The sequence below is a fragment of the Pithys albifrons genome, chromosome 31 (genome assembly GCF_047495875.1).
Source record: "Pithys albifrons albifrons isolate INPA30051 chromosome 31, PitAlb_v1, whole genome shotgun sequence".
NCBI classification, from domain to species: Eukaryota; Metazoa; Chordata; class Aves; order Passeriformes; family Thamnophilidae; genus Pithys; species Pithys albifrons.
In genome coordinates this window covers 652,281-722,344 of record NC_092488.1, presented here as the reverse complement: position 1 = coordinate 722,344, position 70,064 = coordinate 652,281, and the positions used below count along the sequence as shown (strand labels likewise).

Here is a 70,064-nt window from a genome sequence, read left to right as displayed (position 1 = left end):
AAGAGAGGAAAGATTTAATGAGGTACAAACAGGTTCAGTTCATGCTGAGGGTGTTAAAATAAGGATTATTCAAACACTCCTGATGGACCTTCACCTAAACTTTGTGAACCATTGCAACTTCTGTTAGGATGTGAATATAACTTGATTCCCCTATTTTTACCTCCAGTCATTTTCTCTCATGAACAAAAGGAACTCTGGGACTCTGTGGAAACTCATGGAATCAAGGGTCCTTTGTGACCCTTTAGGTTCTTAGGGAGCCAAAGGAACTCTGGGACACTGTGGAATGCCTTGTTATCAATCCAGTGGCCATTCTGACACTTGGGAACATCATGGAATCAAGGTTCTGTTGTGACACTGCAGGACCTCATGGAAACCAAAGCCCATTGTGACACTGTGGAGCCTCATGGAAGGAAAAGGAACTCTGTGAGGCTGTGGAGCCTCATGGAATCAGGAGATCATTGTGACACTCCAGGGCCTCATGGACTCCAAGGAGTCTTGGAACACTGCAGAAACTCCTGGAATCAAGGAGTCATTGTTAAACTGAGGGGCCTTATGAAGTCAAAGAGACAATTGTGACAGTGCAGAACCTCATGGAATCAAAGGAATCCTTGGACACTCTGGAATCTGATGTAATCATTGTGCAATTGTAACACTGGGGAAACACATGGAACCAATGGGCCATTGTGACATATGAAGCCTCGTTGAAGCAAAGGAGTCCTGAGACCTTTGGATTCATAGAATCAAGGGACCATTGTCAAGCTGTCAGGGAATCAAAATGCCATTTTGACACTTCAAGGCCTCATGGAACCAAGGGAATCCTGGGGCACTGTGGAACCTTATGGAAATATTTTGCCTCTGGCTGAGCTGCAGTTCATGTCCCCACAGCAGCCCACCCAGTGCTGTGCTTTGCACTGGGAGCTGGACAGGGGTTGAGAACACAGCAGTGTTGTGGCTGCTGCTGAGCAGGGCTGGCACAGCATCAGCTCTGCAACATTCCTTCCCCAGTCGAGGGCAAGATCCTGGGAGGGGACACAGCCAGGCCAGCGGAGCCAGACTGACCAAAGGGATATTCCAGACCATGTGACATCAGCTCAGGTATCAAAGCTGAGGAAATGAGGAGGAATGGGGGTTTTCATTGTTTACAATATTTGCCTGCTGATCAGCCACCCCATGTGCCAAAGCCTGACTTCCTGGGAGGGGGCCAGGCATCTCTGCTGATGGGATGTAGAGAATAAACCTGGTGATTTTCCTCTCCACTTGTGCACTCAAACTGTGGCTTTTGATTTAATAAAGTGCCTTATCCCAATCCATGAGTCATTTTCCATCTTGTTCTCTCTCCCCTGTCCGTCTGGGAAGGGCAGTGATAGAGGGGCTGGGTGGGCAGCCTGTAATTCTCCCAGTCCTCATTTTGCCCTCCTTGAAGATGGGGATGGCATCTGCCTTTTCCAAGGACCCCTGAACCTCTCTGATTGCTCTGGCCCTTTTGAGAGCACAATCCAGAATCACAGGCAAGGGTGATGTGGCAATTTAGGGACACTTGAGCTGCCCAAGGCCACTGTGATGAATCTCACTGGGCCCATGGGGTTTGTTCCTGGAGTCACTCACAGAAATGCTGAGGTCCAGTAAGGCATCCACCTCTGAGCTGGGCTTGTGGAGTCCTCATGCACCCAAGGGTGATCAGAGACAGAGTCTTTCCCTTTCACACCCATAGGGAGATCATTACAGGAGTCACAGTCTCTCCATGGGCTCCTGCTGCCACTGCCAGGGGCTGGAGGCACCTCAGCCCTGCGGGGTGTCACCTGCTCTGCCCCTGTCTGAGATGCCCCATGGCCTGAGGGATGGACACAGGGAGGTCTGTGCACAGAAACACATCCCAGGGCTGCATCCAGGGGGTTTCCCAGGGGATGTCAGTCCCAGAGGGAAGTGACCTCCAGACACTGCGTGTCCCACAGCCCTTCCCAGCACCTCCAGGATTAGCTGATGGTGTTTGTGCTCTCTTGGGTTCATCTCCCCCCACACACCCTGTGCATGCTGAAGTCTCCTCTGTACAATGGCAGTGTGGCCTTGTGAGCTGCTCATTTGGTGTCCCCTTGGAAGGACAAACAGCCTGTCAGGGCTGGGTGAGAGGCCAGTGCTGGGAATGGTGTTTGCAGGGGCTGAGCTGTGACAGCTGCCCTGGGGCCCCTTGCCCAGGGTGTCCAGCAAAGACACAGCCCAGACCCTGCTCTGCTGGTCCTTCAGGTGTGTCCCTGATGCCTGGCTGTGGAAGGGACACTGCTGTGCCCCCTCCTGCTCTCCCACACTTTGGCTGGTCACTGGGGTTTTCTGCAACAGGGCAGTTTCCTGAGCTTGTTCTTGACAACCATGAGAAGACACCAGTTCCTTACAGCCCCAGGGCTTGTTGCCTCCTCACCCACCCCACAGAGCTCTGGAGGTGTCCTACTGCTCTCCTGCACTCCCCATTCCACACCCCTCACTCTCTCCCTGGAGAGCCATGAGCATCCTGTGAGGGAACAGAGCCCCATTCCCAGGGGATGGGTGGCAGGGCTTGGCTGTCCTGCTTGGCAAAGCTCATCCAGGGCTTTCACAGCCACATTCCACAGTCCATTTTCCACCTGTACCAGTGACTCTGAGTTGCTGCTTCCCCAGCCCCCAGGGAGGGTCTCCTTGTCTGCTCATTCCCTCAGGGTCTCTTTTCAGTGCTGGCCTGAGTGGGGCTTGCTGACATCCTCAGGAACCTGGAGGTTTGCTAAAGAATTTTACTTTTCTAAAGGCTGGCTCAGTTTTCACAACTTCAGTTCAGGAATTCAGTGCCAGAGGGCTCATTAACATGCAAAACACTCTAACAAGATAAGCCTCTTAGAATATTTTACCATTAAGTCTTCAGTTTTTTGTGCTTAATTAGACACATTTCAGAAGTGTATTCAAAGGGAGTGTATTACAGTGACAGGAAAAATTAAGAAAGATTTATTTTTATCCTTTTTACTTTTTTCCCTCTTTATACACTAATAGCAGCAATCTCTAATTGATATTCTTCTCCAGCACCAGGAAGGGTCTCCTTGTCTGCTCGTTCTCTCCATGGTCTCTTTTCAGTGATGATATCCTAACCAGAAAAGCCCCTGACAATAATTTACTTTTAAATTTTCAAGTCTTCTGTGGTTAATTAAACAGATCTCAGAAGCATATTCAAAGTGAATATCTTATATTAAAATAAAAAATAGCAAAAATGTTTTTTGTGGTCTGTTTAATTTTTCCTGTTTATACATTAATATCAGCAATCCCTAATTGATATTGATCCTGAGAACCTTCTAATGCAGTCTGAATTGATATGAAAATCAAGATCCTTTTTGTCTGACAGTCAAACAGACTTTATCCCTACTCCCCACCCCACCATTCCCTCATCAGACCCCTGGGACTGAAAGCAGCCTTGTGCAAATCTGAGTTTCCTCCAGCAAAGGCTGGACCTGCAGGTTTCAGCTCCTTGGCACCAACTCCCACCTGCTTTACTGAAGGAAGAGCTGCATGAGACACAGAGGGATGTTCATTTATTGTCAGCAAACAAAACCAAAAGAAGGCACAGCTCAGTAGAAAACACAACTCATTGCTCTGCTCTGTATAAAGTCCACATTGCCTCCACTGAAGTCCACTTTCTGCAGTAGGTAGTCTTAGACCAATGGCAAACATGTTCTGTGTGAAGCACAGATCCCAAGGTCCCCCCAAACACTCCCTGCCCCAGATTCTGTCCATATTTGCTCTTTGCACACAGCCAGTCACACACTGAGGTCACAAGATCCCTCAATCCACAGAGGGAGGAAAAGAGAGAAAGTGAACAAAATGGTCTATAGTGCAGAGCTAAATATGCACTTATCCCAAATATTCTGGAGTTACAGGAACTTTCTCAAATATCCTTTGCAACACCTGTTCAGTGGGGAAAAATCTATTTTGATGAACAGGCCCAGGGAGTGGTGGGGAATGGAGTTACGTCCAATGGTGTACCCAGGGCTCAGTATTGGGGTCAGTTCAGTTAAACATCTTCATCAGTGATCTGGACGAGGGCATTGAGGGCACCCTCAGCCAATTCGCAGATGACACCAAGTCGGTAGGATTGCTGACCTGCTGGAGGGGCAGGAAGGCTCTGCAGAGGAGTCTGGACAGTCTGGACTGATGGGCCCAGGCCAGCTGGATGAGGTTCAACAAGGTCAAATGATGGGTCATGCCCTGGGGTCACAACCATCTTAGATTCTTGGCCATGCTCTGCAACTGATCCCCACAGCCTGTCCTGTGTCCTTAATCCCTCCATTTCCATGGATTCTGTGAGACAAGGGAGCTCTGTGCTCTGGGTATGGATTGAGGTGCCACTGGAGTGGGAAACAAAACTCCTCAGGTTTGAGTTCTTTGGGGTCCAGGAACAAGTGAGATTTAGAGCCACAGAAAGTTTTTCTTCATGGTCAAGACACAAAAATTAAACATGATGCAATTGATAAATACCACAGCTGCTTCCTCAGCTTTCCTCAGCCTCAGCAACCTGGATGACCCACGTCCTTGCTGTGCTGGTCACACAGCCCAGGGTGCTCCTGGCCTCCCTTGCTGCCAGGGCACACGGCTGCCTCCTGCCCAGCTCCTGCCCACCCACAGCTGCCTTACAGGGCTGCTCCCAGCCAGGCAGCTCCCAGCCTGTGCCATGGCCAGGGGAGGCCCCTGCAGGGGCACACACTGCCATTTGTCCTCTGGCATTGCAGGAGGTTCCTGCCAAGATGGGCTCTCCTCCTCCCTCAAGCTTTCCCTGAGCACAGAGGCCTGAGAGACCTTTCCAGTAAAGACTCAGGCAGAGAAGCCATGGAGTCCCTCAGCACCACAGCAGTGTCTGCTGGAATTAAATCCCCCTCCCCATCCCACAGCAGCCCAGCATTTCCCTCCTTCAGCCTTGGTCTCCAGTACAGCCACTGAGGCTCTTTTGGCTCTTGACTTTTCCTGCAGCCACCAAATCCAGGTGAACTTTGCCTTTCCCACAGTCCCACGTGCACAGCTCAGGCCATGCCCAGGAATTCCTTGTCTGTGCCTGGCCTTGCTGTCACCCCCTGGTAGAGGCTCTATAACCCCTTTGTGCCCCACTGCCCCACAGTTGGTCCCACAGCCCCCTGTGCAGCCCCAGCCCAGGTCAGGAGCATCCAGGGTGGGGAACAGCCCCTATGATGGGATGCCCAGGGCAGTCCTTGGGCTTAGTCACACAAGATGGAGGGGGTAAAAAAGTGGAAGAGAATGAATAATGACATTTTTTGAATAACATAAAATCAGGAGGAGGAAAAAAAGTAAAATTATAAATGCGAACAGCCTTGGTCTCTCATGACATACACTATGAGCCATTGGCAAAGCAAAGCAGGGAGTCTCTGGCTGCTGCAAAGCATCCAGTCATCATTTTCCTCAGACCATCCTTGAGCTCCTGGTTCCTCAGGCTGTAGATGAGAGGGTTCAATGTTGGAGATACCACTGAGTAGAGAACTGACACCACCAGGTCCAGGGATGGGTAGGAGACAGAAAGGGGCTTTAGGTAGGCAAATAAGACAGTGGTGAGAAACAGGGAGACCACAACCAGGTGAGGGAGGCACATGGAAAAGGCTTTGTGCCGTCCCTGCTCAGAGGGGATCCTCAGCACAGCCCTGAAGATCTGCACATAGGAGAAAACAATGAAAATGAAGCTTCCCAGAAATAGAAAAGCACTAACCACAATGAGCCCGAGTTCCCTGAGGTAGGAGTTTGAGCAGGAGAGCTTGAGGATCTGGGGGATTTCACAGAAGAACTGGCCCAGGGCATTGCCATGGCACAGGGGCAAGGAAAATGTATTGGCTGTGTGCAGCAGACCATAGAGAAACACAGTGGCCCAGGCAGCTGCTGCCATGTGGGCACAAGCTCTGCTGCCCAGGAGGGTCCCGTAGTGCAGGGGTTTGCAGATGGCAACGTAGCGGTCGTAGCACATGATGGTGAGAAGGGAATACTCTGTTGTGATGAAGAAGACGAGAAAAAAGAGCTGTGCAGCACATCCCATGTAGGAGATGTACCTGGTGTCCCAGAGGGAATTGTGCATGGCTTTGGGGACAGTGGTGCAGATGGAGCCCAGGTCTGTGAGGGACAGGTTGAGCAGGAAGAAGTGCATGGGGGTGTGCAGGTGGTGGTCAGAGGCTACGGCGCTGATGATGAGGCCGTTGCCCAGGAGGGCAGCCAGGGAGATGCCCAGGAAGAGCCACAAGTGCAGGAGCTGCAGCTGCCGCGTGTCTGCCAATGGCAGGAGGAGGAAGTGGCTGATGGAGCTGCTGTTGGACATTTGCTGTCTCTGGGTATTGGCACCTGTCCAAGCAGAAAAAGCAGTAACAAGTTACTGTAGATGTCTCTGAAAAAAAACCTATGCCTGTCCTCATGTAAACCCTTTAAATCACCTCTTCTCATTCTCAAGAATTCTTTGGCTGGTCATTTTAGAACTTCTGGAGAGGCCTGGCTCAGAAAGCTCTAAGGAATAACGAGCTCTGCTGATTTTCTGCAGGAATCAGTTGTACTCTACAACAGCAGATAAATAAATAGGAACTGGGAGTGATGTTTTTTTAAACTCATTCATGGCACTAAACAGCTTCTCAGCCTTGTCACTCACAGTTCAAATGACTGCACAGGACAGCTGTGGACTCATAGTTGTTTTTTGTTTCCTTCCAGTTGCTCCACCACAGGGAGTGGAGTTTTTAAGGCACAAATCCTTTGCATTTATACTCATGTCTAAGAGAAACCTGGCAGGTCCTGTGAATCAAAGGGATCGTCCATTCCTGCAGTGTGGGGCAGACAGTGTGTCCATCAGCCCTGCTCTCAGCTGCCCAAGGCTGTCACCTCTTTGACCTGCAGGGCAAAGGCACTCAAGTGTTCTCATGAGGAGAAGCTGCACACTGCTGAGAGCTGGTGACTTCAGTTTGCAAGTGCACATCTCCAAACTCCTCATCCTGTCTCATCCTACCCAAGGCAGATCTCAGCTCTCCCCTCCCAGCCAGGGGCACACAGGGCTCATTGCAGCTGCCTGCACACACCTTGCAGCCCCACTGCCATGGCCTCGGTGCTGAGGGGCTGTGGGGAACACAGAGCTGCAGTGGCACAGCTGTGCCCTTCAGGAAGGCAGCCTGCAGCACAGCAGGATCATCCAGGGAAAGAGTTGAATGTCCCAGAGGTGTTACATCCTCAGTGGAGAGTCCTGTAGACCCATTGCCTGGAGCTCCCACCTGAGTTGGAAACAAAGGCAACATGAAGAGGAGGAGAAATGGGGAAATTGTGCCCCACTCCTCTGGAGACCCCACAGGGACAAGTAGATGGGCAAAGGGAGTTTCCCCTCATCAGGGCTCTGTGTGTCAAGAGATGCCCCTGACCCCATGGCCTTTGAGGTAGAGGCTCTCCTGGCTATTGGAGGAGATCAGGGGCTTCTTCTGGGAAAAAATCAGCAGAGTAGGAGATGGCCAGAGCTGCCCTAACTGCCCTGCCACGGCATTTCAGCAGCAACTCCCTCTCACTCCCTGCCCAGGGCTCTGCTCCCTGGAGATGTCCCTGCCAGCAGCTGCTTCCCTGTGCCCAGGGCTGTGCCCTGGCAGTGCTCCCAAAGCCCATCCCAGCCCTGGGTGCTCAGCTCTGCCCTGTAGAGCCCTCCCAGCACAGGGCAATGCCCAGAGGCAGTTCTGGCTGTGCTGGGGTTTGGAAGAAGCTCAGAAATTCATGAGAAATGGAATCTCAGTGCCTTCATATGAGAAGAAAAATAAATTGCCATCTCCATCTGCCCCCCCAGCCCAAGGAGAGTGGAACACTCAAAGCACAGACTCTCCCTTCAGGTTAATGCTGCCTTGATGTCTTTATTTCTTTATTAAAGTAACCTTGGGTGATCTGGAGCTGTGAGCAGCTCTGACCCCACTGCACCCATTCACCTGCAGAAGGACCCTGCCCTGACAGGTGTCACACCTTCACCCAGATCTTATCCCTGGAGCACCCTGGGAGATCCCCAGGAAGGCTGAGAGTGCCCCTGGCAGCAGCAGAGCCCCTGCCCTGACACTCAGTCCCCTGAATGAAGGGACCCTGCTCGGACAGAGAAGCCCTGGGCAACCCTGGCTAAGCACCCACCTTCCCACCCTTCTGCCATCCCCAGAAGAAAGATTTCATGCTGTGTCTCTCTGATGATGCCACAGGTTGTCCTTGCTCTGGAGCATGTCCTCCTCCACAAAAAGGAACCCTGAGAGCCATCCTGCCAAATGTGAGCTGCAGCAACATGTGTGAGCTCTGGGAGAGCCCTCCAGCACACTCCTGTATCGCCCTGAACCCAGAGACTTACTGTGTTAAGGACTGTTCAGGTGATTCCATCAGTGAACTCTCAGCATTCTGACACTCCACAAAGCCTCTCATCAGTGTCTTACTTCTCTCCTGTGCCCTGGGTGTCTGCAGGCAGTGCCCTGAGCCCTGCTGGGCTGTGCACAGGAGCTGCTCCTGGGCAGAGCTGTCTCTCTGTAGCACTGCCCGCTTGCCAGGAGCTCCCTGTGTGCCAGGAGCCCGGCCCAGCTCAGCAGCACAGCAACAGCCCCTGGGGGGAATTTCGTGCTTAATCCCTGAACACCAGGCCCTGAGTGGAACTTGAGAAAACCTCTCAAGAATAGAAAGTCTTCTTTGAACTGCAAAGTTTCTTGTAGATTTAATGGGTCCCACTGAGGGACACAATGGAGAAAATGTCCCCAGCATTCAGTTAGAGTAGAAAACTGGAGGTAGTGATGGAAGGTGGGACAAGCAAAGTAAAGTTGGCTCTGATGTTGAATAAACACAGATGTGTTTAACTAATCGAGAGGTCTAAGCCTTGACCTTGTAAAGGAAATATCACAGCCATGCCACCCAGCCCCTGGGAAGGCAGATCCTGTTCCTCCCTCATTCCTCAGGGCTCTTCGTGGGGCACTGGGATGTGGGGATGTGGAGATGTGAAAAGCCAGGGGCAGGATGATGGGGTGGCATCTCCCAGGCTGCTGAACAGGGACAAGGAGTCATCCAGGTGGTGGCCGGTCACCAGTGGTGTTCCCCAGGGGTCAGTGTTGGGTCCAGTCCTGTTCAACATCTTTATTGATGATTTAGGTGAGGGGATTGAGACCATCATCAGCAAATTTGCTGATGACACCAAGTTGGGAGGGAGTGTCGACCTGCTGGAAGGCAGGAGGGCTCTGCAGAGGGATCTGGAGAGACTTGAGAGATGGGCTGATTCCAATGGGATGAAGTTCAACAAGGCCAAGTGCCGGGTCCTGCCCTTTGGCCACAACAACCCCCTGCAGCGCTCCAGGCGGGGCACAGAGTGGCTGGAGAGCAGCCAGGCAGAGGGACCGGGGGGACTGAGTGACCGGAAGCTCAACATGAGCCAACAGTGTGCCCAGGGGGCCAAGAAGGCCAATGGGATCCTGTCTTGGAGCAAAACTAGCGTGGCCAGCAGGACCAGGGAAGTGACCCTTCCCCTGGACTCTGCATTGGTGAGGCCACAACTTGAGTGTTGTGTTCAGTTCTGGGCCCCTCAGTTCAGGAAAGATCTTGAGGGGCTGCAGTGGGTGTACAGAAGAGCAACAAGGCTGGAGAAGGGACTGGAGCACAAGTCCTGTGAGGAGAGGCTGAGGGAGCTCAGGTTGTTTAGCCTGGAGAAGAGGAGGCTCAGAGGTGACCTCAGGTGGCCAGGTGGGGGTTGGTCTCTTCTCCCAGGCACTCAGCAGTAGGACAAGGGGGCACGATGGGCTCAAGCTCTGCCAGCGGAAATTTAAATTGGAGATGAGAAAAAAAGTCTTTATAGAGAGAGTGCTCAGGCATTGGTATGGGCTGCCCAGAGAGGGGGTTGATTCACCATCCCTGCAGATTTTTCAAGTGAGATTGGACATGACACTGAGTGCCATGGTCTGGTAAAGGGACTGGAGTTGGACCAAGGGTTGGACCTGATGATCTCGGAGGTCTTTTCCAACCCAATCAAATCTATGATTCTATGGTTAATGAGGGCCAGGGGCTGCAAGGGTCACTTGCCTCCTCATGCCATCAGTGGCACACACAGCAGCCGTGGCCAAAGGCCTGCACAAGTTGGCTCTGGCAGGGCCTTTCAGCTTCTGCACATCCCTGTCTCCTCTCCAGCCCAGGCTGTCCTACGGTGTCCAAGCCCTGCCCCTTTCCCTGCAGGCTGTTGTCATCCCCCTGACTGCCCCACCTGGCTGGCACCTTCCTGCACTGACATCTCTCCCTCCTCTCTGGCCTTCCATAAAGCCTTGGGCTGATCCATGCTCTTTCTGGGGGATGTGTTTCACCACACCTCTGACCTTGGAAAGAAATTCCTTTCTCCCTGTTTCCAGTCTGCACCTCCTCCATTGTCCTTGGTGACCTTCTTTCTTTCTCATTCTATTTCCAACTGCAAAGGGAAAAAAAAGCTCCACCATCTCTGAAACCACCACTGTGTCACTGCTGAACCTCATGGAATGAAGGGTCCATTTTGGCTCTGTGGGGCCTCATGGAATGAAAAGAAACCTGAGATTCTGTGGAACTTCATGGAATCAGGGGACCATAGTGAGATTGGGAAAGCCCATGGAACCAAAGGTGTCTTGAGACTTTGTGGAATCTCATTGTGTCACAGAAAATATGGAAGGCTTAGACAAAGGTTATTAGAGAAGGCACCTCATTGAGCTATGAGGTGCAGAAAGGACCCCATTGCTTTCTAAACCCTTCTTAGAGAGGAGCCTGAGTGTGACAGGGTCCAATCTTAGCCTCAGGTTTCCTTTGGGGTTAAAATTTAGGGAATTATAGAGATGTGATTGAATCACTTTCTCCTGCAGGTTTTAATGATGGCATATCAGATGTACTTATATCTAATGTATTATTTATTATGATAAATGGACAGAGAAAGAAACAGATAAGTGAACAGATTAAAGATCTAAATCAGAATTATTTACTACACTGTGGAAAAGCTAAAAACCTCCTAGTATAGTATATTATAGCCTAAAATAGTGCAGTGCACTGTATCAAAAAATTCTTTTAAAGCAGTTGTATCAAAGCCAGCAAAAAGAAACAATCATTCAGCAGGGATTGTTGTAATTTACCACACAGATAAAGAGGGCAGATCTCTGTCCTTCCCTTAACCCCTGGGCGGTGACCATGAAGAGCCCTCCTTCTTCATGGGAGAAGCTCCACACACTTCAAGGCAGTCTGTGAAAGGATGTGCCATATGAGAGTTGGGCTGGGATTTAAAGTTACACAGTGAGGGATTGCAGGTCCTGTATTTCCAGGCCAGTGAGCAGCTTATCTGTCAGATCCTGTTTCAAAAAGCAGGATGTGTATTTGCAGTTTGGTGAACCAGGCTGGTTTTAGCAGAATTCAACACCAAACCAGCACCTTGGTGCCAGCAGTAACTCAGCACACAGAGCCTGCACTGTTTGCATTCTCTGAGCAGATTCTGGGCCTGATCAGGGTACAACATCCCATCACTGTCCATAAGGCTCTGCAGAGCCACAGTGGCACCTTGATGCCATGAGGTTCCAAAATGTCCTGGGGTTGATCTGGTTCCAGGAGGCCCCACAAAAGACAAAGGCCCCTTGGTTCAATGAGATTCTGAAAAGTCTCAGTGTTCTCTGTGTTCCCTGAGGCCCTGCAGTGTCATGGTGGCCCCGTATCTCCAAGAGGTTCCACGGTGTCCCTGTGTCCATTTGGTTTGGTGAGGCCTCAAGTGTCACAGTGGCCCATTGACTCCTTGACGTTCAGAAATGGTCCAGATTTCCTTTGGTTCTATGAGAATCTGAAGTGTCACAATGTCCCCTTTAGTTCCATGAGGTTCTGTGGTGTCACAATGTCCCTTTGGTTCCATGAGGTTCTGTGTTGTCACAATGTCCCTTTGGTTCCATGAGGTTCTGTGGTGTCACAATGTCCCTTTGGTTCCATGAGGTTCTGTGGTGTCACAATGTCCCTTTGGTTCCATGAGGTTCTGTGGTGTCACAATGTCCCTTTTGTTCCATGAGGTTCTGTGGTGTCACAATGTCCCTTTGGTTCCATGAGGTTCCACACTGCACTTGCAGGAACACACATGGGTGGATGTTGCCCCACCTGCAGAGCTGCCTCCAGCTCTGGGGTCCCAGCACAGGAGGCTGTTGGAATGAGTGCAGAGGAGGCACCAAGATGATCAGAGGGATGGAGCAGCTCTGCCATGGGGAAAGGCTGAGAGAATTCGGATTATTCAGCCTGGAGAAGAGAACCTTTGGGGTGACCTAATTGTGGCCTTCCAGGACCCAAAGGGAGTAAACAAGAAAGATGGACACAGACTGTTTACAAGGACCTGGAGTGACAGGACAAGAGGGAATGGCTTCACACTGACAGAGAGCAGGTTCAGATGAGATACTAGGAAGAAATTCTTCTCTCTGAGGGTGCTGAGGAGCTGGCACAGGTTTCCCAGAGAAGCTGTGGCTGCCCCATCCCTGGAGTGTTCAAGGCCAGGTTGGACTGAGCTCTGGGCAATGAGGCCTAGTGGAAGGTGTCCCTGTCCATGTCACTGGGGTTGGAATTAGATGATCTTTTAAGGTCTCTGAAACTCAGGACATTCTATGATTCTGAGTTACTTCAGGTAACTGTGAAAGATCCCAACATCTTGACCCAGCTTGGGAAAATGTCATCTTCCAAAAGGGGGAATTAAAAGCAGTAATGCAAAAACATCCATCAGGTCCATCCCCATAGAAAGGGCAAGTGATATTTCTTATGCTGTGGGTGCAGAAGGCAATAAGTGTTGGATTGTGCCTCAGAACACTCAAGCAGATCTAATCAAGTGCACCCACGAGCCAAGGCAAACACTGAGCAGAGTGAGGGACAGTGAGTGGGGGCCTGACATGCAGAAGGATGCAGATTGCTGGGGTAGGAAGTGCCTTTGCTGTTCCATGACCAGGGCACATCCCACTGGAGGAGAAGCCCCAGGGCAGCCCCAACACACTGAAGGCCACAGGCCCAACTCAGAGTACTCGGTGAGCTTTTCATGCAGAGATGTTGTAAATTTCTCTTAGTTCCTTTGGAACTTCAGAGTTTTGAATGGTTCCCCCAAATACCATGAAATTCATGTCTCTAAAATGGCAGTTCATTCATTTGTATAAAGCTCTGGGGATTGGGTCACATCAAAATGCTGACATTGTGTATGCAGATATTTGCAGCACTGTGGTGAGGGTATTGGAGATATAGAAATGAAAGACTGATAAAATGGGTTGGGTTGGAAGAGACCTGAAAGAGCCTCTCGACCAACTTTCCCTTTCATTATCCAGGGACACCTTCCACGAGTTCAGGTTGCCCAAAGCTCCCAACCTTGGGCACCTCCAGGGGCGGGTTTTTGCACATAGTGGGCAACCTATTCCAGGCTCCTTCCACCTTCATATAAAATATTTCTTCCTGACATCCAATGTAAATCTCCCCTCAGTCAGTTTCAGGTACTGTGCCTTCTTCTGCCAATACAACCCTTGGCAAAAAGTGTCACTCCATCTTTCTTGGACAAGCAGCTCTGCATTGTCATGGCTAAACACGTGGAGAGGGACCAGAGATGGCCCATGAATGCACTTGGAGGCCTCAAGCACATGAGCAATAGATAAGGACTGAAAGCCCAGGGCTCAGTGGTGTGGAGACTGAGTAGAGCACAGGAGATGACTGAGAGTGCTTGAAGTGCTCTCCATCATAGATGGTGAAACTTTCCTTTGTAGTGAGAAACAGCATGAGAAAGAAATAATGCCACCAAGGGCAGCTGGGGAGATTCAGGGTGGATATGAGGAGAAAGGAATTCCCCTCTGAGAGCAGTGCTGTGGGGCAACACGCCCCCAGAAAAAGTCTGGATCAGCCCAAGGCTTTGTATTCCAAGGAAGAGCCAGGGAGGAGGGAGAGAGGTCAGTGCAGGAAGGTGCCAGCCAGGTGGGGCAGTCGGGGGATGACAACAGCCTGCAGGGAAAGGGGCAGGGCATGGACACTGTAGGACAGTCTGGGCTGGAGAGGAGACAGGGATGTGCAGAAACTGAAAGGCTCTGACAGAGCCAACTTGTGCAGGCCTTTGGCCATGGCTGCTGTGTGTGCCCCTGATGGCATGAGGAGACAAGTGAGCCTTGCAGCCCTGGGGCCTCATTCCCTCCTTGTCCCTGTTCAGCAGCCTGGGAGGTGCCACCCCATCATCCTGCCCTTGGCATTGCACTTCCCCACATCCCAGTGCCCCAGGAAGAGCCCTGAGCAAGGAGGGAGGGACAGGAATTTCCTTCCCAGGGGCTGGGGGCCATGACTTGACCCTTTGGAATAATGACACCCATCCATATTTACTCAACATCAGAGTCACCTTTGCCTTGCTTGTCCCCACCTGTCATCACTGCCTTCAGGTTTCTGCACTATCTGGACCTTGAAGGTGTTTTCTCCTTTGTGTCCCTCACTGGAACACATTAACAGGAAAGAAACTTTGGAGTTTGAATCTAACTTTGGTTTCTCAAGAGATTTCTGGAACCTTCTTCAGGGACTAAAGTTCAGTTACTCAGCACCAACACTCCCCAGAGTGTCATTAAATGCCCTGGGCTGTTGCTGTGCTGCTGAGCTGAGCTGGGCTCCTGGCACAGAAGGAAAAACAAGAGAAGCTTCAACCAAGAGCAGCAACCAAGGGAAGCTTCAAAGAGACAGGTCTGATGATGAGCAGGTCCTGTGCACAGCCCAGCAGGGCTCAGGGCACTGCCTGCAGCCACCAAGGGCAGAAAAGCAGGACAGAGAGGTTACACACAGCCTGGGGTGTGAGGAAAGTTGAGAGGAGGATCCACTGGAAGAGGAACCTTTCCAGGCTTTCACAGGGTAAGTGCATGAAGGGCAATGTATGTGCAGTTTGTGGAAAGATCTCCCAATGCTGCACATCCCACAGCCTGGGGGGTCCCTTATGTGGGATATCACAGTGTCTCTGTTGCTGAAGATGAGGATGTGCTGCAAAGCACCATCCCAGGGACATCCCAGCAGGGTTCCCTTCTCCCAGGGATGGCTGCAGGGTTTGAATCCAGGCTGTGCCACCCAGGCTGCCTCAAAGTGTCCTGCAGAGCAGGGTCCTGCAGCCCAGCGTGCTGTGCCAGGGCAGGAGCTCTGCCACCTGCCATGGGCAGCTCTCAGCTGGCCTGGGGAGCTCCCTCAGTGCTGGGGGAGAGGTTGTGGGTGGAAACAGTAAATCCTGGCAGGGCAGGGCAGGGCAGGGCAGGGCAGGGCAGGGCAGGGCAGGGCAGGTTTCTTCTGCTATCAGATGCGAGTTTCATGGGTCAGGGCTGCTTACAGGAGCACTGCACCCCAGGATATTGTCCAGGGGATACTTCAAGGAGGAGGACAAAGGAGGGATTTCTATCAAGTTCTCAAGTCACATGCCTGGAAGTTTCAGTTCCAGAGGCAACTCTGACAAGTTTAACAGGGGCTGAGAAGAACTACCTGGCACTGTTGGGCTCTGGGATGTCGCACAGCTGGCCCAGGGTGACACTGCTCGGAGTGTCCAGTGAACTCTACCCTGGCCTGTCCCATCTGCACCTTCACTTTGAATTTCCTTGTTTCTCAACTTGTCCTTGTTACTGAGGTTGTTTCCTCCTTCTCTCAGTCAGGCTCACTGGTGATGGGAGTTCAAGCTACAAACACTCATCCTGTCATTCATCCCAGGCAGGTTCGTCCATTGAAATGAGATATTCCAATTTTCTTCTGACTTGTCCTTGTCTGGGCAGTGAAGTCCTTTTGCCTGGAAAACAAAATCTTCTTCCCTGTGTCAGACCCCATCATTAAGACACTTGTGTCTCTTCTGAGGTTTCCTTCCAAGCTGGGAGCTGCCCTCAAGAATGCAAATAATCCTTGTAGCACAACACTGTCAGCTGAAAGCCCCAGTGCAGGGGGACAGAGGTGCTGTGCCCATTCCAGGCAATGCTGTTGGGTTGGTGACATGAGCCACGTGTGTCCTTGGGACCTTGAGACAGGCTGAGACATGTAGTGGTCTGTGATGGATCCATCTGTTCTCAACAATGTCTGGTGGCTTTTCAATCTAAAGTGGCAGTGTGATCAATCTCCACCTCAGAAATATGCAAGTCCAGGGCAGCTGGAACAAGGCAGAGGGACAGAGCAGGTCCCCTCACTCTGCACTAAGCCACAGACAAACCTCCTGCCTGGCAGAACCTCCTTTGCTCTACCTGAAAGCAGCAGAAATACTGAGGGGTTCTGACATCCAGGAACACTTCACAGGAAAGATGAGGGGAGTCAGAAACAAAACAGCCAAACCTCTGAAACTGCCTTCTGAAATCCCAGTTGTTCTCAGAAAATGGGAATACAGAGGCTGACAAGCACATTTGCATTAGGAGCAGTTTCATCTGACACAGCTGAACATCAGGACATGCCCTGTCCCCACTGGAGCAAAGCAGGGCTGAGTTCTCACAGCCAGTGGGCAGAGGGTCTGCTCACCATGGGAAATGTAGTGAGCACCAAGCAGGGCTTCAGTCATGGAGCTGAAGCAAAGTTTACTAAAAAAAGGAAAAAATGTGAGTGTGTGCAGGAGGGAGAGGAGTATTGGGAAATAGTTTTGATTTTTCTCAGAGACTTCTCCCATGACTTGTCACTGTTATTTTCTCCATGAACAGGTCCCCATGCCCAGAGGCAACAAATGTCCAACAGCAGCTCCATCAGCCACTTCCTCCTCCTGCCATTGGCAGACACGCGGCAGCTGCAGCTCCTGCTCTTGTGGCTCTTCCTGGGCATCTCCCTGGCTGCCCTCCTGGGCAACGGCCTCATCATCAGCGCCGTAGCCTCTGACCACCACCTGCACACCCCCATGCACTTCTTCCTGCTCAACCTGTCCCTCACAGACCTGGGCTCCATCTGCACCACTGTCCCCAAGGCCATGCACAACTCCCTCTGGAACACCAGGACCATCTCCTACATCGGTTGTGTTGCCCAGGTCTTTATGTTCTTTGTCACAAGCGAGTTTTCTCTCCTCACCATCATGTGCTACGACCGCTACGTTGCCATCTGCAAACCCCTGCACTACGGGACCCTCCTGGGCAGCAGAGCTTGTGCCCACATGGCAGCAGCTGCCTGGGCCAGTGGCTTTCTCAATGCTCTGCTGCACACAGCCAATACATTTTCCCTGCCCCTGTGCCAGGGCAATGCCCTGAGCCAGTTCTTCTGTGAAATCCCCCACATCCTCAAGCTCTCCTGCTCAAACTGCTACCTCAGGGAATTTGGGCTTCTTGTGATTAGTATCTCTTCAGGTTTCGGCTGTTTCATTTTCATTGTTTTCTCCTATGTGCAGATCTTCAGGGCTGTGCTGAGGATCCCCTCGGAGCAGGGACGGCACAAAGCCTTTTCCACATGCCTCCCTCACCTGGTCGTGGTCTCCCTGTTTCTCACCACTGGCACATTTGCCTACCTGAAGCCTCCCATCATCTCATACCCATCCCTGGACCTGGTGGTGGCAGTTCTGTATTTGGTGGTGCCTCCAACACTGAACCCCCTTATCTACAGCCTGAGGAATCAGGAGCTCAAGGAAGCCCTGTGGAAAGCTATGACTGGATACTTTTTAGAAGCTAAAAGCTGTCTGTTTTCTTCTTCAAATTGATCATAATGCATAACAGACCTATCTGTCTTCTCATGTTTATTGTAGCTGTTTTGATTGCAATTTTTTGTTTTCCTCTGCTAAGTTTGTGTACAAGTAATTTTCATTATGCATCCTTTTTATTTTTCCTTAACTCTCTAGGTTTTGAATTATACCTAATGTCCCTGTAACTGAGGGATTATACTCTTTTTATATTTAAACCAAATAAAGGACACTGTAGTGACCTGTTTGTCCCAGATTCTTTCTCTGAGATTGCAGCAAAGCCAATGTCAGTGCCTGTGTGCAATGGGGGAGAGAAGCAGCACAGCAGCACTGCCAGGGAGCAGCAGCATTTGGTCTTTATAGAGCTGCCATTTCCAATTCCACACTCTCCTTCCCAGCCCTGCTGTTTCTGTAAGGCCTGAGTGCTCCGGCACTTGGTCACATCCTGCTGCGTGTCCATCCTGGTATCACAGGCAGGGACAAGCCATGGGTGCTGCTGGGACACAGCTGGGCTCCACAACAGCAGCTCCATCAGGAAAGAGCATCTCCTGAGGGCAGGGCAGGAAGGCTTTGGGCTTCTTGCAAATCACTCTCAGGAACATGCTCAAGGGATATACTTAAAAGAGTCTCTTTGTTTGGCTTGTTCTTCAAGGGCTCAATGTGCTGAGATCAGAATTCCAGTGTGGCCTTCAGGGGACTTAGGTCTGGTTCACGTTTTGCTTGTTGGTGGCCAGAGCCCAAGCAAATGGTGAATGGTGTGTGATTAACCTTCCTGGGGCTCTACAGCTTCTCACAGGGCTGCTGGCAGGTGAATGTTTTATTGAAGAGACTTGGGAAGTACCCTGAAAACACAGGGGATGTGTCAGCAGGTGCCAGGCAGTCAGCAGTGAATGGAGCCCAGTGAGCACAGGCCTGTTCAGGGTGCAGTCACCCAGAGATGATACTCTACACCTGGATGTGAAGTGACAAACAAAAGCTCTACAAGCCCAGGGGACACAGCAGGTACAGGGAAATGAGTCTTGTGAGTGATTAATATTATTCTTCTCGGACACTCATAGGAGGGATCCAGCACAACTTCCAGACCCATCTCCCAGCACTGGCACAAGGCAGGGCCCCTCTCAGCACCCTCCATGGCCACTCAAGAGCTGGTGTGGCAGGTGGTCAGTGGCAGGGACCACCATCAGTTGGTTCTGCCTCCCAGCTCGACCAGCACAGCCCAGCAGAGTCCCCCCATGGCCCTGGGCACCACAGCCCCCGTGCCCTGCAGAGCAGCACCCCCAGCTGGAGGGATGTGGGGAGCACGGGGAGGGTCTGCAGGAATGGCTGGTCAGGCCAGCACAGACGTGTTCCCCTGGGGAAAGGCTCTGTGGGGATGTGCCAGGAAAAGAGCAGGACACCATGTGGGTACCCATGAGGAAAGAAAGAGAAACAATGTGCTGTGGGTCCCACCTTTCAGAAGGCTACCCTGTCCTGGAGAGCTGCCTGAGGAACCACTGGGTCAATTCTCTCCTTCTCTCCTGAGGAGCAAATTTGGCTCTGGGGGCAGTGAAGGGCCTGGGGTGAGGAATCACTTCTGCCAGTGGCTGAATGCACATTCTCACTGCCCTCCAGTTCCTGCTGTGGGACCAGCCCCAGTAAGGATGTTCTGCTGAGTATCTCTGGGATGGAGACAGGGAGGGGATAAGATTCAGTGAGGGGCTGGAGTGGCTGGGCTGGGAAATGTCCTGAAGAGGGAAAGATTAGTGAAAAGCTCAAGTGAGTGAGAGTGAAGAGTGAGGACACACAGCAGTGTCCTTGCACAGCCAGGGCTCCTGTGAAAGACAGGAAGGACCAGCAGAGCAGGGTCTGGGCTGTGCCTTTGTTTGCTGGACATCCCAGTGAAGGAGTCCCAGGGCAATTGTCACAGACTGACCAGTAACAACCCCTGTTTTAAGCCCTGACCCCTCACCCAACATGGAGGGTGAAAAAGTGACTCTTTCACAACTCCATGTTTTCATTGTATGAAAAAGACAGGAATGCACATTGTGTGATTGTGACGACAGGAATCTGAGTGAGCACAAACAACCATTCCTTGTGCAAGGAAGGCCTGTGGGACAGAGATTGCCTTGAATTCACTTCCATTTTAGACTAATGTTCCCTGGGAAACCCCTGGATGCAGCCTTGGGATGTGCTTCTGTGCACAGAGCTCTCTGTGTCCATCCCTCAGGCCGTGGGACATCTCAGGCACGGGCAGAGCAGGTGACACCCTGCAAGACTGAGGTGCCTCCAGGCTGTGGCAGAGGCAGCAGGAGCCCAGGGAGACACTGCACTTGCTGCCATGACCTGTCTGTGTGTGTGCAAGGAAGGACTCGTGTCTCTGAACAGCCCTGTGTGTGTGAGCAGGGCATGAGCCCAGCTCAGAGATGGACACCTGTCAGAGCCCTGACATATCTCTGTGTAACTCCAAGAACAACTCACTCTATCCCAGTAAGATTTCTCCTGCTTGTCTTGTAAATACATTGGACATGTCCTTGTCTGTTATGTCCCCCTGCCCTGCCTTCTGGCCTGTCCCTTTCTCTGCCCAGCAGGAAAGCAGCCCTGGCTGGGCAGCATTTCCCCTGTGCAGGCAGAAAGGGCTCTGCAGGCAGGAGTGGCTTTGCCCTCCAGCAGATGACATTCCTGCCCTTTCCCAGAGCACAGAGCACAGCTGGGCAGTGGGATGCAGCCAAAGGCACACACACCTGCCTGGGTCACCCCTCTGAGCTGCCTGCACAGCTTCAATGAGCACCAGAGAAACAAATGCTCTCAGTAAGAGGGGTCCAAGCAGAGGAGAGGGGACATGAAGAGGGTGATAAGTTAAAAGGAAGAGCTAAATATTCCCATTGCTAAAAGGGACTAGGAAATTCAGATACCCTCCCTGGAGTTTTTACTGGTTGGGATGGGGAGTGTCCACAACCTTCAGAAAATCTTGTTCTCCTCTCCCTCATGACCTGCCCCCTGACTGTGGCAGGAAACAGGCTCATCGTGGGGGTGCTGGAGAAAACTTGGAAACCTGTTACAGCTCTACCACCCCGAGTGTTCCCTGACTGGGGACACCACAATCTCTGCTCTCAACACAGTCACTGCCATTTCCTGCACCCTTGGCACATACAGGGTATTTCCCACTGGTGGCCACATCCCATGACCAGCCCTGGGCTGTTTGCCAGCCCTGATGTCTGCAAGACTCATGGACTGGAAGGGCTGACTCCAGCAGAGCTGCATCCTAGCTCGAGGCATTTCTGGCATCCACAATTATCATTTCCTTCTTTTTCTGGACAAATTTTCTGGCCTTGACTTGCTGCATCACTTCTGTGCTTTTTGGTTCCAAAGGGCCGGAACTCTCCTGCAGTGACATTCCTGCTCTTTGCTTTCCAAACCTTTCTTTAAGATCAAGTTTTCCTGTCCCATGAAAAAGGGGAGTTTGGACTTTTGCCTATTGATGCCCCCAGGAAAGTCGAGGCCCTGGTGCTTGACAGTCTGTCAGTGTCTCACGAGACCCTTCCCCAAGAGAGTCACAAGGTCAGAGGGTGATTTGACCACCTTTGTCAGGGGGGACTCATCAGAGTGAAGATCCCTCAGTGGGCCCTGCTAAGGTGTTTTCTGTTGCCAGCAACTGAAAGGACTCACTCCAACAGTTCATGGAATAACACTCTTTATTAATACTTATTGTGACAGTTAGAAAAGGTTCCTGGTTGCTGGTGACAGTGTCTGACTGCAAAAATATGCTTTAAAGCAATTACTGATTTAAAAATTAAGTGAGCACAAGATCTGATGCAAGCAATCTACGGGTACACTATAGGGCAAGCACGAGCAAAGCTCAAGTCCTAAAAGCAACCGTTACTGCATGTAGGGTTTAATTCTTAGAGAAGGCGTCCCTGTTGGAGCAGAAGATGGGCTCATCCCGTTGACCCAGCTCAGCAGTTTTGGTGGAGTCTTCTCCAACTTCCCCCCAACCTCAAACTATTTTATACTACTTTTTTCGTGTTAGGTGGAGCTTGAGTGCCTTTAGTCATAAATACCTTTTATTTCTGATTCGTGTGAGGTTCTCTGGCCATACCTGATGGGAGGGGGTGGTCGTGGCTTGGCACATGAGAAGGGGGATTGATATGGTTGTTGTTTCAGCAGCAGAACACCTTGACCCATCTCCCTTGGCTGACAGGTACTGTACTGTCTCATGATCTTCCCACAACCACAATGTTCCCCCTCTCTGCTGGGATTTCAGTTGAGGGGACCACGTAGTCTCCATGCTGCTCCTCAATCCATTCCATCCCTCTGAGCAGATGATTGCCCTTGTATGGGGAGCATGTCAACCTCATCCCATCCAGGGAGCTGCAGCTGTATTTTCCCTAGAAGTCTGAGTCTCCTCTAAATTTAAACCCCAGCCATTACCCCACACCATAGAAACAGTCTCTAGCAGTGAATCTTTATGTCTGGCTGACGTGGCACCTGACCCTGGCAGTGGGTTTTGCTGATGGTTGCCACAGTACCTGAGCAGACAATGTGTCCCAGTGCAGGTTGCACTGGCACAATCCCATAGCAACAGAACCGCTGTGACTCTCTGCAGTGACACCAGCCCTCAGGAAGAGGATGTTGTACAGGTTTCCATGGCAACCAATCATCACAACAGTCCAAGTGTTGGTTGATAAAGCACCCTACTAAGAATGAGTCCTTACTCTTGTTGCTATGGTAACAAATTTCCAGACATGGGACCTTAAAATTGTTGCCATGGCACCCAGACGTAACAACAGGTCTCAGTACAGGTTGTCATGGCAATCAATTCCAGCAATTGGCCTTCATGCTCGTTACCACGGCACCCGATGATGGCAACATGTGTCAGTGCAATTGCTCATGGCAACAGCCCTTGGAATGGTTTCTTCCTGATGGTTGCCATGGCATCCAACCCAAGCAATGGGTCTCCATGCAAGTTGCCAAGGAACCCGAGTGTAGAAATGGGTCCTTCTCATGGTTTCCATGGAAATTTCAACTTCCTGGTCTTAATGAAAGTTGTGATGATAATCCACAATCACAAGTGGCCAAGTGCAGGTCTGACATCCCCTTCCCAGCAGCCTGTCTGCACAGAAGGACTTGCCAGTGCTCTCTGCATTTCCCTTCCCCTCACTCCTTGATCACTCAGACTCTGATAGATGAAATTTATTAATTTGCTAAACTCAAATTGAAATTGTATTTGATGATTTTTATTTGAATGTAGAAGTGTATATATATGTTTAAAATCTGTTGAAACCCAGCACGGGACAGTTTTTTTTTGCAGGAGCCACAAAGATAAGAAACCATGATTAAAAGGACAAAAGAATCGAAACTACAACCTTCCAGATCCCCACCGCAGGGGGTTGGGAGAAGCCTACCTCTGGCTCGGCTGCATTCCCGTAAACCCCCTCCTCCCTTCCCCCCCCTTTCAGTCCATCCTGGTTTCGGTACTTCTCAGCCCGGCGTCTACCCCTTCTCCCCCCCCGTTTTTTCCCTTATCAAGCCTCCCCCATCCTCGGACGCGAGTTTCGCTATAGGGACCTGCCAGCGCCCGGACAACCCCCCCGACCCTGCGCTCTGTCTCAATCCCGCGGGTCCCCCCCCAAACCCAGGCTGCCCCCCCATCTGCCCAAACGATCCCCGCACCGGATCTGTGCAGCCCCACGCCGGCTAAAACACCCTCCACACCCCATAACCCCGCTCCCACCACAGTGCCGAAGTTTTGTCGCCAGCCGCCCCGCTGGGAATCAAATCCCGTAACTCCAGCCCGGTTTTGCCAGCCCGCTGGTCCCCCGTTCCCCCCTCCTTTTTTCTCCCCCAGCCCCGTCCCGGTTTCTTCACCCAGCCGGCACCGCCGCCGGTGCTGACCCCAGCCCCAAGACTGCTCGTGCCAGCCACCGGCTTGTGCCTGCCCTGCTCTGCCCACGGCTGCCAAACCGTGCAGCGCCAAAGCTCCCTCCCGGTCCCCGTCTCCCTTCCCACCTCGGTCCCTCCCGGTCCCCGTCTCCCTTCCCACCTCGGTCCCTCCCGGTCCCCGTCCCCCTTCCCACCTCGGTCCCTCCCGGTCCCCGTCCCCCTTCCCACCTCGGTCCATCCTGGTCCCCGTCCCCCTTCCCACCTCGGTCCCTCCCGGTCCCCGTCCCCCTTCCCACCTCGGTCCATCCTGGTCCCCGTCCCCCTTCCCACCTCGGTCCCTCCCGGTCCCCGTCCCCCTTCCCACCTCGGTCCATCCCGGGACCCCCTCGCCCTTCTCCCTTGGAACAGACGCTGCATCCACTCTCCCCGTCCCGAGTTATCCACACTCCAGTTCACCGGTTTGTTTTTTTTTTTAATAAATAAAATTTCGATCTCCTGCCACGCCCACCACTGGCTCAGCACATGAGACAGGTCAGCCACCGCCTGGAGTGGCCACCGTATCTGTGGCTGCCACCACCCACTTCACTCCCGGAGCCACCTCAGCCCCGCGGCCGCATCAGGGTGAACCACCCCCGCAGTGCTGTGACCAGGCCCCTACGTGGAGCAGCCCAGTCATCTTAGAATCTCTGTTACCGCCATCTCCAGCCGGCCCCATGGAAGGTCACGGGACCAGCCCAGCGGCCGCTGAACGGCAACTACCACACAACACCTCGAGCTCACACAATGCAGAATGTTGCGCCACAGAACTGGGCATGCGCAGAAGGGACACAGGTTGCAGACCTCTTGCGAAATGCAGGAACTGCGTCTGCGCAAGGGGGCGTGGCCTGCGCCAACAAAGTGAATATAAACGAGGGTTTGGCCCAGGTCCAGCACGAACCTTTTGGGAGCTGCTCTCCTGGATCGTCCAGTGCTCGGCCACGCTGCAAGCACTGTATTGCCCCTCTCTTGCCTTCACAAAGAGCTGAAATCACTGAGGCTGGGGCTAACTGAGCTGGACACTGATATCACTTATTAAAATCAATTTCTGTTTGTTTTTTTTCCTTAATAAATAATGTTACTTATTTTTCCTTATTAAATAAAATAAATACTGATATTCTAGCCAACGTCTAGCTGCCTATAACACAGACTCTCAACAATTCCCTTTGTGCTTTGAGTTGCAGGAAGTTAAAAGCTTGTCTGTCCTTCACGAGTTGGTCTAATTCTGCCTTCACCCAACTTTTCCATTGTGTTTATTTTATAATTTCCTTTGTATCTAGTACATTTCTTGTATGGTTATGCCTTGGGGAAGATGATGTTCAATGGTGGTATCTTGGACTTGGCATAGAGTTGAGGAGCTTTGTGTTCCAATTGTGAAATGACAGGTTTAGATTTCTTTCAAAAACAAAGAAGAAAAATTCCTTTTTTTCCTGTGTGCAGCCAGTTCTCTGAGCAAAAAAAGATCTCAGTTGTCTGGTAAGAGACATGATGGGGTTGAGGAAGTGTTCAGTAGGACTGTCCAAGCTGTGTCAGACCACAAGGCACAGCTTCTCCAACCAGTCCAGATCTCCTGAGGAGAGACCCTGGATCAATATCAGTCAGAGAATGCTGCAATCACATTTTCTCTAGAGAACAATAAGCAATAAAATACACCACTTAAAATAAGAATGTATTTTTACTAGAAACTCCAGTAGGAAACCTCTCTAACTAACTCTGCTAGGCCAGAGGAAAATCAAATAAAGAGCCAGGTTTGTTAGGACTTGCTTTATCTTAAAAGCCCAAAGGTGCTTTTGGTGCTGAGTTCTTGAGCCTCATGTACTGAGAGGAGATTGCACAAACCTTTCCCAAAGTCAGTCAGAAGAAAATCCCAAAATATTTCAAACCATTGATGGGTCCCACTGAGGGCCAGTCCCAATACAGGCTCCTCATGGACTCAGAGGAGGAGATAATTGGAGGTCTTGATTGCACACACCTCTCTCAGGGTCAGTGGAAAAGCAAAGTACCTTAAAAAACATTGAGTATCTTGAAGCATTAATGAGCCCCACTGAGTGTCACTATTGGCAAAGCCTCTCAAAGGACTAATTAAAGCAGATAATTGAAGGCCATGATTGCACAAAACTCTGATAGATTTGATTTTAAAAGGAAAGTACCTTAATAAACGTTGAGTCCCTTGAAGCATTAACAAGCCCCACTGTGGGCCATCACTGACAAAGACTCTCATGGGACTAATTAGAGCAGATAATTGCAAGCCATAATTAGAAAAAAACTCTCATACACTCAGTGTGAAATAGAAGTACTTTATTTATCTTTGAGGACCTTGAGGCATTAAGGAGCCCCACAGAGTGTTATTACTGACACAGAATCTCAAGGGACTCGTTACAGCAGAAAACTGAGGGCCATGATTGCACAAACCTCTCAGAGTCTCCACACCAAAAGCAAAACCCAATGCACATGGAAAAACCTGCAGTTACTTGAAGCTTCAAGGAGCCCCCCCAAGGGCCACTCCTGACAAAGCCTCCCCAGGGACTGGTCCCAGCAGATCCTTGGAGGCCACCATTGCAGGGAGGCAAAGGCTCTGGGCAGCAGCTCAGGTGCTGAGCAAAGCCTGGCTTGGCTGGAGGCAGCAGAAAGGCCCAGCCCTGACCCCCAGCCCCAGGGAAGGCACATCCTGTCCCTCATGCCTTGCTCAGAGCTCTGCTGGGGGCACTGGCATGGGGGGTGATGCTGAGGGAAGGACAAGGAGGTGAGAGTGCCCAGCCTTCCTGGGGCTGTGCCAGGAGGCCACGAGGCCCCAGAGCCTCAGCACAACAGGTCTGCTCACAGTCTTGGTGGCACAGACGATGCTGTGCCCGAGGGGACAAAGACTTGGGATCTCTTGGGGACTCCCAGCCCTGCCAGTGCCCTTGGCCATCTCCAGCACAGCCCGTGCTGTGCTGTCCCACAGCTGCTCCTGATTCCCTACAGGCTGCACACACCCATCTCACCTCCCCTCTGAATCTCAGCCTGCCATTTCTATCCCTTGCCTGACCTCTGCCCACCCTCACACTGTGCCTTGGAACACACACACATGGATGATCTCCTCCTCCTTCTGGAACCTTCTCTTCCCACAGCATTGCCCTTGCAGGGACATTTCTTCCTTCTTATCCCCACTCTGCAGCTTCCAAGCTGCACTGTGGGGCCCTGTTTGTCTCTCCTTCAGTTTCCTCCCTCCAAGGGAACCTCCACCATGTGGGACACAGCCCTTCCAGCAGCATCCCAACCCCTCAGACTTCCTGGGTTCTTTCCCCTGTCCAGACAGCAGCAGCCCAACTGTGTTCTCCACAGGCTGTTCCTTTCAGCTTCTCAGATACACAGCCAACAAAATGTTCCTCACAGGAATTGCTGTGCTTGAACTGGTGCATTTTATAGCTTCACTTCTGACTCTCTGTCAATTCTGTCTCTGGACATTGTCTACTGATAGGAAGAAGTAATCCCTCACTTGTCCTTCCAATGCCTGGAGATGGCTACAAGAGGACTTACCATATCCCCTTGTCTGCTCAGGCTGACCAGTCTGGAACTCTCCCAATCCTCCCTCCTGCCCTATTTGCAAAGTGGTTCCATGTCTGCCTTTTCTAAGTCTTCAGGAACCTCTGGGACTGCTCTGCCTTTTCCAAAGGGTGTAAGAGAGGTCTCACAATGCAACAGCAACAGCCCAGGGCATTTAGTGACCCTCGGGGTGGGGGGTGTGGGGGGTGGGGTGTTGGTGCTGAGTCTCTGAGCCTCAGTCCCTGAGGAAAGTTGCAGGAACCTCTTGAGAAACCAAAGTCAGATTTAGACTGTAAAGTTTCTTGTATTGCTAATGGGTCTCACTGAGAGACTTGACTGAGAAAGCATCTCCAGGAGTTTTTTGGAGCACAAACTTGGAAAAAGTGATGACAGGTAAGAGAATCACAGACTTATCAGGGTTGAAAGAGACCTTCAAGATCTTCTAGTCCAGCTATGAACCCAGCACCACCATAATTACCCCTATGCCATATGCTCGAGTGAGATGTCCATATCCAGATGCCATGTGAACTCTTCCAGAGAGTCCTCCACCTCCCTGGGTAACCCACTGCAATACATAAACACTCTCTTGGGGTTGAAAGAAATTTGTTTTAATATCTAATCTGAACTGCATCCAATGAATTTATGGACATTTCCTCTCTCCCTCTCACTATGTGCTTGGTAGAATAGACCGACCCCCACCTCACTAAAACCTTCTTTTCAGTCTTTGTAGAGAGCAACGAGGCTCCTCCCTGAGCCTCCTCTTCTCCAGACTCAAAAGCACCAGTTCTGTCAGCCGTTCTGTTTCGCAGTGACAGGCCCAGAACTGGACACAGCACTCCTGGTGGGGCCTCACCAGTGCCCAGTGTAGAGGCACAATCACTTTCCTGACCATGTGGGCCACACTGTTCTCAATAAAGGCCAGGATGCCATTGGCCTTCTTGCCCACCTGGACACACTCTGGCTCATATCCAGCCACTGTCAAGCAGCACCTGCAAGTCCATTCCTGCTGAGCAGCTCTCAAGCCACTCTGCCCTCAGCCTGGAGCATTCCATGAGGTTGTTGTGACCCAAGGGCAGGATCTGGCACTTGGCCTTATTGATGCAGCCAGTCCAGATCCCTCTGCAGAGCCTTCCTGACCTCCAGCAGATCCACAATCACCCCCACCTTGGTGCTGTCTATGATCTTACTGAGGGTGCACTGGATCCCGTTGGCCAAATCATCAAGAATGATGTTAAAAAGGACCAGCCCCAACACTGAACCCCGGGGAACCCCACTAGTGACCAGCCCCACCTGGATTTAGTTCCATCCCCCACCACTCTCTGGGCCATCAGCCAGTTTTTCACCCATCAAAGAGTTCCCTCATCCAAGTCATGAACAGCCAGTTTCTGCAGGAGATGCTGTGGGAGGTGGTGCCAAAGGCTTTACTGAATCGTAGAGAGACGCATCCACAGCCGTTCCCTCATCTCCTGAGTGGGTCATTCTGTCATGGAAGGAGATCAGGGTGGTCAGGCAGGACCTGCCTTTCCCAAACCCAGACTGTCTAGGCCTTGTCCTCTGGTTCTTCTGCAAATGCCATGTGATGACACTCAAGGTGATCTGCTCCATGGCCTTCCCTGGCATCAAGGACAGGCTGACTGCCTTGGAGTTGCCCAGATCCTCCTTCACACACTTCCTGTGGTTGGGCATCACATTTGCTGATTTTGAGTCAGCTGAGACTTCTGCAGTTGATCAGGACTGCTGGGCAATGAGTGGAAGAGACTTGGCCAGTTCTTTCTCCAGCTCCCTCAGTACTCTGGGGTGCATCCCCTCTGGGCACAGGGAGTTGTACTGGTCTCATTAGGACAGGTCACTGCCCATTTCTGCCTGGATTATGGGGGCTTCACTCAGCTCCCCATCACCAACTTCCAGCCCTGGGATCTGGGTATCCTGAGGATGACTGGGTTTGGTGTTAAAGACTGAGGAAAGAAGTCACTAACACCTTCAGCCTCTCCCTCCTCCCCTGACACTGTGCTGCCTCTGCATCCAGAAAAGGATAGAGACTCTCCTGAGCCCTCCTTTTGCTGTCCAGGGATTTAGAGGCACGTTTTTTGTTGGTTTTAAGTGCAGTGAACAAATTCGGTTCCTGCTTGTCTTTGGCCTTTCAAGTTTTTCCCCTCCATAACTTCACCACATCCTCGTAGTCCCTTCAACTTTCCTGGCCCTTCTTTCAGAGGTGGTCCACTCTCTTTTATCCTTTGAGTTATAGCCTAAGTTCTCTGTTTAACCAGGTAGGTCTTTCCTACACCTGCTTTTCTGAGGGCCATTTGGCACAGCCTGCTCATGGAGCTTTGAGATTTCCTTCTTTAAGCACCTCCAGCCTGCCAGAACTGTTTTTTCCTTCGGGACTGACTCCCAAGGAACTCCTTCAAACATTCTCCCAGACAGGCCAAAGTCTGCCCACCAGCAGTCCAAGGTGTCAGTTCTGCTGTCCCCTCCTTCCTTCACCCACAATGGAAAACACCACTATTTCATGGTGTCTGTACCCAGACAGCCCCAACCACCACATCACCCACCAGTCTCAGAATCATAGAATTTTGGGGTGTGAAGGGCCCTTAAAGAGTATTTAATTCCAGCCCCCTGCCATGGGCAGGGACACCTTCCACTGGACTAGGTTTCTCATCCAACCTGACCTTGAAGAACTTCCAGAGATGGGGCAGCCAGAACTTCTCTGCACAACCTGTACCAGGGCCTCACCACCCTAACCATGAGGAATTTCTTCCTAATATCTCATTTAACCCTCCCCTCTATCAATGTGAAGCCATTTCTCCTTGTCCTGTCACTCAAGGCCCATGTAAATAGTCTCTCTCCATCTTTCTTGTTGGGTCCCTTCAGGTCCGGAAGGACACAATTAGGTCACCCCAAAGCCTTCTCTTCTCCATGTTGAACAATTCCAGTTCTCTCAGCCTTTCCTCATGGCAGAGCTGCTCCATCCCTTTGATGATCTTGGTGTCTCCTCTGGACTCTCTCCAACAGCTCCATGTCCTTGCTGTGCTGGGACCCCAGAGCTGGAGGCAGCTCTGCAGGTGGGGCAACATCCACCCATGTGTGTTCCTGCAAGTGCAGTGTGGAACCTCATGGAGCCAAAGGGACATTGTGACACCACAGAACCTCATGGAACCAAAGGGACATTGTGACACCACAGAACCTCATGGAACCAAAGGGACACTGTGACACCACAGAACCTCATGGAACCAAAGGGCCATTGTGACACCACAGAAACTCATGGAACCAATGGGACATTGTGACACTTCAGATTCTCATCGAACCAAAGGAATTCTGGAACATTTCTGAACGTCAAGGAGTCAATGGGCCACTGTGACACTTGAGGCCTCACCAAACCAAATGGACACAGGGACACTGTGGAACCTCTTGGAGATACAGGGCCACCATGACACTGCAGGGCCTCAGGAAACACAGAGAACACTGAGAGTTTTCAGAATCTCATTGAACCAAGGGGCCTTTGTCTTTTGTGGGGCCTCCTGGAACCAGATCAACCCCAGGACATTTTGGAACCTCATGGCATCAAGGTGCCACTGTGGCTCTGCAGAGCCTTATGGACAGTGACGGGATGTTGTACCCTGATCAGGCCCAGAATCTGCTCAGAGAATGCAAACAGTGCAGGCTCTCTGTGCTGAGTTACTGCTGGCACCAAGGTGCTGGTTTGGTGTTGAATTCTGCTAAAACCAGCCTGGTTCACCAAACTGCAAATACACATCCTGCTTTTTGAAACAGGAGCTGACAGATAAGCTGCTCACTGGCCTGGAAATACAGGACCTGCAATCCCTCACTGTGTAACTTTAAATCCCAGCCCAACTCTCATATGGCACATCCTTCCACAGACTGCCTTGAAGTGTGTGGAGCTTCTCCCATGAAGAAGGAGGGTTCTTCATGGTCACTGCCCAGGGGTTAAGGGAAGAAGGGAAATGCCCCTTCTTTAATTGAGTGGTGAGAAATGTCATTTTCTGTTTAATGATTGTTTCTTTTTGCTGGCTTTGTTACAACTGCTTTAAAATAATTGCTTTGATACAGAGCACTGCAATGTTTTATGCTATAAAATACTCTACTGGTAGGGTTTTAGTTTTCCACAGTGTAGTAAATATTGAAGTAAATGATTAAGAATTTTCATCTGTTCACTTGTCTGTTGTTTTGTCTATTCGTTTCTCATAATAAATAGTTATTTTTATACAGGTGTATCTGATTTGCCATCATTAAAACCTGCAGGAGAATGTGATTTGATCCTACTTCTTTAATTCCTTAAATTTCAACTACAGAGTAAACCTGAGGCTAAGATTGGATCCTGTCACACTCAGGCTGCTTTCTCAGAAGGAGTGTGGAAAGCAAGGGGGCCTTTTCTGCACCTCTCAGCTCAATGAGACAGCTTCTCTAATAAACTCTGTCTGATACTTCTATTTCCCCCGTGACACCACGAGATTCCACAGTGTCCCAAGACTCCTTTCATTCCATGAGCTTCCACAATGTCCCAGAATTCCTTTGCTTCTATGACCTCCTGCAGTGTCCCAATGACCCTTGGATTCCATGAGGTTGCACACAGTGACAATGATCCCTTTGGATCAATAAGACTCTGCAGTGTCACACTGGGCCGTTCATCCCATGAGGTTCCACAGTGTCACACTGGTCCTTTATGCTCCACAAGGCCCTGTCCTGTGACAATGGCCCCTTAAATCCATGAGATTTCACAGTGACCCTGTGACTCCAAGAGGTTCTGCAGTGTCACAATGGTGGTTTCAGCAATAGTGGAGCTTTTATTTTAATAATACAAAATAGAAAGAGAAAGAAATAAGGTCACCAAGGGCATCCAAGAAGGTCCAGACTGGACAGATGGAGAAAGGAATTTCACTCCCAAAACAAGTCCACTGATACAAAACATCACCAAGGACTCTATATCAGTTTAAAGCTTTGTATTCCAAGGAAGAGCCAGGGAGGAGGGAGAGATGTCAGTGCAGGAAGGTGCCAGCCAGGTGGGGCAGTCAGGGGGATGACAACAGCCTGCAGGGAAAGGGGCAGGGCATGGACACCATAGGACAGCCTGGGCTGGAGAGGAGACAGGGATGTGCAGAAGCTGAAAGGCCCTGCCAGAGCCAACTTGTGCAGGCCTTTGGCCATGGCTGCTGTGTGTGCCCCTGATGGCATGAGGAGACAAGTGAGCCTTGCAGCCCTGGGGCCTCATTGCCTCCTTGTCCCTGTTCAGCAGCCTGGGAGGTGCCACCCCATCGTCCTGCCCTTGGCATTTCACATCCCCACATCCCAGTGCCCCAGGAAGAGCCCTGAGGAATGAGAGGGAGGGACAGGATCTCCCTTTCCAGGGACTGGGTGGCATGGCCGTGACATTTCCTTAATGTGGTCAAGGCTTAGACCTCTGGATTAGTGAAACACATCCAGGTTTATTCAGCATCAGAGCCAACTTTACTTTGCCTGTCCCCAGCTGTCAGCACTACCTCCAGTTTTCTGCTCTAACTGGAACCTGGGGACATTTTCTCCTTTGTGTCCCTCAGTGAGACCCATTCAAACTACAAGAAACTTTGGAGTTGCAACACGACTTTGAATTCCTGTGAGGTTTCCTCAAGTTCCACTCAGGGCCTGATGTTCAGGGAGTCAGGACCAAACTCCCCCCAGGGTTGTTGTTTTGATGCTGAGCTGGGCTGGGCTCCTGGCACACAGGGAGCTCCTGGCAAGCGGGCAGTGCTGCAGAGAGACAGCTCTGCCCAGGAGCAGCTCCTGTGCACAGCCCAGCAGGGCTCAGGGCACTGCCTGCAGACACCCAGGGCACAGGAGAGCAGTGAGAGAGAAGTTAAGCACAGTTTGGAAGAAGACAGAGGAGAGCTTGCTTATATCTCACTAGAGGAGAAATTATCACTCTGAAACAGCCAAACTTTAAGGAGGATAAACTTCAGTTCCTGGAGGGATCTCCTAAACTGGGACATCCCGCAGCTTTTAAATCCTTCCTGGAGGACTCTCCCAGTTCCTCCAGTGTAGAGGAGGTGGCCACACAGCAGAGCTGGGTTTGCCTCCTGCACCATCGGAGAGACAGAGCAAGGCAATCCCTGTCCCCATTGTGTGCTGCAGGTCTGTGAAGGTGGGTGTGCAGGCAGGGGTGCCCAGGGCTGTGGTGCAGAGCAGGGTCCTGCAGCCCAGGGTGCTGTGCTGGGGCAGGGACTCTGCTGCCTGCCAGGGGCAGCTCTCAGCCAGCCCGGGGAGCTGCTCACAGGTCTGGGGAGAAGCTGTGGGAGGAAGGAGCAGCTCTGAGCAGGGCAGGGTCCTGCTGCTGAGAGGGTGCTGTGTGGGTCAGGGCTGCTCACAGCTCCAGATTCACCTGGGAATGGCTCTGGATGACACTTCCTGAGAAGATGGTAAATCAGGGATTATTGTAACAAGGTGCTTTCCTGAGCGTGTTTTCAATTTACTCCTTGGAGCAGGGTGAGATTGTTGGGGGACGAGAGAAGCACAATAGGAGGTGTAATCACAGAATCACAGAATCTTCTGGATTGGAAAGGGCACACAAGGACCATCCACACAATGGTTGAACATGTACTGAGACTGCTGATCTGTAACTCTGAGTCAGTCTGTCTTCTGGGATCCTCCTGAAGTGCCTCAGCTATGGACAGCACCAGGATCACCTTTCCTGGGCCCATCAGGGTTGTTGTGACCTGCCCTTTCCCACCTGCAAAGAGAACATGCCCCAGGCAGTGCCCTGCAGACAGGCAGGTTTCTGTAGGGTTGGGGTGAGTGCACAGAGGGTGGGATGGGACTGGGAGTGCTGAGAGGGAAAAGGCACCTGCCAGGAGGAAAATGTCCAGGCAGCAGGGATATGATCAGGGAATGAAGGGGAGCTAAAAGGAGAACTGCTGTGGGAAGGAGGGCACTGTTGGTGTCTGTGAGGTGGCACAGCTGGGTCAGGGTAACACTGTCCTCAGTGCCTGCTGTCTCTGCCCTGCCCTCTCAGAGAAGGCACCACAATATTTTTCCTTCTTTCTCCACTACTCTGATACTGTTCTTGTCTTGTTCTCTCAGTGAGGCTCTGGGATTTGCAGCATCTGAGTCAGGCACTGCCCTTGTGATTCCTGTCATGCAGGTGTGTCCTTAGGAATGCAATGTTAAAGCTTTCCTCTAACCTGTGGGCTGTGGGCAGTGTGTGTGACAGGGGAATGAGCTGACTCTCCCTTAATGAGCCACCATCCCCAGGGCACTCAGGGATCTCCTTGTCATGTCCTTCCAAGCACTGAGCTGCAAATCCTGGATGCAAATCTCTCCTACAGCATATTTGTGCTACCAGAATTCCCCATGGAGAAGCACAGAGATGTTTTAACTGAGGAAACACTGTTGGGTTTGTCAAATGAACTGTGTCTTTGGCAGAATTGATTCTTCCCCAAAGACCTTAAGAAAGGCTGAGACATTCAGTGATCCCTCTGCTCTCAGCAGGGTCTGGTTTCTTCTCAGGGTAACATGGAGGAGAGGATTGTCCTCTGATCCCCAAAGGTGCAAACACAGGGCAATGGGGAAGAAGACTGTCCAGTTCTTTACCTTGCCCTGAGCTACAGGAATCCCTTTACCTCGCAGACCTGGCTGTGGCTCATTCTGTGTGCAGCAGAAATGCTGGGGATTTCTGACCTCAGAGAAGCAGGCATGGAAAGTGGCCAGGAAAAGTATTCCCTAAATCCCCTTCCTGCCATCCCTGTCCTTTAGAACTGAGAGTGTAGATGCTAATAAGTTTTCTGCATTAGGAATGATTCCATCTGACAAATCCAGAATATGCCACATGTCCCCAAAGGCACCGCAGTGGGGCAGGGATGGCTTCTCCAGAGCCCACACACACAGGCCTGGCTGCTCTTGGCACACTCAGACAGTCAAAAGGGAGCTCAAGTCAGGGACTGAGATGAGGGTTTTCCTCAGAGAAGGAACAAGGGTGGTTGAGACAAAGGGGGACAGTCTACAGGAAATGGCACCAGTTTAGCTCGAAGCAGCCTGTCCTGACTTGTCCCTGTCTTTTTCTACATCAACAGATGACCATTCCCTGAGGCAGCAAATGTCCAACAGCAGCTCCATCAGCCACTTCCTCCTCCTGCCATTGGCAGACACGCGGCAGCTGCAGCTCCTGCTCTTGTGGCTCTTCCTGGGCATCTCCCTGGCTGCCCTCCTGGGCAACGGCCTCATCATCAGCGCCGTAGCCTCTGACCACCACCTGCACACCCCCATGCACTTCTTCCTGCTCAACCTGTCCCTCATAGACCTGGGCTCCATCTGCACCACTGTCCCCAAGGCCATGCACAACTCCCTCTGGAACATCAGAACCATCTCCTATAAGGGATGTGTTGCTCAGGTCTTTCTGATTTTCCTCTTAGTTGGAGTAGAGTTTTCCCTCCTCACCATCATGTGCTACGACCACTACGTTGCCATCTGCAAACCCCTGCACTACGGGACCCTCCTGGGCAGCAGAGCTTGTGCCCACATGGCAGCAGCTGCCTGGACTAATGGGGTTTTTTATGGTTTCCTGCACACAGTCAATACATTTTCCCTGCCCTTATGCCATGGCAATGTCCTGGGGCAGTTCTTCTGTGAAGTGCCCCAGATCCTCAAGCTCTCCTGCTCACACTCCTACCTGAGAGAACTTGGGCTTCTTGTGGTTAGTGGGGGGGGTTTTGTGGGATGTTTCATTTTCATTGTTTTCTCCTATGTGCAGATCTTCAGGGCTGTGCTGAGGATCCCCTCTGAGCAGGGACGGCACAAAGCCTTTTCCACGTGCCTCCCTCACCTGGCTGTGGTCTCCTTGTTTCTCAGCACTGTCTTCTGTGCCTACCTAAAGCCCCTTTCTCTCTCCTCCCCAGCCCTGAACCTGATCCTGGCAGTTCTGTACTCGGTGCTGCCTCCAACACTCAACCCCTTCATCTACAGCCTGAGGAACCAAGAACTCAGGGATGCTGTGAAGAAAAAGATGACTGGTTGCTTTTCAGCAACCAGAGACTGCTTGCTTTCCTCTGTCAATGGTCTGTAGTTTATGTCATGAGAGATGAATATAACCTCATTTATCATTGTTTTTTCCCTTTCTGATATTATTGTCTTCAATGATATTTCATTATTAACTTCATTCTACTATTTAGCTCCCCCATTTTCTGTGACCCAGCCCAGGAACTGCCCTGGGCATCCCATCATAGGGGCTGTTCCCCACCCTGGATGCTCCTGACCTGGGCTGGGGCTGCACAGGGAGCTGTCAGACCAACTGTGGGGCAGTGGGGCACAAAGGGGCCACAGAGTCACTGCCAGGGGGTGGGAGCAAGGCCAGGCACAGACAAGGAATTCCTGGGCATGGCCTGAGCTGTGCAGGTGGAACTGTGGGAAAGGCAAAGCTCCCCTGGAGTTGGTGGCTGCAGGAAAAGTCAAGAGCCAAAAGAGCCTCAGTGGCTGTACTGGAGACCAAGGCTGAAGGAGGGAAATGCTGGGCTGCTGTGGGATGGGGAGGGGGATTTAATTCCAGCAGACACTGCTGTGGTGCTGAGGGACTCCATGGCTTCTCTGCCTGAGTCTTTACTGGAAAGGTCTCTCAGGCCTCTGTGCTCAGGGAAAGCTTGAGGGAGGAGGAGAGCCCATCTTGGCAGGAACCTCCTGCAATGCCAGAGGGACAAATGGCAGTGTGTGCCCCTGCAGGGGCCTCCCCTGGCCATGGCACAGGCTGGGAGCTGCCTGGCTGGGAGCAGCCCTGTAAGGCAGCTGTGGGTGGGCAGGAGCTGGGCAGGAGGCAGCCGTGTGCCCTGGCAGCAAGGGAGGCCAGGAGCACCCTGGGTTGTGTGACCAGCACAGCAAGGACGTGGATCATCCAGGTTGCTGAGGCTGAGGAAAGCTGCACAAAGAGCTGTGATGTTTAGAAATGTTACTGTGTTTATTTTTTCTCTGGGCAATGAAGGGACTGTGCCTCTAAGCATCACCAGTTCCCAACCTCCCAAAGAACACAAACCTGATGAGTTTTGGTTCCTACTTCAGTGGCACTTGGATCTCCCTCCATGCTCAGAGCACAGAGCTCCCTTTTCTCACCAAGTTCTTGGAAATGAAGAGACTGAGGACACAGGACAGGCTTTGGGGATCAGTTGCAGAGCATTGCCAGGGACTGGGGGTACTTGTGACCCCAGTGCAGGACCTGGCACTTGGTCTTGTTCAACCACATCCAGGTGGCCTGGGCCCATTGATCCAGCCTGTCCAGAGCCCTCTGCAGAGCCTTCCTGCCCTCCAGCAGGTCAGCAATCCCACCCAGCCTGGTGTGATCTGCAAACTGACTAAGGGTGCACTCAATGCCCTTGTCAAGGTCGTTTATAACAATAATTGAACTAAGCTGACCCCAACACTGAGCCCTGGGAACACCCCTCGATGTAACTTGATCCCCCCCCACTCCCTTGGCTTGATCATCCAGCCAGATTTTTACCCAGTAAAGAGATGCTGCAGAAAATGTTTGATTAAGTTCCTGGAACCCCAGAATATTTGGGATTAGAGCATCGCTGATGCCCAGGGCAATTCTTATCCCCTCTCAACAAACACACTCCTCCAGGTGCCACCCTTGTCTCTTGGGAAACACAAAGGGATTGGACGGGAGTGTTTCACTGACAACAAGGAGAATTTTGGATGGGTACCTTTACACACACAGATATTGATGTGTCCACTCATCTCTGCCTGTGAGTGTGTGTGAATTGAGTGTGGTGTGAATGTTGTTATTGTGACTCTGCAGTTGAGTCACTGTTAAAATTGCTAATCAATGCTATTGAAGCAGATGGTAACTGTCAAATTGGTCAATGGTTAAGGGCTGCTAATCTCTTTTGCCCTATTTTGTATCTGATTCCTTTTCACCCTGGCCCTCTTGCATTTGAAGTGTCTGTGTAAATCATCCCCATTCATTAAAAAATAAATATTTTTGTCAGGTCCATATTGAAATTTTCCTCCTTAACTAAACTCCAAATAATACAAGTCTTGAAGACTTGAAGCCAATTAAAGGAAGAGAAAGAAATTGATTTTTCTGTGCTTTAATGAGCCATACTGTGTATTGGGAGATGAGTTCATGGTCCTCAGGAACTGATAAAACAATGAAGAAGTCAGAAGACAAACTCCAAGTCTCCTGAAGCATCAATGGGCCCCACTGAGGGCAGGCACTGACAAAGCCTCCCCAGGGACTCGTTAGAGCAGATCCTTGGAGGCCCTGATTGCAGGGAGACAAAGGCTCTGTGCAGGCACCTGGAAAGCTGAGAAAACCCTGGGTTTCTTTGAGGAAGCACAAAGGCCAAGGCCTGAGTCTCAGGCCCTGGGCCAACAGGTCCTGTCCCTCACTGGTGGCTCAGGGCTGTTTGTGGGGCAGGAGGGGGTGAGGGTGTGAAATGACAAATGTCAAAATTTCTGCAACCCCTCCCAGTCTCCAAAGGGAGGGGTTAGGGAGAAACAAGGTGCAGACCCTCAAAGGAAAGTTCCTTATGGTGGCCTCAGTGGCAGAGGTACCTGTCAGAGTGCTGGGGACAAAGCCCTGGGTGCCTTTGTGCCTTCCAGCCCTGCCAGAGCCCTTGGCCATCTCTCCTGCAGCCTGTCCTGCCCTGTCCCTGCTGCTCCTCTGGCCTTGCAGGCTGCACACACCCATCCTGCTTTGCCTCCCAGCCCTCCCAGCAGCATTTCTGTGCTCTCACTGATGTCTGTGCACCCATCACTGGCTGTTCCTTGGAACACAAAGCCATGGCATTGTCCAGACTCTCTCTGAGTGACCTCTTGCACCACAAGGCTCCCCTTTGAGGGATATTTCTATTTCCTCACCTCCACTCTGAACATTCCAAATCTGACTATGTGGCTTTCTTTCTCATTCCACCACCAAGAACATCTCCATCCTGCCTGATCTCCTCTGGCCCAACTCCAGTTTTTCTTCATTCCTCCCCAAGGATGAGCCTCATAGACAGACAGACAGACCAGTCCAGAAGTGTTACCCCAGGGCTGAGTCCAGAGGGGTGACAACTTCCCTGTCTGGGTGGCCACACTGCCCCCAAGTCAGCCCCACATCCTGTTGTCCTTATTAACTTTCATCCCGAGCCCCTGTGCCTCAGGACATCCCTCACTGAGCCCAGGCCCTTCTCCTCAGGGTCACTCCAGAGCTGTTCATGTCCCTGCCCTCATCTCTGGGTCATTGTGCCCCCAGGGCAGGACTGGCCTCTTTCCCTTCCAAAACTCCATGAGGTTTGTATTGCCAGAGCCCAGAGCTCCTCAGGGCCCCTGAGAGGGACTCTCAGCTGGGGCAGCTCTCAGTGTGTGTGCACAGGGGGCTCAGCTGCCTCTGGGTGCCCAAGGCTGCTGCTGCCTGGCAGGGAGGTGACAGATGGCACCTGGCAGCCCCTTCCCAGCCACAGGCCCCCTGGAGATGCTGAGGCTCAGCTGACTCCTCACAGCATTGCCACCCATCTGCTCCTTGTGTCCCACAAGCTGATCAGGTGCAGGTCACCTCACATTTCTCTCCCAACAACTTGTGCCTGCTCTGGGCTCTCAAGGTCCCTGCCCAGCTCCCAAGGGCTGTGTGGGGGTCGTTAATTGTCAGGGGTTGGTGTTTAGAGGTTCGTGTCAGGATTAGGTAGAAGTTTAGGGAGGTTTGGTGTTGCGCTGACAGGGTTGGAGTCATGTTTAGGGGAGGAGCTTTTTGGTCCTGTTTAGGATTAAAGCTTGGGTTTCATACTACGAATGCAGGTTTGGGATTGGGGCATTAGAGTCTAAATAAGAGTCTGGAGTTCTGTGTTTAGGCTTTTCCTTCGAGGTCAGGTTGAGGTTGGCATTGAGCAGTGGATTCCTTTCACTGGGAGAGGCAGCACTTTTAGGTTGGGGCTTGAGGTTGGAAATTGGGTAAAGGTCTATCAGAGGTGTTTGCACAGTCAGTGTTTCAGCACTCTCAGCATGACCTGAACCTGTTTTGAAATCATCAAAATGTTTCCTCTCTTTTGTCCAAGCTCCCCTTTCCTTCCCCAACTGTCCCAGTTCCTCCCAATCTCCCCAGAACTTCCAACAGGATGGTCTCAGCTTTGTGATGACACTGCAGCCTCATGGAGTCAAGGGGCCATTGTCACACTTGCAGGGCCTTATGAAGCCAAAGGGACCCTGGGACACTGCAGGAGCTCATGGAATCAAGGGGCCATTGTGACATGCGGGGCCTCATGGACAAAAATAACCCTGAAATGTTTCAGAACCTCATGGAATCAAGGGGTCATTTTGACACTGCTGAGTGTCATGGAAATAAAGTGACCCTGGGACACTGAGGAGCCTTTTCAGATCAAGGGGCAGTTGTGACACCACAGGACCTGATGGAGCCAGAGGAACCTGGGGACACTCTTCAACCTCATAACTCAAGATGGCATAGGGACACTGTGGAGCCTCATGGAAACAAGGGGCCACTGTGACAGTGCAGGACATCATGGAACCAAAGGAACCCAGGAACACTGTGGAAAAGCATGGGACCAAGAGGCCATTGGACATTCAGGGCCTCAGGGAACCCAAGGGGCCCTGTGACATGGAGTAACCTCATGGAATCAAGGGGCCATTCTGACAGTGAGGAACTTTATGGACTCAAGGGGTCGCTGTGCCCCTGCACAGTCTCATGGAACAAAATGAACCCTGGGACACAGTGGAACCTCATGACATCAACGGTCCATTGTGACACTGCAGGGGCTCATTGAACCAAAGGAGTAGGGGGACAGTGAGATATCCCATGGAATCAAGGGGCCATTGTGACATGTGAGTCCTCGTGGAACCAAAGGAACCCTGAGGCATTTCAGAACCTCAGGAGCCAAGGGGCCAGTGTGATCCTAGAACTCCAAGGGATCAGCAGACCCGCTGCCTCCCCCCCACCACATGGACCGGAGTCGTGGCTGCTCCTTGGGCCCCTCTGGAGTCAGCGTTTGCTTTGGCAGCAGAGCTTGTCTTGGATGAGATACTTTCCAGATTTTGCTTTGCCCCCTCTCTCCCATGGTTTTATTTTTTTATCTGGTTCCCCCAGGGGAAAAGGGGAATGGGAAGCACATGTTGATAACCATCTATACATAAAAGGGATTTGAGGGCGGAGAGACAAAGTGATTTCTCTCTCTCTTGTTGCTCTGAATTCTTGATATTGTTGTCTTTGCTGCTGTATTTCTTCTCACTAAACTGCTACTTTTTTCACTTAATACCTCCTCTTATTTTGTCTCTCTGTACTGGTGGGGAATAAAAGGGGAGTGAATTAATTTTATAGGATTTTCCATCACAATATTTGTCTTTAAGCCCAGACAGGTTGCTCAAGGCCTCCCTGAAAGGTGGCATCAACCATAAAGGACTTGAAAATCATTTGGTCCCATTGTATAGAGAGATATTAAGATGTTCTACAGTGGTATTCAAGGGCTGATCACTGGGAGATCTCACCAGGATGTTTCTGCCAACTGGACTTTTTTCTGTTGATTTTATTTGACACTCTTTGTTCAGCCAAATTCCCACCCACCACAGGTTCCACTTCTTCACTCCAGCTCTCATCAATCTGGCCATAAGGACACCATAGAAGACCATGTCAAAGCTCTTGCTAAAGTCTTGGCACACAACACCCCCTTTTTTTCCATCCCACATGGGTTCTGCAATCCCTCCCTTGTCCTTCCAAAACCTGGAGATGGCTGCAGAGGACTTCCCATATCCCCTTCTCTGCTGAGTCTGACCAGTCTGAAACTCTCTCAGTCCTCCTCCCTGCCCTGTTTGCAAACTGGTTCCATGTCTGCTTTTCCCAAGTCCCCAGGAATCTCTATGATGGCTCTGGCCTTCCCAAGGTGTTTGAGAGAGGACTCACAATGACACTGCCCACTCTCCTCAATATCCCTGAAACCAAAGGCCTTTTCCATATCCCACAGTTCCAGTTTAGTGCCCACAACACAACACAGGCCTGTCCAGCTCCTTGGGGCCATTCATAAGGGAGGCAGCAGGGATTTCTTCCTACAGGAACACCACCCTCTGTGCACTCCATGGCTGCCCAGAGCACTTTCCCTGGTGCCTCCCTGCCCGGAATGTTTCTGGCCATCAGGCTGTAGGTGAGAGGGGTGAGCAGGTGCTGAGGATGATGTAGAACAAGGGCTGTGTCAGACTCTCTCAGGAGGGCTGTGCTGGGCAAGGCTGAGGGTGCTGCAGAAAACAGTGGCACTGTTGAGGTGAGAGGGGCAGGTGGAGAGACCTTGTGGCTGCCTGTGCTGGGCAGGAGCTGCCCCAGGATGGCAGCTCTGAAGCACACACAGGTTGCCAGTGTGATCAGGAAGGGGAAGGCTGGATCAGAAAATCAGGCTTGGAACACAAAGAGCAGCAGTGACATGGTGTCACTGCAGGAGAGTTCCAGCACTGGAGCAAGAATGCAGAAGTGGTGCAGTATGTCAGGGCCATAAAGGTGTCTGGGACAAGAAGGAAATGATGACTGTGGGTGACAGGACTCCCAAAGGCCAGGGTGCAGCTCTGCTGGAGACAGAAATTCCTTGTTTATGCCTGGCCTTGCTGTCACCTCCTGGCAGTGGCTCCATGGCCCCTTTGTGTCCCACTGCCCATCAGATGGTGCCACAGCCCCCTGTGCAGCCCCAGCCCAGGGCAAGGGCAACCAGGGTGGGGAATGGCCCCTCTGGTAGGATGCCCAGGGCAGTCCTTGGGCTTGGTGACAGAAATGGGTGTCTAAGTAGAAAAATGAATTTAATAATGACATTTCATTGAAAACAGTAACATCAGAAGAGGAACAAACAGTTATAAATGAGGACAGACTTGGTCTCTCATGGCATACACTATAAGCCATTGACAGAGCAAAGCAGGGAGGTTTTGGCAGCTGAAAAGCATCCAGTCATCCTTTAAAGTAAACAAACTTTCACAGAGAGAAAAGACTTCACAGCACGAATCTCTGAGATTCAAAGTGAAGACATTTTATTTCACACAGCACACGGTTTATATGGGGTTAGAGGTGCATCTTATTGGCTGAAAAGGTCTCACCCCAACACCCTAGAACTTCTAATTGGTTAAAAGCCCATCTATCACAAGTCCAGTGTTTGTATTATCTCATCCCGATGTTTTGAGGTCCATGTCCAGAGATCAGGAAGGCAGTTGAGACGTTCTCATGAAAACACTTGCAAGGAGTGACCGTCGCCTACCGGACAAACAGCAGGTGTGTGTCCTTGCAGGCTGAAGTATCAGCATGATTCTCATGGAGCTGAAGCAGTTTGGATTGCTCAGAAATTAACTTTTTGCAAGCAATTTCACAACAATCATTTTCCTCACAGCATCCTTGAGCTCCTGGTTCCTCAGGCTGTAGATGAGGGGGTTGAGTGTTGGAGGCACCATTGTGTACAGAACTGACACCACCAGGTCCAGGGATGGGGAAAAGATAGAAGGAGGCTTCAAATAGGCCAAGAAGACAGTGCTGAGAAACAGGGAGACCACAGCCAGGTGAGGGAGGCACGTGGAGAAGGTTTTGCGCTGTCCCTGCTCAGAGGGGATCCTCAGCACAGCCCTGAAGATCTGCACATAGGAGAAAACAATGAAAATGAAACATCCCGATAATAGAAAAGCACTAACCACAATGAGACCAAGTTCCCTGAGATTGGATTGTGAGCAGGAGAGCTTGAGGATCTGGGGCACTTCACAGAAGAACTGGCCCAATGCATTGCCATGGCATAGGGGCAGGGAAAATGTATTGGCTGTGTGCACCAGAGCATAGAGACAGGCACTGGCCCAGGCAGCTGCTGCCATGTGGGCACAAGCTCTGCTGCCCAGGAGGGTCCCGTAGTGCAGGGGTTTGCAGATGGCAACGTAGCGGTCGTAGCACATGATGGTGAGGAGAGAGAATTCTGTTTCAAAGAAGAAGAGAAGCAGAAAGATTTGAGCAGCACATCCCATGTAGGAGATGTCCCTGGTGTCCCAGAGGGAGTTGTGCATGGCTTTGGGGACAGTGGTGCAGATGCAGCCCAGGTCTGTGAGGGACAGGTTGAGCAGGAAGAAGTGCATGGGGGTGTGCAGGTGGTGGTCAGAGGCTACGGCGCTGATGATGAGGCCGTTGCCCAGGAGGGCAGCCAGGAAGATGCCCAGGAAGAGCCAGAAGTGCAGGAGCTGCAGCTGCCACGTGTCTGCCAATGGCAGGAGGAGGAAGTGGCTGATGGAACTGCTGTTGGACATTTGCTGCCTCTGGGTATGGGGACCTGTTGATGTAGAAAAAGACCGGGACAAGTCAGGACAGGCTGCTTTGACCTACACTGATGCCATTTCCCATAGACTGTCTCACTTTGCCTCATCTACCCTTGTTCCTTCTCTGGGAAAAGCCTTCATCCAGGTTTCTGATTTGAGCTCCTCTTGCACTGGCTGGGTGTGCCATGAGCAGACTGTTTTACCTACCCACATTCCATGCCTGGTTCTCTGAGGTCAGAAATTCCCAGCCTTTCTGCTGCACTCGGCCTGAGCCACTGAGAGCTGTGGGAGGAAAAGGGATTCCTGTGGCTCAGGGCAAGGTGAGTGGCTCGACAGGCTCACTCCAAATGGCCCTGTGTTTGCACCTTTGGGGATCAGAGGACAATCACCCTTCCATGTACCCTGAGAAGAAACCAGACCCTGCTGAGAGCAGAGGGATCACTAAATGTCTCAGTCCTTCTGAAGGTCTCTGATGAAGACTGACTTCTGTCAAAGACAACACAGAGTTCATTTGACAAACCCAACAGCATTTCCTCAGTTGTAACATCTCTGTGCTTCTCCATGGGGCATTCAGGTAACACCAGTGTGCTATAGGAGAGATTTGCATGCAGGAGGGCAGCTCAGTGCTTGGAAGGACAGGACAAAGAGATCCCTGAGTGCCCTGGGGATGGTGGCTCATTAAGGGAGAGTCAGCTCATTCCCCTGTCACACACACTGATTTGCCTACAGCCAAGAGTGTAGAGGAAAGGTTGAACATTCCATTCCAAGGACACAACTGGAAGGCAGGAATAACAAGGGCAGTGCCTGACTCAGGTTATGGTTCTCTGTCTGAGACACCAGGGCAGAGACAGCAGGCACTGAGGACAGTGTTACCCTGACCCAGCTGTGCCACCTCACAGACACCAACAGTGCCCTCCTTCCCACAGCAGTTCTCCTTTTAGCTCCCCTTCATTCCCTGATCATATCCCTGCTGCCTGGACATTTTCCTCCTGGCAGGTGCCTTTTCCCTCTCAGCACTCCCAGTCCCATCCCACCCTCTGTGCACTCACCCCAACCCTACAGAAACCTGCCTGTCTGCAGGGCACTGCCTGGGGCATGTTCTCTTTGCAGGTGGGAAAGGGCAGGTCACAACAACCCTGATGGGCCCAGAAAAGGTGATCCTGGTGCTGTCCATTGCTGAGGCACTTCAGGAGGATCCCAGAAGACAGACTGACTCAGAGTTACAGATCAGCAGTCTCAGTACATGTTCAACCATTGTGTGGATGGTCCTTGTGTGCCCCTTCCAAGTCAGAAGATTCTGTGATTCTGTGATTAAACCTCCTATTGTGCTTCTCTCATCCCCCAACAATCTCACCCTGCTCCAAGGAGAAAATTGAAAACACACTCAGGAAAGCACCTTGTTACAATAATCTCTGATTTACCATCTTCTCAGGAAGTGTCATCCAGAGCCATTCCCAGGTGGATCTGGAGCTGTGAGCAGCCCTGACCCACACAGCACCCTCTCAGCAGCAGGACCCTGCCCTGCTCAGGGCTGCTCCTTCCTCCCACAGCTTCTCCCCAGACCTGTGAGCAGCTCCCCGGGCTGGCTGGGAGCTGACCCTGGCAGGCAGCAGAGTCCCTGCCCCAGCACAGCACCTTGGGCTGCAGGACCCTGCTCTGCACCACAGCCCTGGGCACCCCTGGCTGCACACCCACCTTCACAGACCTGCAGCACACAATGGGGACAGGGATTGCCTTGCTCTGTCCCTCGGATCGTGCAGGAGGCAAACCCAGCTCTGCTGTGTGGCCACCTCCTCTGCACTGGAGGAACTGGGAGAGTCCTCCAGAAAGGTTCTAAAAGCTGCAGGATGTGCCAGTTTAGGAGTTCCCTCCAGGAACTGAAGTTTATCCTCCTTAAAGTTTGACTGTTTCAGAGTGATAATTTCTCCTCTAGTGAGATATAAGCAAGCTCTCCTCTGTCTTCTTCCAAACTGTGCTTAACTTCCCTCTCACTTCTCTGCTGTGCCCTGGGTGTCTGCAGGCAGTGCCCTGAGCCCTGCTGGGCTGTGCACAGGAGCTGCTCCTGGGCAGAGCTGTCTCTCTGCAGCACTGCCCGCTTGCCAGGAGCTCCCTGTGTGCCAGGAGCCCGGCCCAGCTCAGCATCAAAACAACAACCCTGGGGGGAGTTTGGTCCTGACTCCCTGAACATCAGGCCCTGAGTGGAAGTTGAGGAAACCTCACAGGAATTCAAAGTCGTGTTGCAGCTCCAAAGTTTCTTGTAGTTTGAATGGGTCTCACTGAGGGACACAAAGGAGAAAATGTCCCCAGGTTCCAGTTAGAGCAGAAAACTGGAGGTAGTGCTGACAGCTGGGGACAGGCAAAGTAAAGTTGGCTCTGATGCTGAATAAACCTGGATGTGTTTCACTAATCCAGAGGTCTAAGCCTTGACCACGTTAAGGAAATGTCACAGCCATGCCACCCAGTCCCTGGAAAGGGAGATCCTGTCCCTCCCTCTCATTCCTCAGGGCTCTTCCTGGGGCACTGGGATGTGGGGAAGTGCAATGCCAAGGGCAGGACGATGGGGTGGCACCTCCCAGGCTGCTGAGCAGGGACAAGGAGGCAATGAGGCCCCAGGGCTGCAAGGCTCACTTGTCTCCTCATGCCATCAGTGGCACACACAGCAGCCATGGCCAAAGGCCTGCACAAGTTGGCTCTGGCAGGGCCTTTCAGTTTCTGCACATCCCTGTCTCCTCTCCAGCCCAGGCTGTCCTACAGTGTCCATGCCCTGCCCCTTTCCCTGCAGGCTGTTGTCATCCCCCTGACTGCCCCACCTGGCTGGCACCTTCCTGCACTGACATCTCTCCCTCCTCCCTGGCTCTTCCTTGGAATACAAAGCCTTGGGCTGGTCCAGACTTTTTCTAGGGGCGTGTTGCCCCACAGCACTGCTCTCAGAGGGGAATTCCTTTCTCCTCATATCCACCCTGAATCTCCCCAGCTGCCCTTGGTGGCATTATTTCTTTCTCATGCTGTTTCTCACTACAAAGGAAAGTTTCACCATCTATGGTGGAGAGCACTTCAAGCACTCTCAGGCATCTCCTGTGCTCTACTCAGTCTCCACACCACTGAGCCCTGGGCTTTCAGTCCTTATCTATTGCTCATGTGCTTGAGGCCTCCAAGTGCATTCGTGGGCCATCTCTGGTCCCTCTCCACGTGTTTAGCCATGACAATGCAGAGCTGCTTGTCCAAGAAAGATGGAGTGACACTTTTTGCCAAGGGTTGTATTGGCAGAAGAAGGCACAGTACCTGAAACTGACTGAGGGGAGATTTACATTGGATGTCAGGAAGAAATATTTTATATGAAGGTGGCAGGAACCTGGAATAGGTTGCCCACTATGTGCAAAAACCCGCCCCTGGAGGTGTCCAAGGTTGGGAGCTTTGGGCAACCTGAACTCGTGGAAGGTGTCCCTGGATAATGAAAGGGAAAGTTGGTCGAGAGGCTCTTTCAGGTCTCTTCCAACCCAACCCATTTTATCAGTCTTTCATTTCTATATCTCCAATACCCTCGCCACAGTGCTGCAAATATCTGCATACACAATGTCAGCATTTTGATGTGACCCAATCCCCAGAGCTTTATACAAATGAATGAACTGCCATTTTAGAGACATGAATTTCATGGTATTTGGAGGAACCATTCAAAACTCTGAAGTTCCAAAGGAACTAAGAGAAATTTACAACATCTCTGCATGAAAAGCTCACCGAGTACTCTGAGTTGGGCCTGTGGCCTTCAGTGTGTTGGGGCTGCCCTGGGGCTTCTCCTCCAGTGGGATGTGCCCTGGTCATGGAACAGCAAAGGCACTTCCTACCCCAGCAATCTGCATCCTTCTGCATGTCAGGCCCCCACTCACTGTCCCTCACTCTGCTCAGTGTTTGCCTTGGCTCGTGGGTGCACTTGATTAGATCTGCTTGAGTGTTCTGAGGCACAATCCAACACTTATTGCCTTCTGCACCCACAGCATAAGAAATATCACTTGCCCTTTCTATGGGGATGGACCTGATGGATGTTTTTGCATTACTGCTTTTAATTCCCCCTTTTGGAAGGTGATATTTTCCCAAGCTGGGTCAAGATGTTGGGATCTTTCACAGTTACCTGAAGTAACTCAGAATCATAGAATGTCCTGAGTTTCAGAGACCTTAAAAGATCATCTAATTCCAACCCCAGTGACATGGAGAGGGACACCTTCCACTAGGCCTCATTGCCCAGAGCTCAGTCCAACCTGGCCTTGAACACTCCAGGGATGGGGCAGCCACAGCTTCTCTGGGAAACCTGTGCCAGATCCTCAGCACCCTCATAGGGAAGAATTTCTTCCTAATATCTCATCTACACCTGCTCTCTGTCAGTGTGAAGCCATTCCCTCTTGTCCTGTCACTCCAGGTCCTTGTAAACAGTCTGTGTCCATCCTTCTTGTTTGCTCCCTTTGGGTCCTGGAAGGCCACAATTAGGTCACCCCAAAGGTTCTCTTCTCCAGACTGAACAATCCCAATTCTCTCAGCATTTCCTCATGGCAGAGCTGCTCCATCCCACTGATCATCTTGGTGCCTCCTCTGCACTCATTCCAACAGCCTCCTGTGCTGGGAACCCAGAGCTGGAGGCAGCTCTGCAGGTGGGGCAACATCCACCCATGTGTGTTCCTGCAAGTGCAGTGTGGAACCTCATGGAACCAAAGGGACATTGTGACACCACAGAACCTCATGGAACCAAAGAGACATTGTGACACCACAGAACCTCATGGAAACAAAGAGACATTGTGACACCACAGAACCTCATGGAACCAAAGGGACAATGTGACACCACAGAACCTCATGGAACCAAAGGGACAATGTGACACCACAGAACCTCATGGAACCAAAGGGACATTGTGACACCACAGAACCTCATGGAACCAAAGGGACATTGTGACACCACAGAACCTCATGGAACCAATGGGACATTGTGACACTTCAGATTCTCATAGAACCAAAGGGACATTGTGACACCACAGAACCTCATGGAACCAAAGGGACATTGTGACACTTCAGATTCTCATAGAAACAAAGGAAATCTGGAACATTTCTGAACGTCAAGGAGTCAATGGGCCACTGTGACACTTGAGGCCTCACCAAACCAAATGGACACAGGGACACTGTGGAACCTCTTGGAGATACGGGGCCACCATGACACTGCAGGGCCTCAGGGAACACAGGGAACACTGAGACTTTTCAGAATCTCATTGAACCAAGGGGCCTTTTTTCTTTTGTGGGGCCTCCTGGAACCAAATGAACCCCAGGACATTTTGGAACCTCATGGCATCAAGGTGCCACTGTGGCTCTGCAGAGCCTTATGGACAGTGATGGGATGTTGTACCCTGATCAGGCCCAGAATCTGCTCAGAGAATGCAAACAGTGCAGGCTCTCTGTGCTGAGTTACTGCTGGCACCAAGGTGCTGGTTTGGTGTTGAATTCTGCTAAAACCAGCCTGGTTCACCAAACTGCAAATACACATCCTGCTTTTTGAAACAGGAGCTGACAGATAAGCTGCTCACTGGCCTGGAAATACAGGACCTGCAATCCCTCACTGTGTAACTTTATATCCCAGCCCAACTCTCATATGGCACATCCTTCCACAGACTGCCTTGAAGTGTGTGGAGCTTCTCCCATGAAGAAGGAGGGTTCTTCATGGTCACTGCCCAGGGGTTAAGGGAAGGACAGAGATCTGCCCTCTTTATCTGTGTGGTAAATTACAACAATCCCTGCTGAATGATTGTTTCTTTTTGCTGGCTTTGATACAACTGCTTTAAAAGAATTCTTTTGATACAGTGCACTGCACTATTTTATGCTATAATATACTATACTAGGAGGTTTTTAGCCTTTCCACAGTGTAGTAAATAATTCTGATTTAGATCTTTAATCTGTTCACTTATCTGTTTCTTTCTCTGTCCATTTATCATAATAAATAATACATTAGACATAAGTACATCTGATATGCCATCATTAAAACCTGCAGGAGAAAGTGATTCAATCACATCTCTATAATTCCCTAAATTTTAACCCCAAAGTAAACCTGAGGCTAATATTGGACCCTGTCACACTCAGGCTCCTCTCTAAGAAGGGTTTAGAAAGCAATGGGGTCCTTTCTGCACCTCATAGCTCAATGAGGTGCCTTCTCTAATAACCTTTGTCTAAGCCTTCCATATTTTCTGTGACACAATGAGATTCCACAAAGTCTCAAGACACCTTTGGTTCCATGGGCTTGCCCAATGTAACTATGGTCCCCTGATTCCATGAATTTCCACAGTATCTCAGGTTTCTTTTCATTCCATGAGGCCCCACAGAGCCAAAATGGACCCTTCATTCCATGAGGTTCAGCAGTGACACAATGGTGGTTTCAGAGATGGTGGAGCTTTTTTTTCCCTTTGCAGTTGGAAATAGAATGAGAAAGAAATAAGGTCACCAAGGGCAATGGAGGAGGTGCAGACTGGAAACAAGGAGAAAGGAATTTCTTTCCAAGGTCAGAGCTGTGGTGAAACACATCCCCCAGAAGGAGACTGGATCAGCCCAAGGCTTTATGGAAGAGCCAGGGAGGAGGGAGAGATGTCAGTGCAGGAAGGTGCCAGCCAGGTGGGGCAGTCAGGGGGATGACAACAGCCTGCAGGGAAAGGGGCAGGGCTTGGACACTGTAGGACAGCCTGGGCTGGAGAGGAGACAGGGATGTGCAGAAGCTGAAAGGCCCTGACAGAGCCAACTTGTGCAGGCCTTTGGCCACGGCTGCTGTGTGTGCCACTGATGGCATGAGGAGGCAAGTGACCCTTGCAGCCCCTGGCCCTCATTAACCATAGAATCATAGATTTGATTGGGTTGGAAAAGACCTCTGAGATCATCAGGTCCAACCCTTGGTCCAACTCCAGTCCCTTTACTAGACCATGGCACTCAGTGTCATGTCCAATCTTACCTGATAAATCTGCAGGGATGGTGAATCAACCCCCTCTCTGGGCAGCCCATTCCAATGCCTGAGCACTCTCTCTATAAAGATTTTTTTTCTCATCTCCAATTTAAATTTCCGCTGGCAGAGCTTGAGCCCATCGTGCCCCCTTGTCCTACTGCTGAGTGCCTGGGAGAAGAGACCAATCCCCACCTGGCCACCTGAGGTCACCTCTGAGCCTCCTCTTCTCCAGGCTAAACAACCTGAGCTCCCTCAGCCTCTCCCCACAGCACTTGTGCTCCAGTCCCTTCCCAGCCTTGTTGCTCTTCTGTACACCCACACCAGCCCCTCAAGATCTTTCCTGAACTGAGGGGCCCAGAACTGAACACAATACTCAAGGTGTGGCCTCACCAATGCAGAGTACAGGGGAAGGGTCACTTCCCTGGTCCTGCTGGCCACGCTATTTTTGCTCCAAGACAGGATCCCATTGGCCTTCTTGGCCCCCTGGGCACACTGTTGGCTCATGTCGAGCTTCCTGTCACTCAGTCCCCCCGGTCCCTCTGCCTGGCTGCTCTCCAGCCACTCTGTGCCCAGCCTGGAGCAATGCAGGGGGTTGTTGTGGCCAAAGGGCAGGACCCGGCACTTGGCCTTGTTGAACTTCATCCCATTGGAATCAGCCCATCTCTCAAGTCTCTCCAGATCCCTCTGCAGAGCCCTCCTGCCTTCCAGCATGTCGACACTCCCTCCCAACTTGGGGTCATCAGCAAATTTGCTGATGATGGTCTCAATCCCCTCACCTAAATCATCAATAAAGATGTTGAACAGGACTGGACCCAACACTGACCCCTGGGGAACACCACTGGTGACCGGCCCCAGCTGGATGACTCCTTGTCCCTGTTCAGCAGCCTGGGAGATGCCACCCCATCATCCTGCCCCTGGCATTTCACATCTCCACATCCCCACATCCCAGTGCCCCACAAAGAGCCCTGAGGAATGAGGGAGGAACAGGATCTGCCTTCCCAGGGGCTGTGTGGCATGGCTGTGATACTTCCTTTACAAGGTCAAGGCTTAGACCTCTCAGTTAGTTAAACACATCTGTGTTTATTCAACATCAAAGCCAACTTTACTTTGCTTGTCCCACCTTTCATCACTACCTCCAGTTTTCTGCTCTAACTGAATGCTGGGGACATTTTCTCCATTGTGTCCCTCAGTGGGACCCATTAAATCTACAAGAAACTTTGCAGTTGGAAGAAGACTTTCTATTCTTGAGAGGTTTTCTCAAGTTCCACTCAGGGCCTGGTGTTCAGGGATTAAGCACGAAATTCCCCCCAGGGGCTGTTGCTGTGCTGCTGAGCTGGGCCGGGCTCCTGGCACACAGGGAGCTCCTGGCAAGCGGGCAGTGCTACAGAGAGACAGCTCTGCCCAGGAGCAGCTCCTGTGCACAGCCCAGCAGGGCTCAGGGCACTGCCTGCAGACACCCAGGGCACAGCAGAGAAGTAAGACACTGATGAGAGGCTTTGTGGAGTGTCAGAATGCTGAGAGTTCACTGATGGAATCACCTGAACAGTCCTTAACACAGTAAGTCTCTGGGTTCAGGGTGATACAGGAGTGTGCTGGAGGGCTCTCCCAGAGCTCACACATGTTGCTGCAGCTCACATTTGGCAGGATGGCTCTCAGGGTTCCTTTTTGTGGAGAATGACTTGGTCCAGAGCAAGGACTCCCTATGGCACCCTCTGCAGAGGGATCTGGAGAGACTTGAGAGATGGGCTGATTCCAATGGGATGAAGTTCAACAAGACCAAGTGCCGGGTCCTGCCCTTTGGCCACAACAACCCCCTGCAGCGCTCCAGGCTGGGCACAGAGTGGCTGGAGAGCAGCCAGGCAGAAAGGGACCTGGGGGTACTAATTGACAGGAAGCTCAACATGAGCCAACAGTGTGCCCAGGTGGCCAAGAAGGCCAATGGGATCCTGTCCTGTATCAAAAATAGCGTGGCCAGCAGGATCATGGCAGTGATCGTTCCCCTGGACTCTGCCTTGGGGAGGCCACACCTTGAGTGTTGTGTTCAGTTCTGGGCCCCTCAGTTCAGGCAGGGTGTTGAGGTGCTGGAGCGGGTCCAGAGAAGAGCAACGAGGCTGGAGAAGGGACTGGAGCACAAGCCCTATGGGGAGAGGCTGAGGGAGCTGGGGGTGTTTAGACTGGAGAAGAGGAGGCTCAGAGGTGACTTCATTACTGTCTATAACTACCTGAAGGGAAGTTCTGGCCAGGTGAGGGGGCTGGTCTTTTCTCCCAGGCACTCAGCAATAGGACAACGGGGCACGATGGGCTCAAGCTCTGCCAGGGGAAATTTAAGTTGGATATCAGAAAAAAATTCTTTAGAGAGAGAGTAATCAGGCATTGGAATGGGCTGCCCAACGAGGTGGTGGATTCACCATCCCTGGAGATTTTTAAATGCAGATTGGAAGTGGCACTGAGTGCCATAATCTGGTAAATGGACTGGAGTTGGACCAAGGATTGGACTTGATGATCTCAAAGGTCTCTTCCAACCCAATCGATTCTATGATTCTATGATCACAAAAACAGAGCATGAAATCTTTCTTCTGGGGATGGCACAAGGGTGGGAAGGTGGGTGCTTAGCCAGGGGTGCCCAGGGCTTCTCTGTCCGAGCAGGGTCCCTTCATTCAGGGGACTGAGTGTCAGGGCAGGGGCTCTGCTGCTGCCAGGGGCACTCTCAGCCTTCCTGGGGATCTCCCAGGGTGCTCCAGGGATAAGATCTGGCTGAAGGTGTGACACCTGTCAGGGCAGGGTCCTTCTGCAGGTGAATGGGTGCAGTGGGGTTAGAGCTGCTCACAGCTCCAGATCACCCAAGGTTACTTTAATAAAGACATCAAGGCAGCATTAACCTGAAGGGAGAGTCTGTGCTTTGAGTTTTCCACTCTCCTTGGGCTGGGGGCGCAGATGGAGATGGCAATTTATTTTTCTTTTCATATGAAGACACTGAGATTCCATTTCTCATGAATTTCTGAGCTTCTTCCAAACCCCAGCACAACCAGAACTGCCTCTGGGCATTGCCCTGTGCTGGGAGGGCTCTACAGGGCAGAGCTGAGTACCCAGGGCTGGGATGGGCTTTGGGAGCACTGCCAGGGCACAGCCCTGGGCACAGGGAAGCAGCTGCTGGCAGGGACAGCTCCAGGGAGCAGAGCCCTGGGCAGGGAGTGAGAGGGAGTTGCTGCTGAAATGCCGTGGCAGGGCAGTTAGGGCAGCTCTGGCCATCTCCTACTCTGCTGATTTTTTCCCAGAAGAAGCCCCTGATCTCCTCCAATAGCCAGGAGAACCTCTACCTCAAAGGCCATGGGGTCAGGGGCATCTCTTGACACACAGAGCCCTGATGAGGGGAAACTCCCTTTGCCCATCTACTTGTCCCTGTGGGGTCTCCAGAGGAGTGGGGCACAATTTCCCCATTTCTCCTCCTCTTCATGCTGCCTTTGTTCCCAGCTCAGGTGGGAGCTCCAAGCAATGGGTCTACAGGACTCTCCACTGAGGATGTAACACCTCTGGGACATTCAGCCCTTTCCCTGGATGATCCTGCTGTGCTGCAGGTTGCCTTCCTGAAGGGCACAGCTGTGCCATTGCAGCTCTGTGTTCCCCACAGCCCCTCAGCACCGAGGCCATGGCAGTGGGGCTGCAAGGTGTGTGCAGGCAGCTGCAATGAGCCCTGTGTGCCCCTGGCTGGGAGGGGAGAGCTGAGATCTGCCTTGGGTAGGATGAGACAGGATGAGGAGTTTGGAGATGTGCACTTGCAAACTGAAGTCACCAGCTCTCAGCAGTGTGCAGCTTCTCCTCATGAGAACACTTGAGTGCCTTTGCCCTGCAGGTCAAAGAGGTGACAGCCTTGGGCAGCTGAGAGCAGGGCTGAAGGACACACTGTCTGCCCCACACTGCAGGAATGGACGATCCCTTTGATTCACAGGACCTGCCAGGTTTCTCTTAGACACGAGTATAAATGCAAAGGATTTGTGCCTTAAAAACTCCACTCCCTGTGGTGGAGCAACTGGAAGGAAACAAAAAACAACTATGAGTCCACAGCTGTGCTGTGCAGTCGTTTGAACTGTGAGTGACAAGGCTGAGAAGCTGTTTAGTGCCATGAATGAGTTTAAAAAACATCACTCCCAGTTCCTATTTCTCTGCTGTTGTTGAGTACAACTGATTCCTGCAGAAAATCAGCAGAGCTCGATATTCCTTAGAGCTTTCTGAGCCAGGCCTCTCTAGAAGTCCTAAAATGACCAGCCAAAGATATCTTGAGAATCATGAGAGGTCATTTAAGGGGTTTACATGAGGACAGGCTTAGTTCTTTTTTCAGAGACATCTACAGTAACTTGTTACTGTTTTTCTGCTTGGACAGGTGCCAGTACCCAGAGACAGCAAATGTCCAACAGCAGCTCCATCAGCCACTTCCTCCTCCTGCCATTGGCAGACACGCGGCAGCTGCAGCTCCTGCTCTTGTGGCTCTTCCTGGGCATCTCCCTGGCTGCCCTCCTGGGCAACGGCCTCATCATCAGCGCCGTAGCCTCTGACCACCACCTGCACACCCCCATGCACTTCTTCCTGCTCAACCTGTCCCTCACAGACCTGGGCTGCATCTGCACCACTGTCCCCAAAGCCATGCACAACTCCCTTTGGAACACCAGGGACATCTCCTACATAGGGTGTGCTACTCAGGTCTTTTTTTTTCTCTCCTTCATCACAACAGATTATATCCTTCTCACCATCATGTGCTACGACCGCTACGTTGCCATCTGCAAACCCCTGCACTACGGGACCCTCCTGGGCAGCAGAGCTTGTGCCCACATGGCAGCAGCTGCCTGGGTCTCTCCGTTTCTCTACTCTCTGCTGCACACAGTCAATACATTTTCCTTGCCCCTTTGCCATGGCAATGCCCTGGGCCAGTTTTTCTGTGAAATCCCCCAGATCCTCAAGCTCTCCTGCTCAAACTCCTACCTCAGGGAACTTGGGCTCATTGTGGTTAGTGGTTTTCTATTTGTGGGATGCTTCATTTTCATTGTTTTCTCCTATGTGCAGATCTTCAGGGCTGTGCTGAGGATCCCCTCTGAGCAGGGAAGGCACAAAGCCTTTTCCATGTGCCTCCCTCACCTGGTTGTGGTCTCCCTTTTTCTCACCACTGTCTCATTTGCCTACCTGAAGCCTCTTTCTGTCTCCTACCCATCCCTGGACCTGGTGGTGTCAGTTCTGTACTCAGTGGTACCTCCAACACTGAACCCCCTCATCTACAGCCTGAGGAACAAGGAGCTCAAGGATGGTCTGAGGAAAATGATGACTGGATGCTTTGCAGCAGCCAGAGACTCCTTGCTTTACTTTGCCAATGGCTCATAGTGTATGTCATGAGAGACCAAGGCTGTTCGCATTTATAATTTTACTTCTTTTCCTCCTCCTGATTTCATGTTATTCAAAAAATGTCATTATTCATTCTCTTCCAATTTTTTACCCCCTCCATCATGTGTGACTAAGCCCAAGGACTGCCCTGGACTCATGGATTGGGATAAGGCACTTTATTAAATCAAAAGCCACAGTTTGAGTGCACAAGTGGAGAGGAAAATCACCAGGTTTATTCTCTACATCCCATCAGCAGAGATGTCCGGCCCCTTCCCAGGAAGCCAGGCTTTGGCACATGGGGTGGCTGATCAGCAGGCAAATATTGTAAACAATGAAAACCCCCATTCCTCCTCCTTTCCTCAGCTTTGATACCTGAGCTGATGTCACATGGTCTGGAATATCCCTTTGGTCAGTCTGGCTCAGCTGGCCTGGCTGTTTCCCCTCCCAGGATCTTGCCCTCGACTGGGGAAGGAATGTTGCAGAGCTGATGCTGTGCCAGCCCTGCTCAGCAGCAGCCACAACACTGCTGTGTTCTCAACCCCTGTCCAGCTCCCAGTGCAAAGCACAGCACTGGGAGGGCTGCTGTGGGGACATGAACTGCAGCTCAGCCAGAGGCAAAATATTTCCATAAGGTTCCACAGTGCCCCAGGATTCCCTTGGTTCCATGAGGCCTTGAAGTGTCAAAATGGCATTTTGATTCCCTGAGGTTTTGCAGCTTGACAATGGTCCCTTGATTCTATGAATCCAAAGGTCTCAGGACTCCTTTGCTTCAACGAGGCTTCATATGTCACAATGTCCCATTGGTTCCATGTGTTTCCCCAGTGTTACAATTGCACACTGATTACATCAGATTCCAGAGTGTCCCAGGATTCCTTTGATTCCATGAGGTTCTGCACTGTCACAATTGTCTCTTTGGCTTCATAAGGCACCTCAGTTTAACAATGACTCCTTGATTCCATGAGTTTCTGCCATGTCCCAAGACTCCTTGGAGTCCATGAGGCCCTGTAGTCTCACAATGATCCCCTGATTCCATGAGGCTCCACAGCCTCACAGAGTCCCTTTTCCTTCCATGAGGCTCCACAGTGTCACAATGGGCTTTGGTTTCCATGAGGTCCTGCAGTGTCACAACAGAACCTTGATTCCATGATGTTCCCAAGTGTCAGAATGGCCACTGGATTGATAACAAGGCATTCCACAGTGTCCTAGATTTCCTTTGGCTCCATAAGGACCTAAAGTGTCACAAAGGACCCTTGATTCCATGAGTTTCCACAGAGTCCCAGAGTTCCTTTTGTTTCTGAGAGAAAATGACTGGAGGTAAAAACAGGGGAATCAAGTTATATTCACATCCTAACAGAAGTTGCAATGGTTCACAAAGTTCAGGTGAAGGTCCATCAGGAGTGTTTGCATAATCCTTATTTTAACACCCTCAGCATGAACTGAACCTGTTTGTACCTCATTAAATCTTTCCTCTCTTTTGGCCATCTCTTCTTCCCTCCCCCAAATACTCCATTCCTTTTGTCCCAGTTCCTCCTGACTCACCTAAATCCTTCACTTGGATGGGCTCAGCTTTGTGATGCCCTTTATGACCCCTGAGCATCTGCCTGCCCACCTTGGCCGGTCAGTCCCTGGGAACACACCTGACAGCACAGCCCTCCAGGGGACAGGATGTTCTGCTGTGCTGGAGAGGACCCTCCTCAGCCTGGCCAGCATTGCTGGAGGTGGGGGATTCCCTGCCCTCCCCAGCTGGTCCCTTCCTGCCCACCAGCTCCTGCTCCACAAGGGCTCACACACACCCTGGGGGACTTTTCACCCTTGGGTACTTGAGCTGCCCCGGGGCATCTCTGGGACAGTGTCCAACTGGGTGGCTGCTCTGGGAGGTCATGGCCTGAAGGCAGGAGTGTGGATTTTAGGACACATCTGAAACCTCTGCAGTCAGAAGTTGATAATTTTTAAAGACTTCCTGGCCTGTCATTACAAGGTCGAGTTTGTTTGTTTGTTTTTAATTTCAATGACTTTTCCTATTTTCTTCAGTGACAACACCACATACATGTACTAATCTGATTCACTCACTGTTTATGTGAAAATACTTGTGTAATTATTTTTCATCATTGTACATTTCCTACCAATTATTTGAATGCAGGAAAATTGCTCAGAGAAGCTCCTGAACTCCTTTGGGCAGGTTTCATATCTCTAATTTTGCCTCTTTTATTCTTCCTCTCCCAATTTTTGCCTTCAAAGATCTCTCCAAGCTGTTCGTGCCTGGAAATGTTTTCATAGTCCCGAGTTGTGCTCTGGGCCATGTCAAAGGGGACAAAAGCACCTTCTAGAGAACACTGCCCCTCCTGCTCACAGAGCCTCTCTGACTGCCCAGGTGAGATGGTCCCCAGGCTGCTTTCCTGGTGTGGGATGAAAGGGACAGAAAGGCAGAGGAGGGCAATTGAGGAGACAGGGACATTTGCAATGGAACTATGTGAGGCCTGTGAGATGAATTTCACTGCAGCAGTGGAGGTTGTTCCTGGAGTCACAGCCAGAAGTGTCAGGGCTCTGACAGGTGCCCACACCTGGGCTGTGCTCATGCCCTGCTGTTGCAGCCTCTAATTCAGGTGGGTCTGAGTGACCACCTTACAAGTTTCATTTTCACCTTAAAAGAACATGTTCCCAGCCTCAACCAATTGGAGTCAGACCACCGCACCTGGGGCGGGGTCACTTGAGGTCACATATATACCTGTGTTTTTGAATAAACTTGGGATTTGCTTTACATCACATTGGTGTGTGCAGTCTCCACAAGGTATGGTTGCAACAAATGGTGGACCCCAACGTGTCTCAGAACATGAAACCCACCTGCACACCTGCCTAGAACCTTAAGAAGTGGCCCCCGAGAGCTGCTATGCCCCAGGTTTTTTGGGTGCTTTGTGGAGAAGCCCCCGAGAGCTTCTGTCTCCCGTAAACTTGGGAGTTTTGTGTAGTGGCCTTGAGAGCTGCTGGAAGAACGTGGACTGAAGGAACCACGACCTTCGAACCGGTGAGTTAAAGAAACATGGGAAATTCCAACTCGTCTAAAACGAACTTATTGCTTGATAAATTTGAGAAACTAGCTCGTGTTACAAAAACAAACATTGAAAGACAAGCATTACAGGAATTTTTGGATTGGTGTTTCACTCGAAGGCACCTAACAGATGCCAATTCCACGCTTTCCATAGAAGTGTGTGATAAAATTGGGGCAGATTTGTGGAATTTAGTGCAAACTGCACCCGACGAATTTTTGCCGCTCATTCCGTCATATGCAGCTGTAAGAAAAATGCTGTTAGAGGTAGAACGAGCCCGTAAAAACCTCGAGCTACCGGAGAGAAGGGAGAAAAGTCAGCTTCTACAGAGCAGTTTTTCCCCTGAACATCCTTCTGCACCGCCGTGGGCACCGCCGCTCGCAGAAACGCCGCCGCGGTTCCCCTCTCCGCCTGTGCCGCCTGTGGGACCCCCGCCGCGGTACCCACACGCGGCACCGCCCGCTCCCGCTCCGGAAAACCCGGCAAGAGCACAGCAACCATGGAATCAAAGCTTTTCCACGCCGTTCGTCACCGCAAAAAGGCAAGAAGTCGTCTTTGCACCGCCTTACAACTACCAAGAAACAGCCTGTGCACAGCGAATGAGACCACCGGCTGCCGCTGTAGAAGCGGCCGGACCTCAGCAGCAACCTTGGAACCCCACGAGACACGCCGCAGAAAACCAAACCGTGACTGAGTTTTATTTAAATCCTAACTCCGAGAAGGCGTGATGGAGAATGCCCTCAGCCGAAAGAGACATGTGGAGGGGGGGACAAACCCCGTGGAGTTTCTCTCCCCCTGTCCATCCACCTTCGGCGCCACCACCGCCGCCGCTGCCGCCAATGCCCTGCGGGTACCTCGGGGCTGGGGTCGCCCCGCCGCGCTCCCCGCCGCCCCGTGAGTACGCCGGAGTCACTCCGTTGCGGCAGAAGACTGTTGAGGCAGACATTCCAGCAGGGCTACAGCTGCCCGCCATAACCGCGTGGCCAGGAAAAGAAAGAGACCACGTGCTGGCAAAGCCCGCGAAATCAAACAAAGGAACGGCGCGCCCTGACCACGAGGCGCCAGGACCGCCCAACCCCCCTCCCTACTGCCTGCCAATCACAGCGCATGCGCCAGGCGCGGGTCCGCCGCAGCCCGCAGGGGCCGGGGGCGGATCAGTTCCCGCGCCACCCCCACCACCTCCTGCGTGGATCGACCGCGTCATGGAGAGGGGAGAGACTCCTCCCCAGTGGAGCGGAGCCACCGGAGCTCCCCCTGGGCGTTCCCTTCACTGCCTGCCATTCACAGTGCAAGCGTCAGCGCTGGGCGCGCAGGACCCAAGCTCTGCAGCACCAGCGGGGACCCTCTCCCCGATAGCCGTGCGCAGCCCGCAGCTGCCAACACCGGCACTGGAACCCCCCGCGCCGGTAGAGACTGCCCCTGCGCCGGCAACCTGGTACCTGCAGCCTCCATCACCGACAGCCACACCCACTGGCTGTATTCCAGAATGGAGAGCAACAGCACAGCCGTTTAAAGGAACAGCACCAAAAGACAAAGAAGCCTCTGTTCGGAACAGGCTGGGGGGAGATGGGAATCGCGATGCTGCTAACTTAATTTCAAAGCATTCTGATACCCAGGTACCAGATGCTGCAGATGGAGTCACAAAGCCACCTCGCCACCTCACATTTAATACCCAGCAAAGGTACAAAGAGTTAGTATCCATAGCTGCAGAAGTAGGTACACCATCACCTTCCCTGCAACCCCTGGTTTCTGCGCCTGTGATTAACACTACACAAGGCTCAAAATGGGAGCCACTTGATTGGAAAATTGCACAAAAAATACACAGTGTAGTCTTTCAATACGGCTATGACAATGCCTTGGTAAAACACCAAATCACAGCCTTCATAAAATACAATAACCTAATCCCAGCAGACACTAAAGCTTTAATGGAGTTTATTCTACCTTCTACTGCTTATATGATATTTCAACAGAAATGGAAAGAGCAGTTAAGAGAGGAACAGGCAAAAAATATACACTTAGAAACTGGACATCCCTTAAAATTAGCATCTTTAGACCAGCTAATGGGATCAGGAGCTTATGAAGACCCACAAACACAAGCTGCATTACATTTTCATATTCTGCAACAGTCAAAGAATGCTGCTTTGACCGCATTCTCTAATCTGCCTAAGAAGGGAAAACCTTCTCTACCTTATATGCAAATAATGCAGAAACCTGGACAAACATTTATGGAATTTGTAGACAAAGTAAAAGAAGCCCTGGACATGGCTCCAAATCTTACCCCTGAAATGAAACCAGTATTATTGAAAGATCTGGTAATTAATAATGCCAATCCTCAATGCAAACAGCTCATAGCCTCTCTACCAGCCACAGCTACTTTGGTACAGTTAATTGAAGCCTGTGCCAGATTGCCCTGGGTAGAAGAGGAGGAAAAAGCAAAGCTACATGCCTCTGCTCCAGCCACAGCTCTTAGCAAACAATCCACCCAAAAAAGGGGGAAAAGACCCTGGAATTTAACAACAAAATCTTGTCCAGCACAACCAAAATATAGCAGAACTCAAAGGTTCACTGGAGAATGTAACCGTTGTCACAGACTTGGTCACAAAGCCCAGGATTGTCATTCTAAATATAAAAAGGATGGCACTCCTCTAACAAACATGGGGTGGGGAGCTGGGCCTCCAAAAAACCAGAGGGGCTGCAAGCCATGGGGCGCAGCCAGTCAAATAGCTCATGGAAACTGGAGCCACGCTGCCTTCCCCATATGGCAACCACAACCACAAGCAGCAGTAGCCTAGGACCAGTCATTAACTGTCCAATCAAACAAGAACAGTCCAGTTCAAGAGCATGTTGTTCAGCCTGTATTTTGAAATTCTGTTAACTTTCAGTTAAAGTGCAGTTTTGAGCTTATTGCACTGCCAAGTTGCCCAGCAGGCTGTAGGGATAAGGACACCTGTCCCCTCAGCTGCTGAACATTTTCTAGAGAGCGTAAGATCATCGGTACTTACTCTCTTTCAGTGTTGGTTATGTTTAGCCTTTGTGAATTTTCTCTGTGAATTCACACTTGTTTACTGCTTTACCAAGAGTGTATAAGGTCTAAAAATCAAAGCTTCATTCTCAAACCTCTGTGATGGCCACACAGAAGTTCTGAGAATGGACCTTGAACATAAGGAGATTTAGCTCAGCTGGACTGAACTTGCTTCTTTGCTAAGGGAAGTCACTCTGCACTCTTGGACACTTTGCACAAAATTCAATAAAATTCGTAGTTTGTTTACAGTGGTCTGTGCAGTGACCACTGCACAGGAAGAACCACAATTTCACACGTGAAAGAAAAGTTTCCTGTTTTGCACTAGTTGTAAGTTTGCAAATTCCAAACATACATGTCTTAGTCATGTATTAGTTTGTGTTAGTTTACAAAAGTTACTGTACCTCCTTCCAAAAGTTCTATTTTGAAAAGAGAGGGGGAGGTAGGGATGTGTAACCTGCAAATACCCTGTTAAGTCTTGAATTAGCAAAATTTAAGATTTTCAAAATGTTATTTCTCAATTTTCAAAATTTTCAGCCTTTCTGTTCAAGTTGCAATATGCATGATGTGTATTATGTTGTTTGCATTTTTGCTTTGTTCTTTGAAACAAAAGGGGGAGATGTTGCAGCCTCTAATTCAGGTGGGTCTGGAGGACCACCTTACAGGTTTCGTTTTCACCTTAAAAGGACATGTTTCCAGCCTCAACCAATTGGAGTCAGACCACCGCACCTGGGGCGGGGTCACTTGAGGTCATATATACCTGTGTTTTTGAATAAACTTGGGATTTGCTTTACATCACATTGGTGTGTGCAGTCTTCACTAGAGCTGGTCGGCAACAGTATTACATGAAAAATTAGTTTCATGGCACCTGTGACCCTGTGCTCCTGTGTCTGACACAACCATTGACAACACCAAGATTCAAATACTCATTTGCTTTGTGAAACAGGAGCTGACAGATAAGCTGCTCACTGGCCTGGAAATACATGACTAGCAATCCCTCACTGTGTAACTAGAAAAGCCCAGTCCAAGTTCCATATGGCAGATCCTTCCACAGACTGCCTTGAAGTGTGTGGAGCTTCTCCTGTGGCACAGAGGCGGCTCTTCATGGTCACTGCCCAGGGGTTAAGGGAAGGAGAGAGATCTGCCCTCTTTAGTTTTTTGGTGAGTTACACCAATTTCTGCTTAATGATTATTTCTTTTTTTCTGGCTCTGATACAACTGCTTTAAAATATTTGTTTTGATACAGTGAACTGCACTATTTTATGCTATAATATGCTCTACTGGTATGTTTTTAACTTTCCCAGTGCAGTAAATAATTCTGATTAAGATCTTTCATCTGTTCACTTGTCTCTTGTTTTGTCTGTTCATTTGTCACAATAAACAATTGATTTCACGTATCTGATGTGTCATCATTAAAACCTGCAGGAGAAAGTGATTCAATCAAACCTCTATAATTCCTTAAATTTGAACCACAGAGTAAACCTGAGGTTCACATTGTATCCTGTCACACGCAGGCTCCTCTCTGAGGAGCAGTTCAGAAAGCAAGGGGGTCCTTTCTGCACCTCGCAGCTCTAAGAAGATGCCTTCTCTAATAAGCTTTGTTTAAACCTTCCATATTTTCTGTGACCCCATGAGGTTCTACAGAGTCCCCAGACTCCTTTGGTTCCATGGGCTTCCACAGTGTAGCAATGGTCCCTTCATTCCATGAGTTTCCATGATGCCTTAAGTTTCTTTTCATCCCACGAGGCCCCGTAGTGTCAAAATGGACCCTTCATTGCATGAGGTTCAGCAGTGACACAGTGCTGGTTTCAGCTTTTTTTGGCTTTGTATTTGGAAATAGAATGAGAAAGAAACAATGTCACCAAGGGCAGTGAGAGAGGTCCAGACTGGAAACAGGGAGAAAGGAATTTCTTTCTAAGGTCAGAGCTGTGGTGAAACACATCCCCCAGAAGGAGCCTGGATCAGCCCAAGGCTTTATGGAAGAGCCAGGGAGGAGGGAGAGATGTCAGTGCAGGAAGGTGCCAGCCAGGTGGGGCAGTCAGGGGGATGACAACAGCCTGTAGGGAAAGGGGCAGGGCTTGGACACTGTAGGACAGCCTGGGCTGGAGAGGAGACAGGGATGAGCAGAAGCTGAAAGGCCCTGCCAGAGCCAACTTGTGCAGGCCTTTGGCCATGGCTGCTGTGCGTGCCCCTGATGGCATGAGGAGACAAGTGAGCCTTGCAGCCCTGGGGCCTCATTGTCTCCTTATTCCTGCTCAGCAGCCTGGGAGGTGCCACCCCATCCTCCTGGCCTTGGCATTGCACTTCCCCACATCCCAGTGCCCCAGGAAGAGCCCTGAGCAAGGAGGGAGGGACAGGAATTTCCTTCCCAGGGGCTGGGGGCCATGACTTGACCCTTTGGAATAATGACACCCATCCATATTTACTCAACATCAGAGTCACCTTTGCCTTGCTTGTCCCCACCTGTCATCACTGCCTTCAGGTTTCTGCACTATCTGGACCTCGAAGGTGTTTTCTCCTTTGTGTCCCTCACTGGGACACATTAACAGTAAAGAAACTTTGGAGTTTGAATCTAACTTTGGTTTCTCAAGAGGTTTCTGGAACCTTCTTCAGGGACTAAAGTTCAGGCACCCAGCACGAAACCCCCCCAAGGGTCATTAAATGCCTTGGGCTGTTGCTGTGCTGCTGAGCTGAGCTGGGCTCCTGGCACAGAAGGAAAAACAAGAGAAGCTTCAACCAAGAGTAGCAACCAAGAGAAGCTTCAAAGAGACAGGTCTGATGATGAGCAGGTCCTGTGCACAGCCCAGCAGGGCTCAGGGCACTGCCTGCAGCCACCGAGGGGAGAAAAACAAAGCTGAGAGAGGTTACACACAGCCTGGGGTGTGAGGAAAGTTGAGAGGAGGATCCACTGGAAGAGGAACCTTTCCAGGCTTTCACATGGTAAGTGCATGAAGGGCAATGTATGTGCAGTTTGTGGGAAGATCTCCCAACGCTGGCACATCCCACAGCCTGGGGGGTCCCTTATGTGGGATATCACAGTGTCTCTGTTGCTGAAGATGAGGATGTGCTGCAAAGCACCATGCCAGGGACATCCCAGCAGGGTTCCCTTCTCCCAGGGATGGCTGCAGGGTTTGAATCCAGGCTGTGCCACCCAGACTGCCTCAAAGTGTCCTGCAGAGCAGGGTCCTGCAGCCCAGCGTGCTGTGCCAGGGCAGGAGCTCTGCCACCTGCCATGGGCAGCTCCCTCAGTGCTGGGGGAGAGGTTGTGGGTGGAAACAGCAAATCCTGCCAGGGCAGGGCAGGGCGGGGCAGATTTCTTCTGCTGTCAAGTCAGAGTTTCATGGTCAGGGCTCCTCACAGAACCTGAGAACCTCAGAATATTTTCCAGGGGATACTTCAAGGAGAAGGTCAAAGGAAGGATTTCTATCAAGCACTCAAGCCACATACCTGGCAGTTTGAGTTCCAGAGGCAACTCTGAGCTGCTGCACAGGGGCTGAGAACAACTACCTGGCACTGTTGTTTGGGGGGTGGCAAAGCTGGCTCAGGGTGATGCTGCCCTGAGTGCCCAGTGAGCTCTACCCTGGCCTGTCCCATCTGGATCCTCACTTTGGATTTTCTTGTTTCTCACCTTGCCTGTGTTACTGAGGTTGTTTCCTCCTTCTCTCAGTCAGGCTCACTGGGGATGGGAGTTCAAGCTACAGAGTCAAACACTCATCCTGTCATTCATCCCAGGCAGGTCAGTCCATGGGAATGAGACATTCCAATTTTCCTCTGACCTGTCCTTGTCTGGGCAGTGAAGTCTGTGTGCCTTGAGAATGAGGTGTTTTTCCCTGAATAAAACTCCATTGTTAGGACACTTGCCTCTCTTCTGAGGTGTCCCTCCAAGTTGGCAGCTGCCCTCAAGAATGCAAATCATCCTCATAGCCCAATTATGCAGGCTGAAAGCCCCAGTGCAGTGGGGCAGATGCTGTGCTGAGGAAATGCTGTTGGGTTGGTGAGATGAGCCACATGTGTCCTTGGGACCTTGAGCCAGGCTGAGACATTTAGTGGTCTGTGATGGATCCATCTGATCTTATGTCTGTTGGCATTTCAGAGAGAAATGGGAGTCTAACCAGTCTTTCTCTGAGGAAGGTGTCCAGGGCAGCTGGAACAAGACAGAAGGACAGAGCAGCTCCCCCTACTCTGCACTAAGCCACAGACAATCCTCCTGCCTGGCAGGACCAGCTTTGCTCTCCCTGAAAGGAGCAGAAATGCTGAGGGGTTGTGACATAGGGTTGATGAGGGAAGTCAGAAACAAAACACCTAAAACTCTGACACTGCCTTCTGGAATTCCAGTTCTTCTCAGAAACTGGGAGTGCAGCAGGTGACAAGCACTTTTGCATTAGGAGCAGTTTCATCTGACACAGCTGAACACCAGGACAGGCCCTGCCCCCACCATGCCCATGACCCACCGGAGCAGAGCAGGGCTGAGTCCTCACAGACAGTGGGCAAAGGGTCTGCTCCTCATGGAAAATGTAGTGAGCACCAAGCAGGGCTCCAGGCATGGAGCTGAATCAGTTTCCTGAAAGAGTGGTGGGTGTGTGCAGGAGGGAGAGGGCTATTGGGTAGTGGGTTTGATTTTTCTCAAAGACATCTGCCCATACTTGACACTGTTGTTTTCCTCCTTGGACAGTGCTCCACATCCATAGGCAGCAAATGTCCAACAGCAGCTCCATCAGCCACTTCCTCCTCCTGCCATTGGCAGACACGCGGCAGCTGCAGCTCCTGCTCTTGTGGCTCTTCCTGGGCATCTCCCTGGCTGCCCTCCTGGGCAACGGCCTCATCATCAGCGCCGTAGCCTCTGACCACCACCTGCACACCCCCATGCACTTCTTCCTGCTCAACCTGTCCCTCACAGACCTGGGCTCCATCTGCACCACTGTCCCCAAAGCCATGCACAATTCCCTCTGGAACACCAGGGACATCTCCTATGCAGGATGTGTTGCCCAGGTCTTCTTGCTTCTCTTCTTCCTTGAGACAGAGTTTTCCCTCCTCACCATCATGTGCTACGACCGCTACGTTGCCATCTGCAAACCCCTGCACTACGGGACCCTCCTGGGCAGCAGAGCTTGTGCCCACATGGCAGCAGCTGCCTGGGCCAGTGCCTTTCTCAATGCTCTGGTGCACACAGCCAATACATTTTCCCTGCTCCTGTGCCATGGCAATGCCCTGGGCCAGTTCTTCTGTGAAATCCCCCAGATCCTCAAGCTCTCCTGCTCACACTCCTACCTCAGGGAACTTGGGCTTATTGTAGTTAGTGTCTGTTTAGTTTTTGGTTGTTTCATTTTCATAGTTTTCTCCTATGTGCAGATCTTCAGGGCTGTGCTGAGGATCCCCTCAAAGCAGGGACGGCACAAAGACTTTTCCACGTGCCTCCCTCACCTGGTCGTGGTCTCCCTGTTTGTCAGCACATCATCTTTTGCCTACATGAAGCCTCCCTCCATCTCCTCCCCATCCCTGGATCTGGCCCTGTCAGTTCTGTACTCGGTGGTGCCTCCAACACTGAACCCCCTCATCTACAGCCTGAGGAACCAGGAGCTCAAGGATGCCCTGAGGAAAATGATGACTGGATGCTTTGCAGCAGCAATAACCTTCTGGTTTTCTTCTGTATAGTGTTTGTAGTAAAACTCATGACAGGCTCCTCTTGCATTCCCAGGTTTTTCTTGGTGGCCCATGGGTTCCTTTTGCCATAATGTTGTCCTCAATGAAATAAATTATTTTATTCATCTTCTCATCTAATTCAATGTCTAGTTCATTAATTTGACTCGTTAAATCTCTAATGGAGTAATTGTTAAAACTCTATATTTAAACAAAATAAACTCTCTTGCAGTACCCTTGCTCCTCTGGCATTTTTCCTTTGAGGCTTTCAGGGAGCTACTTGGCAGTTTCAGCTGTGCAGAGAAGAGTCCCAGCACAGCAGCTCTGCCAGGGAGCACCAGCACTGACAGGAAACACCAGCTCTGCCAGGGAGCACCAGCACTGACAGGAAACACCAGCACTGACAGGGAGCACCAGCACTGACAGGAAACACCAGCACTGACAGGGAGCACCAGCACTGGGCCTTTTCTGAACTGGTCTCTTTGCACTTGGACACTCTCCTGCAGAGCCCCTGTGTTGGACTCAGGCCTTGGTCCTCTGCCAGCTGGGACACAGACCTGCTGCATGTTCATCCTGGGATCACAGGCAGGGACAGGCCATGGGCACTGCTGGGACACAGCTGGGCTCCACAACAGCAGCTCCATCAGGAAAGGGGTTCTCCTTAGCTCAAGACATGAAGTCTTGGGGCTTTTTGCAAAGTCACTCACAAGAACATGCCAAGGGATAGACTCTATAGAGGTTCCTTGTTTTGCTTGTTCTCCAGGGGCTCATTGTGCTGAGATCAGGGTCCCAGTCTGGCCTTCAAGGGACTGACATCAGCTTCAGGTTCTACATTTGTGTGGCCAGTGCCCAAGCAGGTGGAGAATGGTCTGTGATTAATGTTTCTGTGGCTATAGAGAATGTGACAGAGCTGGTTGCAGGTGAATGTTTAACTGAACCAACTTGGGAGCTGCCAGGAGAACACAGGGGACCTGCAGGGACAGTGTGTGCCAGGGATCAGCAATAAATGGAGCCCAGTGAGCACAGGCCTGTCCAGGGTCATGTCACCCAGAGATAATACTCTAAATATGGGTGTGAGCCAAGAAGCAGAACCCTGTAACTGCAGGGGCTACAGCAGGCACAGGGAAAATGATCTGCTGAGTGTTCCGTGTTACCCTCAGTGAACACACTACTACTACCCATGTTAACAGTACTGGCAATAAAAGATGGAACTATAACAAATAAACCCCACAAGAGGAACACGTGGTGCACAACACCATTGCTCCACTGCTCACCCCTCAGTGCCCAATGCCCAGCCCAGCCCAGGCAGAGCTCAGCCCTTCCTGACCAACCCCCCATTAACACCCTGAGCACGGCCCTCCATCAAAGGGAACATCCCTTGGGCCAGTTGGGCTCAGCTGTCCTGGCCCTGCTCCCTCCCACCTTCCTGTGACCCTGAGGAGATCATTGGAGGCCACGATTGCACAAACATCTCACAGTCTCAGTGTGGAAAGAAAAACCTAAAATACCTTGAAAACCATGAAGGATCTTGAAGCAATAAAGAGCCCTTCTCAGTGCCAATACTGACAAAGCTTCTCAAGGGACTAAATAAAGCAGATCACTGGGGGCCATGATTGCACAAACCCCTGACAGACTCCAAGTCAAAAACAAAACACAAAGCACTTGGAAAAACCTGTCATCCCTTGGAGCCCTGACAGCCTCCCCAGGGACTGGTCCCAGCAGATCCTTGGAGGCCACCATTGCAGGGAGGCAAAGGCTCTGGGCAGCAGCTCAGGTGCTGAGCAAAGCCTGGCTTGGCTGGAGGCAGCAGAAAGGCCC

The 70,064-nt window shown here is 51.2% G+C and overlaps 5 protein-coding genes across 5 annotated transcripts; 3 read left to right on the top strand and 2 right to left on the bottom strand.

The window, feature by feature from the left end:
* Positions 1 to 5,353: 5,353 nt before the first annotated feature.
* On the bottom strand, positions 5,354 to 6,319 carry LOC139684084 (olfactory receptor 14A16-like). The gene has a single exon (XM_071579686.1). It carries the CDS (start codon positions 6,317 to 6,319, stop codon positions 5,354 to 5,356), a length of 966 nt encoding a protein of 321 aa, XP_071435787.1.
* Positions 6,320 to 16,588: 10,269 nt separating this feature from the next.
* LOC139684083 (olfactory receptor 14I1-like) lies at positions 16,589 to 17,614 on the top strand. Its single transcript, XM_071579683.1, has one exon. The coding sequence runs from the start codon at positions 16,661 to 16,663 to the stop codon at positions 17,612 to 17,614; it is 954 nt and encodes a 317-aa protein (XP_071435784.1). The 5' UTR covers positions 16,589 to 16,660.
* A 25,665-nt stretch (positions 17,615 to 43,279) lies between these two features.
* LOC139684082 (olfactory receptor 14A16-like) lies at positions 43,280 to 44,215 on the bottom strand. The gene has a single exon (XM_071579682.1). The coding sequence runs from the start codon at positions 44,213 to 44,215 to the stop codon at positions 43,280 to 43,282; it is 936 nt and encodes a 311-aa protein (XP_071435783.1).
* An 11,365-nt stretch (positions 44,216 to 55,580) lies between these two features.
* LOC139684081 (olfactory receptor 14A16-like) lies at positions 55,581 to 56,546 on the top strand. The gene has a single exon (XM_071579681.1). It carries the CDS (start codon positions 55,581 to 55,583, stop codon positions 56,544 to 56,546), a length of 966 nt encoding a protein of 321 aa, XP_071435782.1.
* Positions 56,547 to 67,304: 10,758 nt separating this feature from the next.
* On the top strand, positions 67,305 to 68,261 carry LOC139684056 (olfactory receptor 14A16-like). Its single transcript, XM_071579660.1, has one exon. The coding sequence runs from the start codon at positions 67,305 to 67,307 to the stop codon at positions 68,259 to 68,261; it is 957 nt and encodes a 318-aa protein (XP_071435761.1).
* The last annotated feature ends 1,803 nt before the right edge of the window (positions 68,262 to 70,064 follow it).

Bases quoted from the DNA above. Each gene is read 5' to 3' on its own strand.
- LOC139684056 (XM_071579660.1), top strand. From the start codon at position 67,305: ATGTCCAACAGCAGCTCCATCAGCCACTTCCTCCTCCTGCCATTGGCA.
- LOC139684083 (XM_071579683.1), top strand. From the start codon at position 16,661: ATGTCCAACAGCAGCTCCATCAGCCACTTCCTCCTCCTGCCATTGGCA.
- LOC139684081 (XM_071579681.1), top strand. From the start codon at position 55,581: ATGTCCAACAGCAGCTCCATCAGCCACTTCCTCCTCCTGCCATTGGCA.
- LOC139684082 (XM_071579682.1), bottom strand. From the start codon at position 44,215: ATGTCCAACAGCAGTTCCATCAGCCACTTCCTCCTCCTGCCATTGGCA.
- LOC139684084 (XM_071579686.1), bottom strand. From the start codon at position 6,319: ATGTCCAACAGCAGCTCCATCAGCCACTTCCTCCTCCTGCCATTGGCA.